Genomic DNA, 72,089 nt, shown 5'->3' on the forward strand with positions numbered 1-72,089 from the left:
GAACTATGTACCTAAAAAACAATTAGGTATAATACCTACGTATTATTGCGGTAGATATTCATATTTTTCACGCCAGTGTATGTTGGTGTAGGAAAAAATATAAAAACAATTAGGTATCATGCCTATGAATTATTGCGGTATACACTCGTATATTTCACGCTGAGATATGTAGTTGTAGAGAAATATCGACACAAAAATATTATGAGTATGTACTCAGTTAAAAAAATCTCAAAATACACAATGCTACAAATTTATTACTATATTTTATACAGAAATAGTTTGAAAACTCTTTATTACTTGATCTCATGAATGGACAATTGATGACGCACATTAAATAATCAGATATAGTAGTTTTCATATAAGATACGCCATGCAACCATGTATGGAAGGTATTTTATTAACACAATTAACACGCGTCACAACCATGCAAACAGGTATGGAAAGTTTTCGCTTTGTTAACGGATCAAATCCAATAACTCATATGTCCATCATCCGAACAAAATCACGATACAAACGAACGGCATCTAGGCAAGGTGCGTGGGCACCTAGGTGCCCCAAACAACACCTAGGTGCCCCATATTGGGTCGCGCTATTCGTCACCCTGGATGAGGAATAGTTATTCTTCACCTACCCTTTATTTTAACATCAATGCATCGTAATTTTACGTTCTGTAAATTTTGTCTTATTTTATACGTAAGAAGAGACCGTAAAAAATATAATCAATGTAAAAATATTATATGTCACGTAAAATTACGAATATACAGAAATAGTGCAAAAAATACAATAAATTCAATTTTTTTGGGGTCTTGTGACCTATATTTTTGTTTTTCTTTTGTCAAATTTTACGTAGTAATTTAATATAGATGTAACTATTTGTATTTCAAATGTAATTTATTTGTAAATTGATAGTAAGATTATTTCGGATGAAGAATAAACTATTCTGCACCCTGGATGATGAATAGAGTTTATATATATATATAATATTTTTCTACAAGTGGTGGTAGTTACCACCTAGACCATTGTCCTCCACGTGTCTCCCCTAAGACAAACCAAGTGGGTTATTGGATACCAAAAATCCGATAGCAGCAACTAAATAATTAGCTTTTTTTCCAATGTAGTGTAATAACTAATTATCCAACAACCATGCACGTCACTCATGCATGGAGTTGAACAGATAAGTGCTAGCCATCGTCCCACGCCAAGACTCTTTCCAAGCAGACGCATATCTCCAAAATATCACAGATTATACACTTGGATTAGAGTAGAGATGAATTCCTGTTCAAGAATATGTTGGGTATGGTTCCATTTTTAGTGGAATAATATTTATGGAGTATATCCTAGTAGGAAAATAAAAGTGTGGAGTATGGATCCATTTTTAATGGAATAGTATGTATATATGAGAGATGGAGTTTATCTCGGTAAGAAAATAAAAATATGGTGTATATATACTTTTTATGGCAGATGGTCATCGATGTTTAACATGATTATCGAGAGCCTTAACCTGAGAGAGATTGACCTTTCGGGCAGGAAATTTATATGGGCTAGCTCATTGCCGATTCCAACATACGAGAAGTTGGATCAAGTATTCACCAGCGTTGAGTGGGAACAAAAGTTTCCGATGGTGACGGTACACTACTGGAATTCAAAATTTTGTCGTAAGCTTGGCCTTTGCCGTCTGCTGACACATGGCAAAGGTACTCTTTGCCGTTAGCTGACACAGTGCTGACGGTAAAGAGGTGGCCGATGGCAAAACTTTATTTTGCCGTCGGCCACCTCTTTGCCGTCCGCTGGCGGACGGCAAAGAAGCCCTGCGCGGACGGCAAAGGGAGGGCGGACGGCAAAGGCCCCCCCCCCAAACGGCCGAAACCCCACCCCACCCATCCCTCCCCTTTGCCGTCTGCCTGGGGGCCTTTGGCGTCCGCCTGGGAGCGCGGCGGCCGACAAAGGGGACGGCGGCCCACCAACCCAACCCCCACCCGATGCCCCCCCGGGACCTTTGCCGTCTGCCTAGGGGGGCCTTTGTTGTCTGCCTGGGAGCGCGGCGGACGACAAAGGCCCACCAAATACACTCACGCACGCCCCTCTAACCGACGCTTCCCGCCCACCCCTGCTCGAATCCCCCACCGCGCGCGCCGCCGCCTGGCGACGTCCCGCGCCGCCTGCCCCGCGTCGCGCTTGCCCCGTGCCGCCTGCCCCGCACCGCCTCCTCCCAGCGCCGCCTGCCCCGCGCCGCCCGCGCCCTCGCCCTTTCCCTCTTCGCCGTCCTCCCTCCGCTCGCGCCCTCGCCCTCCTCGTCGTCCTCACTCCGCCAGCGTCGTCGCCCTCCGCCTCCCTCGCCGTCCACCCTCAGCCCGCGCCCACGCCCTTGCCCTCCTTGCCGTCCTCCCTTGACGCCTCACTCGCCCTCACCCTAGCCCTCACATCGCCGGCCAGACCCGCTCCCCGCCTCCTCAACTGCGATAGTGGTGACCGCCTCTTCCTTGGTTCAGGTCAGTCCTCTCTCTCTCTCTCTTTCTCAGATTTGCTACAATCTTTAATAGTAGGATCTCTATGATAGGGTTTTGACTTGTTAATGACTATCAAATAGTCCCTTCATGTAGGCACTAGTAGTCGTTTTAGCACAGGGAGTAGAACTATCGGCTTGCATATTTTGTCCTGTTGTGTATTGTAGGATTAAGCATAATATTCTCTTGCAACATTTTCATAGAACATGTGTAAAGGCTGCGTATGTGTCCGTTTTGACATTCTTATGGTTGCTATGCTTGTTTTTACTAATGTAGGCCGCTGATATAAAATGTTAAGTGGTGTAAGTATGAGCACATGACTCCCCATATTGTTGATGATTGTAGAGAATGCTTGCATTTTCTCTCTGGGAAAATGGGCTCTAGTTGTGTAGACATTTGAATTCGTTGTGTTTTCTAGGGCTCTAGTTGGGCTCTAGTTGATAATTGTAGAGACTGCTTCCCGAGCCCCGACCCCCTACCCCTGAACCCTGACGCCACTAACCCCAATCCCCGAACCCCGGCCCCTGACCCCCGACGCCCTACCCCTGACCCCCCGACGCCACCAGCCCTAACCCCCGACCCCCGACCCCCGACGCCCGACACCTCTTCGGCCTCTTGTTAACCGAAAATACCCCCGACCCCCGACACCAGTAACCCTCGACCCCCGATGACACTGACCCCCGACCACAGACGCCACTAACCCCCAACACCCGACGCCACCGACACCCGACACCGCCGACCCTTGACGGCACTGACTCCCGACGCTACTAAACCCCGACGGGGGTCATAGTTTTGTAAATATGAGTTAGGTCACATATTTTCCGATTATGTTAATTATAAAAACATCGTATTTGTGTTGATCGTGTGAATTTCAATGTGCAGTTGTTCGACAACCTCCACGTGCGTTGGACGAGCTCCGCACTTGCGTTTGTTGGTGAGCACAAATGACTTCTCCTCCTACCCCCTTAATTTTCTCTGTCCCGGTCTTTGTGCCGATGAAACTTGCTAGCTATAGGTTTCTTCAATCATGAGTATGCGTGACCAGTATGCGTCTCCCGTTCAAAAGATTGACATCTATAAATATGCATTTCTTTGCATATTTATAACCGCCATCCTTTTGAATTGTCCAACATTATCCATGGACAGCCCGAGTATGTGTAGATTGGGTTCGTTTTCCCGAATGATGTGCTCTGGATTCGATGCAGAATTTCGTCAGTGCCTCCCTGTTGTTCTCCGGGTACACACCCTCTCTGCTTATTGCCGAGACGTGTATCAGGAGAACAGCGGGGACATGTTGCTGAAATTCTGCGTCGCATCTGGAGCAGAGCATGGGAAAACGAACCCAATCTACACATACTCGGGTGGGATTAGGACCTATCTTTACCTATTAGCGTGTAGGTTGCATGGACGTAATAAAACTGACAAACTTGATTAGCGTATGAATATAGATGATGAATTATATATTTATTTCTTGTGCCCCCATAGGTAGCTAGGCAACATGAGTGATCGTGCTTGGATGTACACTGGTCACCCTAGTCAGAAAGACATGACCCATGAATGGTTAACAAAAACCACGGGGTTTGTGAGAGCCGCATTTGCAAATGGCCAGCAAAAAACATGGTGCCCCTGTCCCAACTTCGACAACTGGAAAAATCAGACAGAGTTTGAAATGGGTAAACACCTGCAGAAGTGGGGTTTTACGCCTAATTATACGGTGTGGACTTTTCATGGTGAGTCTGACCAACGTGCCAGAGCTGAGGTGATTCGTCGTCGCACCGACGAGCATGGTACCGGGATTGAAGACATGGTGCAAGACTTTGATGATGCTCGGGATTCGGATGATGAGATGGAGGAATTTGCAAAGGCCTTCTGTGAAATGTTGGAGTCTTCAAAACGTCCTCTACACGAGCAGACTGAGCTTTGTCAGCTGGATGTCATCGCGCAAGTAATGGCTGTGAAGGCTCAATTCAACCTAGGCAGAGAATGCTACGACGCGATGATGACGATATTTGGACGCTTTCTACCCAAAGGCCATGTACTACCTGCAAACCTGTACCAGTCAGAGAAAATCCTCCGTGTACTTAAGATGCCCTATAAGAAGATACATGCCTGTGAGAATGGATGTGCCTTATTTAGGCTTGAGTATGCGGCCTTGAACTATTGCCCCATTTGCAATTCTTCCAGGTATATTGTGGTAGACAACGGTATGGGTGAGAAGAATCAGACCAAAATCCCCATTAGTGTTCTTCGGTATCTTCCAATCGTACCAAGACTTCAACGTCTTTTCATGGTCGAAGAGACGGCCAGACAGATGACATGGCACAAATTGGGCAAAAGAACCGAACTAGATGCGGATGGGAACAAGATGCTGTTACACACTTCAGATGGTTTTGCGTGGAGGCACTTCGATGCATTACATAAGGATAAATCGGAAGCTCCAAGGCAACCTAGAGTTGCCATCAGCACGGATGGGTTCAATGTGTATGGTATGACGGCAGCACAATACAGTTGTTGGCCTGTATTTGTCATTCCACTAAATTTGCCACCCGGAGAGATTATGAAAAGAAAGAACATTTTCATGACGTTGATAATTCCAGGGACCAACTATCCTGGGAAGAATATGAATGTGTACATGCAGCCACTTAAGGATGAGTTGCAAGAAGCCTGGGATAATGGGATCAAGACCTATGACGCAGCTACTGATACGTCTCAAACGTATCTATAATTTTTGATGGTTTCATGTTGTTATCTTATCATTTTTGGATGTTTTATGTACCTTTTATATCTTTTTTGGGACTAACTTATTAATTCAGTGCCAAGTGCCAGTTCCTGTTTTTTCTGTGTTTTTGGCTCTTTTCAGATCTGATTTTGGAACGGAGTCCAAACGGAATAAAATCCCCGAAATGATTTTTTCCCGAACGGAAGAAGATCAGGGGGGCTGTGGGCCAAGCGAGGAGGGTTGCATGGAGCCCACAAGCCCCCACTCCGCCACCAGGGGAGGCGGCGGTGGCAGGGCTTATGGCCTCCCTGTCGCCCCCCTGACCTAGATCTTTGGCCTATATATTCCCTAAAATACAGCAACAAATCAGGGGAGCCTCGAAAATACTTTTCCGTCGCCGCAAGCTTCCGTTTCCGCAAGATCTCATCTGGATACCCTTCCCGGCGCCCTGCCGGAGGGGACTTTGGAGTTGGAGGGCTTCTTCATCATCATCATCGCCCCTCCAATGACTCGTGAGTAGTTCACTTCAAACCTACGGGTTCGTAGTTAGTAGCTAGATGGCTTCTTCTCTCTCTCTCTTGTATCTTCAATACAAAGTTCTCCATGATCTTCATGGAGATCTATCCGATGTAATATTCTTTGGCGGTGTGTTTGTCGAGATCCGATGAATTGTGGATTTGTGATCAGATTATCTATGATATATATTTGAGTCTTTGCTGATTTCTTATATGCATGATTTGATATCCTTGTAAGTCTCTCCGAGTCTTGGGTTTTGTTTGGCCAATTAGATCTATGATTCTTGCAATGGGAGAAGTGCTTGGTTTTGGGTTCTTACCATGTGGTGACCTTTCCCAGTGACACTAGGGGCAGCAAGGCACACATTGAGTGGTTGCCATCAAGGGTAACAAGGTGGGCTCTGTCGTTGTTATGAGATTGTCCATCTACATCATGTCATCTTGCTTAAGGCGTTACTCTATTCTTTTGGACTTAATACACTAGATGCATGCTGGATAGTGGTCGACGTGTGGAGTAATAGTAGTAGATGCAGAAAGTATCGGTCGACTTGTTTTGGACGTGATGCCTATAGATATAATCATTGACATAGATGACGTCACGACTTTGTGCGGTTCTATCAATTGCTCGACAGTAATTTGTTCACCCACCGTCTACTTGCTTTCATGAGAGAAGCCACTAGTAAACACTATGGCCCCCGGGTCTATTCACATCTATCGTTTACACCTCCGATTTTACTTTGCTTTGTTACTTTGTTGCTTTCAGTTCTCACTTGGCGAACAATCTATAAGGGATTGACAACCCCTTCATAGCGTTGGGAGCAGGTTCTTTGTGTTTGTGCAGGCTCTTGTGATACTCATTCAGTGGATCGATACCTTGGTTCTCAAACTGAGGGAAATACTTACCATCGCTGCGCTACATCACCCTTTCCGCTTCGAGGGAACACCAACGCAAGGCTCCAAGGCCACGGGGGAAATCCTTTGCATATTTGCCTAGGAAGTCCCTTAAGGCGTAGCCCTAGCAGAAGGATTCCTGGTGCCGTCGACACACCTATTTCTGGCGCCATTGGAAGGTCTTTTGTTGCAGTAGCAGAAGTATTTCTGGCGCCGTTGCCGGAGAGGAGAGATCAAGATCTATCCAAGTAGGTCTCACAAACTCATCTCCTACATTTACTTTTCGCCAGTTGCCTCTCGTTTTCCTCTCCCCCACTTCACATTTGCCGTTTTCATTTGACTTTCTCCTTTGCCGTTTTCTTTTGCCTTTGCCGTTTTCCTTTGCCGGTTTTCTTTCTTGCTTGTGTGCTTGTTTGTTTGTTGGAGTCATCATGGCTGAAAACACCAAACTTTGTGACTTCTCGAGCACTAATAATAATGATTTTATTAGTACTTCGATTGCTCCCGCCACTAGTGCGGAATCGTATGAAATCAACGCAGCTTTGCTGAATCTTGCTATGAAAGAGCAATTCTCTGGCCTTCCTAGTGAAGATGCTGCATCCCATCTCAATACCTTCATTGAGCTTTGTGATATGCAAAAGAAAATAGATGTGGATACTGACGTGATTAAGTTGAAATTTTTTCCTTTCTCGTTGCGAGATCGCGCAAAAACTTGGTTTTCTTCTTTGACTAAAAATAGTATCGATTCTTGGGATAAGTGCAAAGATGCTTACATATCCAAGTATTTTCCGCTGGCTAAGATCATCTCCATACGTAACGATATCATGAATTTCAAGCAACTTGATCATGAACACGTTGCACAATCTTGGGAGAGGATGAAGCTTATGATTAGAAATTGTCCCGCTCATGGCTTGAGTTTGTGGATGATTATACAAATCTTTTACACTGGCTTGAATGTCGCTTCTCACAATATCTTGGACTCCGCCTTAGGTGGAACGTTCATGGAAATCACGTTAGGAGACACTACAAAACTCCTAGACAATATCATGACCAACTACTCACAGTGGCACACTCAAAGGTCGCCTGCTAGCAAAAAGGTGCACGCTATAGAAGAGATTAACTCGCTTAGCGCTAAGATGGACGAGTTGATGAATTTGGTTGCTAGTAGAAACGCTACTGTAGATCCTAATGACATGCCACTATCTTCTTTGATTGAGTGTAGCAACGCTAGTTTGGACGTGAATTTTGTTGGTAGGAACAATTTTGGCAACAACAATGGTTTTAGAGGAAACTATGTTCCTAGGCCTTTTCCTAGTAACTCCTCTAACAACTATGGCAATTCCTTCAACACCACTTCTGGAAATCACAACAAATTACCCTCTTATTTAGAGAGTAATATCAAAGAGTTCATCAACTCTCAAAAGATTTTCAATGCGTCCATAGAGGAAAAACTACTCAAAATAGACGATTTGGCTAAGAGCGTTGATAGGATGTCTTGTGATATTGATGCTTTGAAAGTTAGATGTGCTCCTCCCAAGGTCAACTTGGATGAAACTTTGAAAGCTATGCGTGTCTCCATGAATGAGAGCAAAGAAAGAACCGCCCAAATTCGCGCTAGGCATGAATGGTTTAAAAGGGTGCGTTCTAGTGATGCAAATCACGAGGATCTTAAAGTGCTTGGTGTATCTCCTCTTGAATCTTTGTTTTCGCGTGTCAAACCTATTTATGGAGGGGCTGGATATGAATCCACTTTGGTTGAAAAATGCCCCAATGATTCGGAGTCCACCCATCTTGATGATAAAGGTGTGGAGAGTGGACTAGAAGAAATCAAAAATTTGGGTAGTAATGAAACTCCCACTTTGGATTTCAAGGAATTCAATTATGATAATTGCTCCTCGTTTGAATGCATTTCTTTGATGCAATCCATCGCAAACTCTCCACATGCCTATAGCCAAAGCAAAGCCTTTACCGCGCATATCGTAGATGCTATGATGAAATCTCTTGAAGAGAAGCTCGAACTAGAAGTCTCTATACCTAGAAAACTTCATGATGAGTGGGAACCTACTATCAAAATCAAGATCAAAAACTATGAGTGCAATGCTTTGTGTGATTTGGGTGCTAGTGTTTCCACGATTCCAAAGTCTTTATGTGATATTCTTGCTTTTCATGAGATTGAAGAGTGTTCTCTTAATTTGCATCTTGCGGATTCTACTGTCAAGAAACCCATGGGAAGGATCGATGATGTTCTTATTGTTGCAAATAAGAACTATGTACCCGTGGATTTCATTGTACTTGACATAGATTGCAATCCTTCATGTCCCATTATTCTTGGTAGACCTTTCCTAAGGAGGATTGGTGCTATCATCGATATGAAGGAAGGGAATATTAGATTTCAATTTCCTTTAAAGAAGGGCATGGAGCACTTTCCTAGAAAGAAAATAAGATTGCCTTATGAATCTATGATGAGGGCTACTTATGGTTTGAGCACCAAAGACGGCTATACGCGATTCCATCACCTTTTGCCTAGCTGAGGGCGTTAAACAAAAGCGCTTGTTGGGAGGCAACCCAACGAATCTATCCTTTTTCTTTCTGTTTTGTGTTTTCCACACTTTCATAATTCTGTTATGATTGTGTTTTTTTGTTTCTTTTTTGCGTTTGTGTCAAGCAAAACCGTTATGATTAGTCTTGGGGATGATCGTTTGGTCATGCTGGAAAAGAAAGAAACTTTCTACTCACGAAAAGAATTTTCATTATTTTTCTGTAAGAGATTTTGAGTTTATTCTTTTTGCTGCTGATTGCTACGCAAATTCTTCAAACTGTCGTAATTGTTCAGAAGTTTTGAAGTAACAGAAGTATACGAAATATACATATTGCTACAGACTGGTCTGCTGTTAACAGATTCTGTTTTTGTTGTGTTGGTTGCTTATTTTGATGAAACTATGGATAGTATCGGGGGGTATTAGCCATGGAAGATTGAAAATACAGTAACCCAACATCATCACAAGTAGAATTTAAGTTTGCTACAGTACCTAAGGAAGTGGTGGTTTGCTTTCTCATACTAATGTTATCACGAGTTTCTGTTTAAGTTTCGTGTTGTGAAGTTTTTAAGTTTTGGGTGAAGTTCTTATGGACAAAGAGATAAAGAGTGGCAAGAGCTCAAGCTTGGGGATGCCCAAGGCACCCCGAGAGATTCAAGGATGCCGTAAAATCCTAAGCTTGGGGATGCCTCGGGAAGGCATCCCCTCTCTCGTCTTCAATCCATCGGTAACGTTACTTGGGGCTATATTTTTATTCACCACATGTTATGTGTTTTTGCTTGGAGCGTCTTGTATCGTAGGAGTCTTTTATTTTTGTTGTTTTAGAATCATCCTTCCTGCACACCTAGAGAGAGAGAGACATGCACTCACCGTGATTTTGTCGAGCTTCACTTATATCTTTTGGTAGACAATTCAGCTCACATGTGCTTCACTTATATCTTTTGAGCTAGACACTTTTGCTCTGTGTGCTTCACTTATATATTTTAGAGCACAGCGGTGCGTGGCTTGGTAGTTTATATATGCTATGAAAGTAGTCTCAAAAGGGGTAGTTATCCAAAGGGATACGAAAACTTCCACCTTCATGTGCATTGAATAGTTAGAGAAGTTTGATTCCTCTCAATTAGTTTTGAGTTGTGGTTATGGTAATATTGAAGTTATGCTAGTAAGGTGTTGTGGATATAGAAATACTTGTGTTGAAGTTAGTGATTCCCGTAGCATGCACGTATGGTGAACCGCTATGTGATGAAATCTGAGCATGATTAGTCTATTGATTGTCATCCTTTGCGTGGCGGTCGGGATCGCGCGATGGTTAATACCTACCAACCCTTCCCCTAGGAGTATGCGTTGAATGTTTGTTTCGATTACTAATAAAACTTTTGCAACAAGTATATGAGTTCTTCATGACTAATGTTTAGTCCATGGTTTAGATGCACTTTCACCTGCCACCATCACTATCTTCTTAGTGCCGTGCAACTTTCGCCGGTGCACAAAACCCACCATTAGCCTCCCTCAAAACAGCCACCATACCTACCTACTATGGCTTTTTCAAAGTCATTCCGAGATATATTGCCATGCAACTACCACCATGACATGTGACACCACGTCCACATTGCCATTGCATGATCGTAAGATAGCTAGCATGATGTTTCCATTAATGTCTATGCCATGCTAGATCATTGTCACGGTACACTACCGAAGGCATTCCATATAGAGTTATTGTTGCTCTAAGTTTCGAGTTGAAAGTGTGATGATCATCATTAATTGAGCATTGTCCCATGTGAGGAAATAAAAGAGGCCAAAGAAGCCCACCAAAATAAAAAAGAGGCCAAAGAGCCCACCAAAAAAATGAGAGAAAAAGAGAGAAGGGACAATGCTACCACTTTTTCCACACTTGTGCATATTAAGCACCATCATCTTCATGATTGAGAGTCTCTCGTTTTGTCACCACCATATAGCTAGTGGGAAATCTTCATTATATAACTTGGCTTGTATATTCCAATGATAGGCTTCCTCAAAATTGCCTTAGGTCTTCGTGAGCAAGCAAGTTGGATGCACACCCACTAGTTTCCTTTAAGAGTTTTCACTTGCTCTTAGCTCTAGTGCATCATTTGTATGGCAATCCCTACTCATTCACATTGATATCTATTGATGAGCATCTCCACAGCTCATTGATATGCCTAGTTAATGTGACTATCTTCTCCTTTTTTGTCTTGCAACCTCCACCACACTCCACACCATCTATAGTGCTATAACCATGGCTCACGCTCATGTAATGCGTGAGAGTTGAAAAGGTTTGAGAAAGTAAAGGTGTGAAACAATTACTTGGCCAATACCGGGGTTGTGCATGATTTAAATTCGTTGTGCAATGATGATAGAGCATAGCCAGACTATATGCTTTTGTAGGGATAAATTTCTTTTGGCCTTGTTATTTTGAAAGTTCATGATTACCTTGCTAGTTTGCTTGAATTATTATTGTTTCCACTTCAATAGCAAACTATTGTTTCGAATCAAATGGATCTGAACATTCGCGTCACATAAGAGGAAATACAAAGGACATCTATGCTAGTTATCATGAAAGCATCAAAAATTCATTCTTTATCACTTCCCTACTCGAGGACGAGCAGGTGTTAAGCTTGGGGATGCTTGATACGTCTCAAACGTATCTATAATTTTTGATGGTTTCATGCTGTTATCTTGTCATCTTTGGATGTTTTATGTACCTTTTATATCTTTTTTGGGATTAACTTATTAATTCAGTGCCAAGTGTGAGTTCCTGTTTTTTCTGTGTTTTTAACTCTTTTCAGATCTGATTTTGGAACGGAGGAATAAAATCCCTGAAATGATTTTTTCCCGAACGGAAGAAGATCAGGGGCCTGTCAGCCAAGCCAGGAGGGCTGCAGGGAGCCCACAAGCCCCCACTCCGCCACCAGGGGGAGGCGGCGGTGGCAGGGCTTATGGCCTCCCTCGCACCCCCCTGACCTAGATCTTTGGCCTATATATTCCCTAAAATACAGCAAAAAATCAGGGGAGCCTCAAAAATACTTTTCCGCCGCCACAAGCTTCCGTTTCCGTGAGATCTCATCTGGAGACCCTTCCCGGCGCCCTGCCGGAGGGGACTTTGGAGTTGGAGGGCTTCTTCATCATCATCATCGCCCCTCCAATGACTCGTGAGTAGTTCACTTCAAACCTACGGGTCCGTAGTTAGTAGCTAGATGGCTTCTTCTCTCTCTTGGATCTTCAATACAAAGTTATCCATGATCTTCATGGAGATCTATCCGATGTAATCTTCTTTGGCGGTGTGTTTGTCGAGATCCGATGAATTGTGGATTTGTGATCAGACTATCTATGATATATATTTGAGTCTTTGCCGATTTCTTATATGCATGATTTGATATCCTTGTAAGTCTCTCCGAGTCTTGGGTTTTGTTTGGCCAACTTGATCTATGATTCTTGCAATGGGAGAAGTGCTTGGTTTTGGGTTTTGGGTTCTTGTGACCTATATTTTTGTTTTTCTTTTGTCAAATTTTACGTAGTGGTTCAATATAAACGTAAATATTTGTATTTCAAATGTAATTTATTTGTAAATTGATCGTAAGATTATCTCGGGTGAAGAATAAAGTATTCTGCACCCTGGGTGATGAATAGAGTTTCTATATATATATATATATATAGGGTTGCGCTATTTGTCACCCTAGGTGAAGAATAACTATTCTTCACCCCCTCTATTTCCACATCAATACACCGTAATTTTACGTTTCGTAAATTTTAATTTTATCTCATACGTAAAAATAGACCGTAAGAAAATACATAGTCACAGTAAAAAAAATGTCACATAAAATTACAAACATAAAAACACAGTTAAAGTTATACATAAAATGCGATTTTTCTGGTCTTATGACCTATATTTTTGTTTTCTTATGTGAAATTTTACGTAGTGAATCAATATAAATGTAACTATTTGCATTTCAAATGTAATTTATTTATGAAATGATCGTAAAATTACCTCGGGTGAGGAATAATTTATTCTGCACCCTGGATGATGAATAAAGTTTCTCTCTCTCTCTCTCTCTCTCTATATATATATATATATAGACACACACACTTTCTATGGGAGTTTTGAGTATATAATGTACTTCTTATTGGAGATGGAATACTTATTCTATAGTATGGAGTATGGTGTATGAAGTATACTTATTCTAGAATGGAGTATGTTGTATGGCACTACATCAATTTCTCACAATAGAATAATTTGACCCATATGGCGCATAAGGAAGTTCATGTGAAGTATACATATATTATTTTGGTTTAGAAAGCTTATACTTCTTTTGAACAGGACAACGTCTATACGCAAAGCATAAAGTTTACAGGGGGAGTATATAGTAGCTGAACTAAAGCCACGATACTTTTTTTTGGATCGGAGAAAGTAGTATGTACTTGCACGTATATACATGGAGTATGTGCAACGTCATTTACAATAAGAGGCACATGTTTATATAGCTAGCTGATGCCTTGATTGATTGAAGTTGCATCATGTTGTGCATGCATCACGTCTGCTTGAGATGGAGTTATCCCATGAGTTGTCTGCGCTAGTGCCTCATGGTTTCCACCTGCCGGCGAAGGCACCATCTGCAGGTGTTGGCGTGTCGCAGATGTCCTGCGACAACCACTATTTTCCTATCGTCCTCGTGCAGTCATGGACTGTTTCAATGTATTTGTTGTTTGAACGTGCAGTCGGTGTTGCTACCGGTGCAATTAGCCATGGCCGCATAGTGGCACAGTTCGGCGGCGGCATCGGCTGTTGGCTTCCCAAGCACGACATCGATGCAGCTGGGGCCATGGTGCAGGTGTGGAGCGAATATAGACTTGATGGACACCGTCGATGCCGCCGTGGGTCGGACATGGATAACAACATCCTTGAGAACGCTAAAAAAATCCACCAATCAAAAGGAATAAGTAGTGAAATCTGAAACTTCTAGAGATTAAAGGAAGGGATTTAGCATGATGATCTTACATTGAACGGGAGAAATCATGGAACATGAAAGAATCTTGTGCGATGCATGTATGGAAATAACTTGGTGCCGATAGTAGCTCCACATCCCATAATTTCGGTGCAGATTTTGGTTTTTACGGGAGAGAGAGATAACATCGTTCGAATACACATCCACATAGAAAAGGGTTCCAACAATATCGGGAACTTCACCGAAAAACTAATTATGCGTTATTTTGTCTAACCTGACCTGTTTAGGGATGCACCTCAAGGGCCAGCCACGGCGCGGAGGAAGACCATGGCAGGCATGGAGATTACCAGAGGCGAAGGGGGATTCACCTTGAGGCGCTCCAGCATCCGGATCAAGAACAAGGTGAGTGCCACGCCCATTGCAAAGATGGCGGAGAAGCTTCTGTACCGGCGCATGGGGATCATCAATGAGGGCGATCAGCTCACTGAAGAGGCCATTGGGAAGTTTGCAGCTCTGTTTCGCGGGAGGCTGCCTGCCATTGCCATTGACGCGCTTCGTGCCCTCTTTCGCCTTGACTGTGACCTGGCCACTGCTATGGAGGAAGCCCTAGTGGCGCATGGTGGTGCAGGAGCGATGGAGCTATGAGTGGAGGAGAACGCCCAGCTGAATGCTGGCGTTGTGGCTGCAGCCTGAAGCAGGCCACTAGCTAGTTTATTGGGTGTAATCAGTGCTTATGTTAGGTTTTAATTCCAGGGTTTGGTTCAGGGGGTGTGCCGACCCAGCTAGCTGTGACATGTATTGGGCTAAATCAGTTGTTAAATTGCTAGCCACTTTTAGTCTGCTTCTATCAGATGTATCCAGATCTATTTCCCTTCCATCAATTAAATTTTCTTCCAGTGCAACCACCTCTAGTTCAACCAAAATAGTTTACATGAGGGTATGTTTACTGATGCGTGTCTTCAACCGGCCTACATATAGACCATGGCAAACAGGACAGGGGCTTACTGGTTTCCAATGATGACACAAGACTGCAACATTTTGTGCTGGAATGTGCGCGGCCTAAATAGTCCGGACAGGAAGACTACCGTTCACGAGACTATTTCCGCGGTGCAATGTTAGATTGTATGCTTACAGGAATCAAAGTTGTTGGACATAGACCAATTCACGGCCTCCTTCCTGGGTGGATATAGGTTACAACAATTTGCCCAACGACCCGCACACGGCACCCGTGGAGGCATCCTCCTACTATGGGACGAAGACAAGGTCCAATGCTCCAGCATTCAGACGGGCGAATTTTTTTATCGGAAAAGGTTCTCATTCTATTGTCAAATGAGCGTTTTAAGATTACGACAGTATATGGTCCGACAACTTCGAGCAGAAAAGAGGACTTTTACACCGAGCTCCTTGTGCATGAACCACCACCTGGCGATCGGTGGCTTGTCTGTGGGGACTTTAACCAAATACAGAGAGCTCGTGACAAAAACAAACCAACCTTCAGCAGAAGACGAATCAAGTAATTTCGAGAGGCTCTCTCGAGCGGGGAGTTGAATGAAATTCATCTTCAAAATCGACGGTTCACATAGAGCAACGAGCGGCAAAATCTCACTCTAAGCAAAGTAGATTCCTTTTTTTGCAACTCAGAGTTGGACACCTCCTTTCAAGGTCATATACCCCACGCGCTCTCATCATCGCTCTCGGACCACTGCCCGCTGCTCCTCTTTCAAGCACATGGACCCAAACGCCCAAGAATTTTTCTGTTCGAAAACTTTTGTATTTCGATACCCAGTTTCAAGAAGGTAGTACAAGACGCTCGGGCAACGGAAACTGGTCATGTCGAGCTCTACCACATTCTGTTTCACAAATTGCACAAAACGGCCTACATTCTTAAATGTTGGAGCAGCCAACTATTCTCCAATGCAAAAATTCAACTCCACATGGCCCTGCATGTCATTCTTCATCTCGACATGGCTCAAGATTCGTGAGTTCTTTCCCAACAAGAATCAAATTTGAGGTCTAGATTAAAGAGGAGAGTCATTAACCTGGCCGTGCTGGAAAGGGCGAGAAAAAAGCAATGCGCAAGGGTGAAGGATTTGAAGGCAGGGGACGCTAATACCAAGTACCTTCATCTAAGGGTCAATGCGAGACGGAGGAAGAATTACATCCACAGGCTCAAAGTTGGTCCAGGTTGGGTAACCTCTCATGAGGAAAAAGCAAAGATTGCACAAGAACACTTCTCTGCTATTCTTCAAAAAGGGCCACCTTGGTCTCGATACCTTAATTGGGAGGCTCTTCAATTCAATCAGTGTGATCTATCCAGTCTTAACGACAACTTCACGGAGAATGAGGTTCTCACCGCCATCTCGCAAATGATGGGTGACAAGGCACCAGGTCCAGATGGTTTTACACGAGCTTTGTTTAAGTCTTGTTGGACAATCATTAAGGAGGATATGATGAATGCTGTGAACTCCTTCTCGAATCTTCAAACCACACATCTGCATTGGCTGAACTCAACTAACATTGTGCTACTGCCCAAGAAAGAAGGCGCGGAGGACATTTCGGATTTCCGCCCCATTAGTCTCATCCATGCTTTCACAAAGATTCTGTCCAAAATTATGGCAACCCGGCTAGCCCCCTTCATGAATGGATTAGTATCCCGTTCTCAAAGCGCTTTCATCAAATCAAGAACCATACATGATAATTTTATGTTTGTGTGGGGCTTTGTCCGTCGCCTACACCGGACCAAGACTCCTTCCTTGCTACTAAAGCTGGACATTAAGAAGGCTTATGACTCCATTCGTTGGGATTATCTATTGCATTTGCTTCAGCGGCGCGGTTTCCCTGCCAGATTCAGAAACTGGGTTACTGCTATTTGGGCCACCTCATCTTCGAGATTCCTTATCAATGGTATCCCAGGCGCGCCAATAAAACTCGAGAGAGGTCTACGACAGGGTGACTCGCTATCACCTCTACTATTCGTCATCGCAATCGACCCTTTACAGCAGTGATACGCCTCCGTCGTATCTACTTTTTCGAACTCTTTTGCCCTTGTTTTGGACTCTAATTTGCATGATTTGAATGGAACTAACCCGGACTAACGCTGTTTTCAGCAGAATTGCCATGGTGTTGTTTTTGCGCACAAATAAAAGTTCTCGGAATGACCTGGAAATTTACGGAGAATTTTTCTGGAATATATGAAAAATACTCGCGCAAGAATCAGCGGAGGAAATGGAGCTGTGAGCCCACAAGCCCACCAGGCGTGGCCCCCCTGGCCGCGCCTCGCAGGCTTGTGGGGCCCACAAAACTCCACCGCCTCCAAATCCAGCTCGCCAGGAAAAAACAAAGAGAAGAGTTCATCACGTTTTACGATACGGAGCCGCCGCCACCTCTTGCTCTTCATCTAGAGGGCAGATCTGGAGTCCGTTCTCGGCTCCAGAGAGGGGAGATCGTCGCAATCGTCATCACCAACCTTCCTTCATCGCCAATTCCATGATGCTCTTCACCGTTCGTGAGTAATCTCATCGTAGGCTTGCTGGACGGTGATGGGTTGGATGAGATCTATCATGTAATCGAGTTAGTTTTGACGGGGATTGATCCCTAGTATCCACTATGTTCTGAGATTGATGTTGCTACTACTTTGCCATGCTTAATGCTTGTCACTAGGGCCCGAGTGCCATGATTTCAGATCTGAACCTATTATGTTGTCGCCAATATATGTGTGTTTTAGATCCTATCTTGCAAGTTGTAGTCACCTACTATGTGTTATGACCCGTCAACCCCGGAGTGACAATAGCCGGAACCACTCCCGAAGATGACCATAGTATGAGGAGTTCATGTATTCACCAAGTGTTAATGCGTTGGTCCGGTTCTTTATTAAAAGGAGAACCTTAATATCCCGTAGTTTTCATTAGGACCCCGCTGCCACGGGAGGGATGGATAATAGATGCATGCAAGTTCTTTTCCCTAAGCACGTATGACTACATACGGAACTGGAGCTAGTTACTTATCTCTCCGTGTTATAACTATTGCATGATGAATCACATCCGGCATAATCATCCATCACCGATCCAATGCCTACGAGTCTTTTACTACTGGTCCTTGCTACGTTACTTTGATGCTACTGCTGTCACTGCTGCTACCGTTACTTTGCTGCTACTGTTGTTACTTTGCTGCTACTGGTTACTGTTGCTACTGCTGCTATCACCCTACTTTTCTACTGATACTTTGCTGCATATATAAAATCTTTCAGGTGTGGTTGAATTGACAACTTAGGTGCTACTACTTGAGAATATTCTTTGGCTTCCCCTTGAGTCGAATCAATAAATTTGGGTTGAATACTCTACCCTCGAAAACTGTTGTGATCCCCTATACTTGTGGGTTATCAAGCAGCTACTGGATAAGGCCACGGAACAAGGCCTTCTTCATCGTCTCCGTGGTCGGGCTTCCACAGTGCGTACCTCCCTTTACGCTGACGAGGCAGCTATCTTCATTGCTCCTATCAAAGAGGATATCCAGAACCTCGCGACAATTTTGACCAGCTTTGGGGAGGTTACATGGCTTATGGCCAACCACCGTAAGAGTATTGTTGCGCCCATTCATTGTGCTAACGTTGATCTGGATGACATCCTTCAAAGTTTCCCTACCACCAGAACTGGATTCCCGTTGCGTTATCTAGGCCTTCCTCTTTCCACACATAAGCTCAAGAAATCAGACTGTCAATTCTTGGTGGACAAGGTGGCTAGGAAACTCCCCCTTGGCAAGGTAGGAACATTAACATCGCTGGGCGATCCACTCTGTTTAAATCCGTGCTATCCTCCCTGGCCATATACTTCATCACCGCGCTCAACATTCCAGTTGGGACCTTTGTGGTATAACTAAGATTCAACGGGCCTTCTTGTGGGCAGGCACCAATATGGTGTCTGGAGGTCAATGCAAGGTCAACTAGAAGCTGGTTTGTAGACCATTGAACTTGGGTGGTTTGAGGATCCTCGACCTCGATAAGTTTTCCAAAGCTCTCAGACTATGATGGCCGTGGTTCCAGTGGGTGGACCCCAAAGGGCTTGGGTTGGTTTTGACATCCCTTGCGACGATAACGACATGGATTTGTTCTACTCTGCGATGACTATGACCATAGGTGACGGCAAGAAGGCGAGTTTCTGGTTCGCTCCTTGGTTACAAGGGCAAAAACCAAAGGATATGGCCCCGGACATCTTCTTCCTCTCCAAGCGCAAGAAGGCATGTGTGGCACACACACTAACAAACAATGATTGGATTCGCCGCATCGACATGCAGAGAGGACTCTCTGTTGTTCACATACAACAATTTGTTGATCTATGGAGCAAGGTTCAGGAGGTTCAATTAGAGACGGACACGAAGGATGTCATTAGTTGGAAATTTTACGGCAGATGGACGCTACTCTGCCGCCACAGCCTAATAAATGCAATTTGCTGGGTTGAATAAATGAGACATGTCAAGGATGGTCTGGAAGGTTTGGGCGCCGCCTAAAATTAAACTCTTCTCATGGCTCATCCTCCAAGACAGAGTGTGGACATCGGATAGACTAGCCCGTAGGGGCTGGCCAAATTGCGGCCTCTATCAGCTTTGCAAAAGAGTACCGGAAACTGCTACCCACCTCTTTTTTAAATGCCGCTACTCGATCAGGATTTGGAACTTGATCAATGATTGGCTGGGAATTCAATCACACACCAATACATGGGCATAGCTTCCGTCTGTTGAGAAGTGCTGGGATGTTGACGAACACACCAACGGCACACACAAAAAGTCTTTAAAATCTCTGAAGATGCTAATCTGTTGGGTAATTTGGAATGAGAGGAATGCTAGGGTATTTCAAAACAAGGCATCTTTGCCTACCCACGTTTTTGCTCCATTAAGGCAGAGGCACAATTATGGATAAAAGCTGGAGCTAAGTTTCTTCGGAACATTATCCCAGGAGGGTAATTATTTTGTATCTTCTATTTGGCCTGTGTGGCCATGTAACCATAATTTTGTACTACTCTCTTCTTAATTAATGCGATGAGGCAAATCTTTTGCCTCCGTTTCAAAAAAAAAGAATCGACCGGAGACCATCATGTCTGTGATGACCGATAAGTACACCACCATCTACCCCAGCCCCTACCACCCAACCCACCACCACCTACTGCAAGCCCCCATCGCCCCACCCACCACCACCTCCGGTCAGCCTCGTCGGCCACCTTGCCCCCCATGATCTGGCTGGCGACCCCACGGACGACCCTGACAACCGTAGCTCTTCAACCTCCCACCACCTGTCGGGATCTGGCAGGCGACCATGGGGACAACCTCCCGAGCACCTCCTCCTCCTGGCTAGGGCCGCCCGCCCCCTCTTCCTCCTGGCCGGTGCTGGCGTGCCCGCCCTTCAACACCCCAACCACCAACCTCCCCCGCCACATCTCCCATCCATGCCTCTGCCCAAAACCGCCACCTACCGCCGCCAAGGACACGCCACCGCCAGATCTGGCGAGGGACTTGACCTTTTATACGTCTCCAACGTATCTACTTTTCCAAACTCTTTTGCCCTTGTTTTGGACTCTTATTTGCAAGATTTGAATGGAACTAACCCGGACTGACACTGTTTTCAGCAGAATTGCCATGTTGTCGTTTTTGCGCAGAAATAAAAGTTCTCGGAATGACCTAGAAACTTACGAGGATTTTTCGTGGAATTTATAAACAAATACTGGCGCAAGAATTACCTGGAGACACGGAGCCAGGAGCCCACAAGCCCAGGAGGCGCGCCCCCCTAGGTCGCGCCTGGCATGCTTGTGTGGCCCTCGTGGCTCCGCAGCCTCCAACTCCAGCTCTATATATTCTCTCTCGCCCAGAAAAAATTAGAGGAGAAGAGTTCATCACGTTTCACGACATGGAGCCACTGCCACCACCTGTTCTTCCTCGGGAGGGCAGATCTGGAGTCCGTTCTAGGCTCTGGAGAGGGGAAATCGTCGCCGTCGTAATCGCCAACCATCCTTTATCGCCAATTCCATGATGCTCTTCACCGTTCGTGAGTAATCTCATCGTAGGCTTGCTGGACGGTGATGGGTTGGATGAGATCTATCATGTAATCGAGTTAGTTTTGATGGGGTTTGATCCCTAGTATCCACTATGTTCTAAGATTGATGTTGCTACTACTTTGCTATGCATAATGCTTGTCACTAGGGCCCGAGTGCCATGATTTCAGATCTGAACCTATTATGTTTTCATCAATATATGTGTGTTCTTGATCCTATCTTGCAAGTTGTAGTCACCTAGTATGTCTTATGACCCGGCAACCCCGGAGTGACAACAGCCGGAACCACTCCTGGAGATGACCATAGTATGAGGAGTTCATGTATTCACTATGTGCTAATGCTTTGTTCCGGTTCTCTATTAAAAGGAGACCTTAATATCCCTTAGTTTCCATTAGGACTCCGCTCCCACAGGAGGGATGGACAATAGATGTCATGCAAGTTCTTTTCCTTAAGCACGTATGACTAAATACAAAACACATGCCTACATTACATTGACGAACTGGAGCTAGCTACATATCACCCCACGTTATAACTGTTACATGATGAATGTCATCCGACATAATTATCCATCACCGATCCAATGCCTACGAGTCTTTTCCTACTGGTCCTTGCTAAGTTACTTTACCGCTATTGCTATCACACTTGCTACACAAGTCACTACTGCTACTGTAACCGCTGTTACCGTTACTATCACACTACTTTGCTACTGAAACTTTGCTGCAGATACTAAGTCTTTCAGGTATGGTTGACTTGACAACTCAACTGCTAATACTCGAGAATATTCTTTGGATCCCCTTGCGTCGAACCAACAAATTTGGGTTGAATACTCTACCCTCAAAAACTGTTGCGATCCCCTATAATTGTGGGTTATCAAGACCTTTATGTGGCGCCGTTGTCGGGGAAGCATAGCTCTATTCTCTGAGTCACTTGGGATTTACGACTGTTGATCACTATGAGGAATCCGAGAGATCCAAAAACTAAAGTATTGCCCTCAACTACAAGGACAGGTAAGGAACTGTCATCTAGCTCTGCAGTTGATTCACCTTCAGTTATGAGTAAATTTGCGACACCACCACCTATTGGTAATTCTGATATGTCGCATGTGCTTGATGATGCTGCTTGTGCTATCCATGATGCTTATGATGATGCTTTGCTTGATAATGATTCGCCACTGGGTGCATTTCTTGATGCACAAATTGCTAGAGTTACTGCTGAATGTGATGATACTTCTCAAACTAATGAAATTATTGAAGTGGAACCTGCTATTTCACCTGTTAGACCTAGCTCTCCTAAATATGAATTGCTTGATATACCTAAGGGTTATGTTATGGAGGGAGAGGTAGCTGAAGACTTTCTTGCTTGTAAGGATAGCTATGATCTTGAGAATTTATTGCGGAAGTTGAAAGAAAAATCTCTGAATGATAGAATGAAATACGATCCTAAGTTTGCTACTTCACCCATCTTTGTTACTGATAAGGATTATGAATTCTGTGTCGATCGTGAGTTAATCACTTTGGTTGAATCTGATCATTTTCATGGTTATGAGTCTGAAACGGTTGTAGCACATTTTACTAAGCTGAATGATATAGCCACCCTATTCACGAATGAGGAAAAAATTCGCCATTATTATATCCTTAAGTTGTTTCCTTTCTCACTAAAGGGTGATGCTAAGACTTGGCTTACTTCTCTTGCTCCTGGTTGTGTGCGTAGTCCCCAGGATATGATCTACTACTTCTCTGAGAAATATTTTCCTGCCCATAAGAAACAAGCTGCCCTGCAGGATATATATAACTTTGTGCAAGTTGAAGAAGAGAGTCTCCCACAAGCTTGGGGGAGGCTTGTCGAGTTACTTAATGCTTTTCCTGATCACCCTCTTGAGAATAATGAAATACTTGATATCTTTTATAATGGACTAACTGATGCTTCTAGGGACCACCTAGATAGTTGTGCTGGTTGTGTTTTCAGGGAACGAACTGTGGAACAAGCTGAAATTCTATTGAATAATATCTTGAGCAATGATAATATGTTCTGAGATTGATGTTGCTACTACTTTGCCATGCTTAATGCTTGTCACTAGGGCCCGAGTGCCATGATTTCAGATCTATACCTATTATGTTGTCGCCAATATATGTGTGTTTTAGATCCTATGTTGCAAGTTGTAGTCACCTACTATATGTTATGACCCGGCAACCCCGGAGTGACAATAGCCGGAACCACTCTCGAAGATGACCATAGTATGAGGAGTTCATGTATTCACCAAGTGTTAATGCGTTGGTCCGGTTCTTTGTTAAAAGGAGAACCTTAATATCCCGCAATTTCCATTAGGACCCCACTGCCACGGGAGTGATGGACTATAGATGTCATGCAAGTTCTTTTCCCTAAGCACGTATGACTACATACGGAATACATGCCTACATTAGATTGACGAACTGGAGCTAGTTACTTATCTCTCCGTGTTATAACTGTTGCATGATGAATCACATCCGGCATAATCATCCATCACCGATCCAATGCCTATGAGTCTTTTACTACTGGTCCTTGCTATGTTACTTTGGTACTACTGCTGTCACTGCTGCTACTGTTACTTTGCTGCTACTGCTGTTACTTTCCTGCTACTGGTTACTGTTGCTACTAGTGCTATCACCCTACTTTGCTACTGATACTTTGCTGCAGATACTAAATCTTTCAGGTATGGTTGAATTGACAACTCAGCTGCTAATACTTGAGAATATTCTTTGGCTTCCCCTTGAGTCGAATCAATAAATTTGGTTTGAATATTGTACCCTCGAAAACTGTTGCGATCCCCTATACTTGTGGGTTATCAAGACTATTTTCTAGCATCGTTGCTGGGGAAGCACAGCTATATTTTCCGAGTCACTTGGAATTTACGTCTATTGGTCACTATGAGGAATCCGATAGATCCAAGAACTAAACTCTTGCCCTCAACTACGAGGACAGGTAAGGAACTGCCATCTAGCTCTGCACTTGATTCACCTTCAGTTATGAGTAAGTTTGCGACACCACCTCCTGCTAGAAATCTTGATATGTCGCCTGTGCTTGATGATGCTACTTCTGCTGCCCATGATGCTTATGATGATGCTATGCTTGATACTGCTTTGCCTGATGATGTTATGCTTGATACTGCTTTGCCACTTGGTGCATTCCTTGATGCACAAATTGCTAGATTTGCTGCTAGATGTGATGATACTTCTGAAACTGCTGATACTATTGAAATAGAACCTGCTATTTTGCCTGCTAGAACTAGCTCTCCTAGATATGAATTGCCTGATATGCATGAGCATTATGTTATGGAGGGAGAGATAGCTGAGGTTTTTCTTGCGTGTAGGATAGCTATGATGTTGAGAAATTACTGCTCAAGTGGAAAGAAAAATCTGTGAACGCTAGGATGAAATACAACCCGAAGTTTGCTACTTCGCCTATCTTTGTGACCGATAAGGATTATGAATTCTCTTCGACCCTGAGTTAATCACTCTGGTCGAATTTGATCGTTTTCACGGTTATGAGTCTGAAACGGTTGTAGCCCATCTTACCAAACTGCACGATATAGCCACCCTATTCACTAGTGAGGAAAAGATCCGCCACTACTATATCCTCAAGCTGTTTCCTTTCTTGCTAAGCGATGATGCTAAGACCTGGTTCACTTCGCTTGCTCCTGGTTGTGTGCGTAGCCCCCAGGATATGGTCTACTACTTCTCTCAAAAATATTTCCCTGCCCATAAGAAGCAAGCTGCCTTGCAGGAAATATACAACTTTGCGCAAGTTGAACAAGAGAGTCTCCCACAAGCTTGGGGGAGGCTTATCCAGCTACTGAATGCTTTGCCTGATCACCCTCTCGAGAAGAATGAAATACTTGATATCTTCTATAATGGACTTACCGATGCTTCCAAAGACCACCTAGATAGTTGTGCTGGTTGTGTTTTTAGGGAACGAACCGTAGAACAAGCTGAAATTCTATTGAATAACATCTTGTGCAATGAGAATGCTCGGACTATTCCCGAACCACCTCCTAAGGCAACTCTGAAGAAAAGAGGTATTCTATTCCTCAGTCCCGAAGATACGCAACAAGCTAAGAAATCTATGCGAGAGAAAGGCATTAAATCTAAAGATGTCAAAAATCTACCACCTATCGAAGAGATCCATGGTCTTGATAACCCGATACAGGTAGTAGAAGTAAATTCTCTGCGTAGATTCGATGAGAGTGATATTCCTTTTGAGAAACCTGCTAGCCTATGCCTGGATGAATTTGATAACTTTGTTGCCAAACAACAAAGTTTCAATGATTATGTTAGCAGACAATTGGAACAGAATGCTCGTATGCTTAGTCATTTAAGTGCTTGTGTGGACAAAAAGTCAATGATCTTAAGCTTCTGAGTAAACATGCCTCTATGGTTACTACTCACGTAGAACAAGTACTTCAAGCTCAGAATGACTTGTTCAATGAGTTGAATGACAATTCTGTCAGAGTCGTCACTAGAGGCGGTAGAATGACCCTGGAACCTTTGTATCCTGAGGGTCATCCGAAGAGAATTGAACAAGATTCACAAGGAGTTAGCATTGATGCACCTAGTCATCCTAGAAAGAAGAAGAAAGATGATAGGGATTTGCACACTAGCAACCCTGTTGCTGCTACACCTGAGAGTCCAAACAATGTCTCTGTCTCTGATGCTGAAACACAATCTGGTGATGAACATGAGCCTAATGATAATATCAATAGTGATGTTCATGATGATGCTCAACCTAGCAATGATAAGGATGTGGAGATTGAACCTGCTGATCTTGATAACCCACAACCTAAGAGTAGAAGATATGATAAGAATGACTTCACTGCTATGAAGCATGCACTACAGGAATAAGCTTCTTTGTCGTCTGCCATCACAGACGGCAAAGACAATATCCCGGACGGCAAAGACAATATCACAGAAGGCAAAGATTCTCACGACCGGCAAAATTTCTGCGTCAGCCTACGACGGCATAGGACCTTCTTTGTCATCTGCCCCCCAAAGCGGACGGCAAAGCTCTTTGCCGTCAGCTTTCCTTAGGAGCAGTCGGCAAAGTGCTCGAGACGGCAGCCGACAGGCGTTGCCTCCGTTAGGGGTTAACGGAGGCTTTGCCGTCTGCCTCCCCGTCCATCTTTGCCGTCTGTCTCCCCGTCCATCTTTGCCGTCTGCCTTCTCTTCCCCTCCCCTCCCCCTCCATCTTTGCCCTCTGCCTCCCCGTCCATCTTTGTCGTCTGCCTTCTCTTCCCCTCCCCTCCCCCTCCACTCTTTGTCGTCTGCCTCCTCCTCCCCCCTCCCCTGTTCCCTCTTCTTTCCCGTCTGCCCACCCTGGAGGCTCACGGCAAAGAGACTACATAGACACCCCAGAATGCACAGCTGGGTGCCATGTGGCACCTTTGCTGTCTGCCAGCTGATGGCACATGTCTTTGCCATCAGCTGGCAGACAACAAAGAGACCATATAGTTCCTGTTTTTTTTGTTTTATATTATTTCACAGGACACACACACACACACACACACACACACACACACACACACATATATATATATATATATATATATATATATATTTCACAGCACATTTATATAATTCACAACACATATATGATATATAGTTCACCACACATATACTTGCCAACACATATATATAATTCACCACACATATATGATTCACCAATGTACATCCCCATATATCCATAGAACCAACATACCAAGTATTGCACTGTTTATCCATATATACATATACATATAGTTCGACATTGTTCATCAACTCAAATGAAAACTAGATGATATACATATAAAGTTCATCCATCGACATTGTTCAACTCCATGAATGCCAGCTTCCATGCATGTAGTATATCCAATCTGCAAAAATGTGAATAAGAAAGTTAGAAGAAGAACAAAATATGACGTTTTTCAGCTAATTATGTCATTTTTAGCAAAAAACAAGCCAAGTATATGTGTGGTGAACTATATATCATTTGTTGGAGCTAAATTACCTAATTATGTCTTTTTTGAGCTAAATGGGCTAATTATGTCATTTTAGAGGAAAACAAGCTAAGTATATAATATTCATGAGCTAACCAAGGTTCTTATGCCATTTTGAGGTTATTATGGCATTTTGGAGCAAAATGGGCTAATTATGTCATTGTTGCGGAAACTAAAGCAAGGATAATATGAAAGAGGAGAAGAAAGAGGAGGAGGAGGAGAAGAAGAAGAAATCAAGAAGAAGGAGGAGAAGGAGGAGAAGGAGGAGGAGGAGAAGTACTAGAAGGTCCTTGGCCTTCTCCTCCTCCTCCTCCTCCTCCTCCTCCTCCTTCTCCTTCTTCTCTTCTTCTTCTTCTTCTTCTTCTTCTTCTTCTTCTTCTTCTTTCTTTTCATTTTGCCAATTTCTTCTCCTCTTCTCCTCTTGTTGGAGCTAAATTACGTAATTATGTCTTTTTTGAGCTAAATGGGCTAATTATCCCATTTTAGAGCAAAACAAGCTAAGTATATAATATTAATGAGCTAACCAAGGTTCTGATGCCATTTTGAGCTTATTATGGCATTTTGGAGCTAAATGGGCTAATTATGTCATTGTTGGGTTAATTAAAGCAAGGATAATATGAAAAAGGAGAAGAAAGAGGAGGAGGAGGAGAAGAAGAAGAAATCAAGAAGGAGGAGGAGGAGGAGGAGAAGGAGGTGGAGGAGAAGGATAGAAGGTCCTTGGCCTTCTCCTCCTCCTCCTCCTCCTCCTCCTCCTCCTTGTTCTCTTCCTCTTCTTCTTCTTCTTCTTCTTCTTTCTTTTCATTTTGCCTATTTCTTCTCCTCTTCTCCTCTTGTTGGAGCTAAATTACCTAATTATTTCTTTTTTGAGCTAAATGGGCTAATTATCCCATTTTAGAGGAAAACTAGCTAAGTATATAATATTACTGAGCTAACCAAGGTTCTTATGCCATTTTGAGCTTATTATGGTATTTTCGAGCTAAATGGGCTAATTATGTCATTGTTGGGTTAATTAAAGCAAGTATAATATGAAAGAGGAGAAGGAAGAGGAGGAGGACGAGAAGAAGAAGAAATCAAGAAGAAGGACGAGAAGGATAGAAGGTCCTTGGCCTTCTCCTCCTCCTCCTCCTCCTCCTCCTCCTTCTCCTTCTTCTCTTCTCCTTCTTCTTCTTCTTTCTCTTCATTTTGCCTATTTCTTCTCCTCTTCTCCTCTTGTTGGAGCTAAATTACCTAATTATGTATTTTTTGAGCTAAATGGGCTAATTATCCCATTTTAGAGGAAAACTAGCTAAGTATATAATATTAATGAGCTAACCAAGGTTCTTATGCCATTTTGAGCTTATTATGGCATTTTGGAGCTAAATGGACTAATTATGTCATTGTTGGGTTAATTAAAGCAAGGATAATATGAAAGAGGAGAAGGAACAGGAGGAGGACGAGAAGAAGAAGAAATCAAGAAGGAGGAGGAGGAGGAGGAGGAGGAGGAGGAGAAGGCTATCCTTCTCCTCCTCCTCCTCCTCCTCCTCCTTCTCCTTCTTCTCTTCTTCTTCTTCTTCTTCTTCTTCATCTTCTTTCTTTTCATTTTGCCTATTTCTTCTCCTCTTCTCCTCTTGTTGGAGCTAAATTACCTAATTATGTATTTTTTGAGCTAAATGGGCTAATTATCCCATTTTAGAGGAAAAATAGCTAAGTATATAATATTAATGAGCTAACCAAGGTTCTGATGCCATTTTGAGCTTATTATGGAATTTTGGAGCTAAATGGGCTAATTATGTCATTGTTGGGTTAATTAAAGCAAGGATAATATGAAAAAGGAGAAGAAAGAGGAGGAGGAGGAGAAGAAGAAGAAATCAAGAAGGAGGAGGAGGAGGAGGAGAAGGAGGTGGAGGAGAAGGATAGAAGGTCCTTGGCCTTCTCCTCCTCCTCCTCCTTCTCCTTCTTCTCTTCCTCTTCTTCTTCTTCTTCTTCTTCTTCTTCTTTCTTTTCATTTTGCCTATTTCTTCTCCTCTTCTCCTCTTGTTGGAGCTAAATTACCTAATTATTTCTTTTTTGAGCTAAATGGGCTAATTATCCCATTTTAGAGGAAAACTAGCTAAGTATATAATATTACTGAGCTAACCAAGGTTCTTATGCCATTTTGAGCTTATTATGGTATTTTGGAGCTAAATGGGCTAATAATGTCATTGTTGGGTTAATTCAAGCAAGGATAAAATGAAAGAGGATAAGGAAGAGGAGGAGGACGAGAAGAAGAAGAAATCAAGAAGGAGGAGAAGGATAGAAGGTCCTTGGCCTTCTCCTCGTCCTCCTCCTCCTCCTCCTTCTCCTTCTTCTCTTCTCCTTCTTCTTCTTCTTTCTTTTCATTTTGCCTATTTATTCTCCTCTTCTCCTCTTGTTGGAGCTAAATTACCTAATTATGTCTTTTTTGAGCTAAATGGGCTAATTATCCCATTTTAGAGGAAAACTAGCTAAGTATATAATATTAATGAGCTAACCAAGGTTCTTATGCCATTTTGAGCTTATTATGGCATTTTGGAGCTAAATGGACTAATTTTGTCATTGTTGGGTTAATTAAAGCAAGGATAATATGAAAGAGGAGAAGGAACAGGAGGAGGACGAGAAGAAGAAGAAATCAAGAAGAAGGAGGAGGAGGAGGAGGAGGAGGAGGAGGAGGAGAAGGCTATCCTTCTCCTCCTCCTTCTCCTTCTTCTCTTCTTCTTCTTCTTCTTCTTCTTCTTCTTCTTCTTCTTCTTTCTTTTCATTTTGCCTATTTCTTCTCCTCTTCTCCTCTTGTTGGAGCTAAATTACCTAATTATGTCTTTTTTGAGCTAAATGGGCTAATTATCCCATTTTAGAGGAAAACTAGCTAAGTATGTAATATTAATGAGCTAACCAAGGTTCTTATGCCATTTTGAGCTTATTATGGTATTTTGGAGCTAAATGGGCTAATTATGTCATTGTTGGGTTAATTAAAGCAAGGATAATATGAAAGAGGAGAAGAAAGAGGAGGAGGAGGAGAAGAAGAAGAAATCAAGAAAAAGGAGGAGGAGGAGGAGAAGGAGGAGGAGGGGAAGGATAGAAGGTCCTTGGCCTTCCCCTCCTCCTCCTCCTCCTCCTCCTTCTCCTTCTTCTCTTCTTCTTCTTCTTCTTCTTCTTCTTTCTTTTCATTTTGCCTATTTCTTCTCCTCTTCTCCTCTAGTTGGAGCTAAATTACCTAATTATGTATTTTTTGAGCTAAATGGGCTAATTATCCCATTTTAGAGGAAAACTAGCTAAGTATATAATATTAATGAGCTAACCAAGGTTCTTATGCCATTTTGAGCTTATTATGGCATTTTGGAGCTAAATGGTCTAATTATGTCATTGTTCGGTTAATTAAAGCAAGGATAATATGAAAGAGGAGAAGGAAGAGGAGGAGGAGGAGAAGAAGAAGAAATCAAGAAGAAGGAGGAGGACGAGGAGAAGGAGGAGGAGGAGAAGGATAGAAGGTCCTTGGCCTTCTTCTCCTCCTCCTCCTCCTCCTTCTCCTTCTTCTCTTCTTCTTCTTCTTCTTCTTTTTCTTTCTTTTCATTTTGCCTATTTCTTCTCCTCTTCTCCTCTTGTTGGAGCTAAATTACCTAATTATGTCTTTTTTGAGCCGACCAAGGTTCTTATGCCATTTTGAGCTTATTATGGTATTTTGGAGCTAAATGGACTAATTATGTCATTGTTGGGGAAATTAAAGCAAGGATAATATGAAAGAGGAGAAGAAAGAGGAGGAGGAGGAGAAGAAGAAGAAATCAAGGTGGAGAAGGAGGAGAATGAGGAGGAGGAGAAGGACTAGAAGGTCCTTGGCCTTCTCCTCCTCCTTCTCCTCGTCCTCGTCCTCCTCCTCCTCCTCCTTCTCCTCCTTCTCCTTCTTCTCTTCTTCTTCTTCTTCTTTCTTTTCATTTTTCCTATTTCTTCTCCTCTTGTTGGAGCTAAATTACCTAATTATGTCTTATTGGATCTAAATGGGCTAATTATGTCATTTTAGAGGAAAACAAGCTAAGTTTGGAGCAGAAACCTACCGTAGTGGTAATCAAGGAGGAGATACACCACGGTTGCTCGCGTCGGCTTCGTTTGGAGACGGTTGCCCTGGAGAAGGGTCGTGCGATGCCGCTCGGGAGTTATTCTGCAGAAAAGATATTTTGCAGTGTCTCAGTTAGCATGATGACACTCAATTATTAATACTAGTTTATAATGAAACTCACCGTGCCAATCGAAGAGAAGACAGGCATCGGCGGAGGGACTTGACCGCTCTTCTCGCGCAGACCCTGAAGAGTGGGTCGTATTAGTTAGTATTGAAACATACATTACACACATGATTTGGCTAATGTGAAAAAAACATACCACAAAAAGCTCGTACATGGCCCATTGACCCGCCTCATTCCGGGCCCTCTCCTCCTCAAGCAATCGTGCCGTGGTCTAGTCCCTCTCATCAAGAGCAGCCTGAAGAGTAGCCTGGCTTGCCAATCTCTCTTTCTCGAGAGCAGCCTGGTTTGCTGCTCTCTCTTTCTGAAGAGCAGACTGAAACACCATTCCTCGTTACCAGAGTAATGATCTATGGTGACACACATAATGAAATGGATGAAAGTGTTCTTAGTCCATACAACTAACCTCGATGGCAAGTTCGACTGGCCGTGGACGAGGCGTTATCTCAGAACATCTGCTCGAGTGGCGCGCCTTGATCTCCGGAAGAGTGAGTGGACAACGTATTATCCCATCTCCAATGGCTATCGAGCCATGGGGCCTCCCGCCACGAGATATCATCACCAACTCTGGATCCAAAGGTTCCTGGCTAGGGTTAAAGTCATCCCCTTTCGTAGCCTTCCCCGCGTCCCTGTATGCCACGAGCTTTTGGTGGGATGATATGTTGGTGAAGTTATTGGGATCATCCAGGTCAGACTCAGAGAATGCCTTTGCCTTCTTGTACGAGGCAGTATGGGCCATGCCATAAAGTTCATACAAGTGTGGCATCTCAGTCTTATTGTGATGCGCCTAAAAGAGAGGAACAAAATATTAGCATCAAGAATGAATTGCATGAATCATGAAGCAAATCACATACCCAGTTTCGTCCAAACTGAAGTAAGTTGGCGCTGCCCTGATGGTGTGGCACACCAACCATTTGGCTACACCGATCCTTCGCATTATCGTGGACGGCTCGCCAGCTGCCTGTGCACCACTCATCAACCAACGCCTCCCAAGAATCCATCTTATCCGCACACCATCTCGGGGGCACCTGTAAGTTATTAGAAAGAATTTTCAGCGCTACGCCTATGAATGAAATCAATAAAACTACATAGAAGGACTTAAGAATAGGTAATTACCTTCATGTATTGCTCCTTCTCCAGAAACTTTCCGCGGCAATCCTTCTTCTCCTTCTTAATACCACGCGTGGCGTAGTAATCTCGAATAGCCTGCGGCCGAGCCTCGTGGCGCAAGTTCTGTAGTAACCGCCTACACTCGACCTCGAGAACCCTGGCCGCCTCCTCCTCATATCCATCCTCACACCTATAGAAGGCCTGCAATCAAACGTGAAAACACCGATTAGTACAATAATTAGCTATATTGTTAATTTTAATTCTGTAAAAGGATAATTTACCCAAAAGCTCTTGATCACCATCTCGGCCCTCGTGTGGCACAAGAAACCATCTATAATCTCCTCCGGCGGGGCCTGCGCAGCCTGGTAGTGCTCCCAGGTAAATCCTAGTGTAGGAACATGACCCTCACCAGGCAACGTGACAAACCCCGGGAAATTTGTCTGGCAAAGCACACCAAGGACGGAGTTCGGCCTGCGGACCCCAAGAGGGTGTACCCATCCCCTGCAGTATGATAAGGTCAGTGCATTAGATATTTGAACAAACTTGAAGGCAAAAGCTAAAAAGAGGGTAAATGTACTTACCTATCTCCTTCAGGTTTAATCACCGGCCTCTGCTCGCGGGTAGCCGGGGCGACCGGGAGACGTGTACTACCACGCTTGTACACGGTGGCCCCGTCCACCTACACATCGCCCTCACTATCCGTAAGCTCATCCCCACCATCCCCGCCCCCTTAGCCACCCGGACCCACGGTCCAATCCGGAAACTCGATACGATCCGGCCAAGGCTCCCATCCGGGCCTCTCCACGTCGGGTGAAGCCTCCGGAACCGTAGTCTCCTTCGGCTGCTCCTGGGCCCAATGCACCTCAACCCAAGGCTGCTCCTGGACCGGAGTCTCATGGGACGAATGCCCGTGAACACCAGGCTCCTGGACCGGAGTCCCCGTAGCCTCCTCCGCAAACGGGTCGACCATACTACTCCTATGCTCGGGTGAATGAGCTGGTGGTGGTGGCGAGGACGGCTCAACAGTCCTCCTGGATCTTCCGCGGCCACCACCTCTCCCTATACCCTTCCCCTTCCTCCCTACCCGACCAGTACCTCTCCCAGTGGGCAATGCCGCCGACGAAGAAGAACCCCCGGCTGGTGTCGAAAGACTCTCTGCCAAGGCTCTACGGAGAGACAGGGGTGGAAGGGAAGTTCCACCCCTCGTGCGGGGCGCCTGGGAAGAACCCGTCGAGCGCTTTGGACCCGCGCCCACCATCTTTCAACACCTGCCATGATAAAGATTAAAAGAAATTAGTACAACATAAAAAAATTGAATGACTGACATGAATAATAATATGTACATGAATAATAAAGATTAAAATATATATAATTTAAGTTGTGAATCTTACAAACTAATAATCATCATCAGTAAATGCATCATCATCATCACTATCACGCATGTCTTCATGAATGACGTGCTCATCGGGTTCAACGGCGTGAAGTTGTGAAAGGCCTTCCTTTAATCGCTGAAGCATTGACAGGTCATCCGCATCAGTAACCTCTACGAGTTTCAGGTCTTCTGGTTCCGGCTCAGGGCTGGAGTCGGATTCATTGTCGCTGTCTACTTCCATGTTCTTGGATGAAGCACGGCGGTTCTTGAAACGTTTCCTGGAAAGACATGTTTCTTGGAAGAATTCTCCATCATATGTGTTTGGGTTAATGTGAGGTTCATAATCTTGTTCATTTGGGAGAGGTGGTCTGACATGTGGCGGCACTTCATAAACAACATACCAACCTTCCAGATTCTTATCCGTTTGGCATGCCCACGGTAGATAGAAAACTTGGGTCGCCTGTTGAGCCATAATATAGACATCGGGAACATCTAAATGGGTGTTTGGATTGATTTCGACTAGTCCTATATGTTCATGAGTCCTTCTAGTCTTTTTCGGCTGGAACCAATAACATTTGAAGACTACGACGTTCGGTGGGTTTTCACCATAGAATTGAAGTTCATAAATTGCTTCAACTCTTCCATAATACTCGATAACACCTTCGCCGATAGCAGAGACACCACAATTTGTAGATTTCCGGTCGGGCATAGATAGCTCTTTGCCAAAGGTATGAAAGAGATACCCATTGATTTGTATTTCTCAAATGAACGGACCTTATAGTCAAAACCATTAGCGACTTGTCTCAGTTCGACGTCCATAGACTCTGAATTAGCCTACAAGTTTAGTACGAAACGGTTGTTGCATTAGCCACAAGTTAGACCAAGAATGAAATGGTCCATTATTGATAATTACCGTTTGTTTGAACCAAGAGATGAAACCGGGATAGCCGCCTCCTATCTTTGACAGAAGCTCATACTCTTCGACGGAATCATTTTCGATCACCGCTCCATCCGAGAATTTGACGACGTAACGGCTATTTGAAATATCCGGGAATAAGAGCAGTTCAAATGAATTAGAAGTTACGGGAAAATGTGCCGAGAACTCACTCGATGTACGGCCGCACTTCTGTTAGGTTGTTGAAGATATACAACGAAATGTTCCGCCATTCTTCGATATCCAACGTTATTGGTTTCGAAGCACCGGCTGGTGCGAGCTTCCCTTTGAATAGGCTGAGGTTGGACCCACCTTTTTTAGGGTCTCCATCATTGTGCCGAGGCTTCGGATTATGCAAATCATGATTTTTGGCTTCGTAGTGTGCCGTCACAAAGTTTGCCACCTCCTCAGTAATGAATTCCTCAGCCATCGATGCTTCAATTCTACGCTTATTTTTACATTTAGCTCGAAGGGTCTTCTGCATTCTCTCAGTTGCATAGCACCAACGATCTTGCACGGGCCCACCCAATCTTGCCTCGGTCGGTAGATGTAAAATCAAATGCTGCATTGGATTAAAGAAGCCCGGTGGAAAGATCTTCTCTAACTTGCACAACAACTCCGGTGCAAACTCCTCCATGTCTTCTACCACGCCAGGCGACAATTCTTTCGCACAAAGAACACGGAAGAAATAGCTCAGCTCCGCCAGTACTAGCCATTCATCCTCAGGAATAAAGCCACGTAACATCACCGGCATTACCCGCTCTAGCCATATGTGCCAATCATGACTCTTGAGACCAAAGATTTTTAATTTTTCAAGACTCGCTCCCCTCTTTAGATTCGCTGCATACGCATTGGGGAACATCAAGTGCATTTTGACCCACAAGATAATTTCCCTCATAGCTGGCCTTCCAAGATTGAACCAGGCCTTTGGCTTCGACCACTTCTGCTTTCCTTTGCCTTCTCGCATGTTTTGTAACGGTCTATGACATAGTGTCTCTTGATCGACTCTAGCCTTAATATTATCCTTTGTCTTCCCATCTATGTCGAACAATGTACCAAAAATAGCCTCTCCGATATTCTTTTCAGTGTGCATCATGTCGATATTGTGTGGAATAAGGAGGTCTTTGAAGTAAGGCAGATCCCAGAAGCATGGCTTGTGAGTCCAGGCGTGTTTTGAATTATACCCCTTGAAATACCCTGGATGCTCTGGATCAGGCTCGAGGGCGTTTAACTAATCCAGGATCTGTTGGCCTGTGAACGCAGGTGGTGCCAAGTTTTTGACAACTTTACCTTTGGTAAAGTTCTTCTTGTCTTTTCTGAACTGATGGTCAGGATCCAGGAAGTGTCTATGCAAGTCAAAGCAAGAATACTTCCGACCCTCCTGGAACCAATGGAACTGAAGAGCTGCCTTGCATTGGGGGCACGGGAACCTTCCATGCACACACCATCCAGAGAATAGCGCATACGCTGGCAAGTCATGCATAGAGTACATGTACCACACATGCATTTTGAACTTTTCTTTTCTAGCGGCATCGTATGTCTTGACCCCATTTTCCCAAGCTTCTTCCAATTCATCCTTAGGCGGTTGCACGTACACATTCATATTCTTCCCCGGATAATTGGGCCCTGGAATTATCAACGTCAGAAATATGTTCTTTCTTTGCATAATCTGCCCGGGGGGGGGAGATTGAGTGGAATGACAAATACAGGCCAACAACTGTATTAGGTTGCCGTCATGCTGAAGGGATTAAAACCATCCGTGGCGGCGTAGACTCGAGGATTCCTTGGATCTTACGCTTTATCCTGATGCAATCCATCGAAATGTTTCCACGCTTCCCCATCCGATGTGTGTACCATCATCTTATTCCCATCCGCATCTAGTTCGGTTCTTTTGCCCAATTTGTGCCATGTCATCTGTCAGGCTGTCTCTTCGACCATGAAAAGACGTTGAAGTCTTGGTACGATTGGCATATACCGAAGAACACTAACTGCGATTTTGGTCTGCCTCTTCTCACCCATACCGTTGTCTACCACAAGATACCTGCAAGACTCGCAATTGGGACAATAGTCCAAGTGTGCATACTCCTTCCTAAATAAGACACATCCTTTCTCACATGCATCTATCTTCTCATAGGGCATCTTAAGTACACGAAGTATTTTGTCCGACTGGTACAGGTTTGCAGGCATGTCATGGCCTTTGGATAGGAAACGTCCAAATAGTGTCATCATCGCGCCGTAGCATTCTCTTCCCAAGTTGAACTGAGCCTTCAGAGCCATTACTTGTGCAATTGCATCCAGCTGACAGAGCTCAGTGTGCTCATGGAGAGGACATTTTGAAGACTCCAACATTTCATAAAAGGCCTTTGCAGATTCCTCCATCTCATCTTCCGAATCCCGAGCATCATCAAAGTCTTGCACCATGTCTTCGATCCCGGTACCATGCTCGTCCGTGCGACGACGGACCACCTCACCTCTTGTGCGTTGTATAGACTCACCATGAAATGTCCACACCGTATAATTAGGCTTAAAACCCCTCCTCTGCAGGTGTTTAATCATTACAGCCTATGTCGTCTTTTTATAGTTGTCGCATCCAGGACAGGGGCAATAGTTTCTTTCCTGGCCATTTGCGAATGCGGCTTTCACAAATTCCTTTGTTTTTAAAAACCATTCTTTCGTCATCTCTTTCTGACTAGGGTGACCGGTATACATCCAGGCACGATCACTCATCTTGCATAGCTACTAAAGACAGAAGAAATATATTTATATATAATTTAGCATTTATATTCATCGGTTAATTAGGTTCGCCATTTTTATTACGTCCAGGCAACCTACACGCTAATAGGTAAAGATAGGTCCTAATCGCACCCGAGTATGTGTAGATTGGGTTCGTTTTCCCATGCTGTGCTCCGGATCCAACGCAAAATTTCGGCAGCACCTCCCCGATGTTCTCCTGATACACGTCACCGCAATAAACAGAGAGGATGTGCATCCGGAGAACAACAGGGAGGCACTGACGAAATTCCGCATCGGATCCAGAGCACAACATACGGGAAAACGAACCCAATCTACACATACTCGGGCTATCCATGGATAATGTTGGACAATTCGAAAGGATGGCGGTTATAAATATGCAAATACATGCATATTTATAGATGTCGCCCTTTCGAACGGGAGACGCATACTAGTCACGCATACTGATAAATTAATTGAATTACCTAAATCTAGAAAGTTTCATCCGGAAACTGAGCCACAGAAATGAAGGGGCGGGAAGGAGATGAATTTGTACTGACCCACGAATGCAGGGGCGGAGCTCGTACAACGCACGGGCAGGTCTTCGCACAGCAGACCTCACAGCGACGAGACAACTATCACATGTAAATCCACCCGATCAACACAAATATTCCAATTTTGTCATTTTAGAGGAAAACAAGCTAAGTATATAATATTAATGAGCTAACCAAGACCTTATGCCATTTTGAGGTTATTATGGCATTTTGGAGCTAAATGGGCTAATTATGTCATTGTTGCGGAAATTAAAGCAAGGATAATATGGAAGAGGAGAAGAAAAATGAGTAGGAGGAGAAGAAGAATAAATCAAGAAGAAGGAGTAGAAGGAGGACAAGGAGGAGGAGGAGGAGGAGGAGAAGGCCAAGGGCCTTCTCCTCCTCCTCCTCCTCCTCCTCCTTCTCCTTCTTCTCTTCTTCTTCTTCTTCTTCTTCTTCTTCTTCTTCTTTCTTTTCATTTTGCCTATTTCTTCTCCTCTTCTCCTCTTGTTGGAGCTAAATTACCTAATTATGTCTTTTTTGAGCTAAATGGGCTAATTATCCCATTTTAGAGGAAAACTAGCTAAGTATATAATATTAATGAGCTAACCAAGGTTCTTATGCCATTTTGAGCTTATTATGGTATTTTGGAGCTAAATGGGCTAATTATGTCATTGTTGGGTTAATTAAAGCAAGGATAACATGAAAGAGGAGAAGAAAGAGGAGGAGGAGGAGAAGAAGAAGAAATCAAGAAGAAGGAGGAGGAGGAGGAGAAGGAGGAGGAGGAGAAGGATAGAAGGTCCTTGGCCTTCTCCTCCTCCTCCTCCTCCTTCTCCTTCTCTTCTTCTTCTTCTTCTTCTTCTTCTTTCTTTTCATTTTGCCTATTTCTTCTCCTCTTCTCCTCTTGTTGGAGCTAAATTACCTAATTATGTCTTTTTTGAGCTAAATGGGCTAATTATCCCATTTTAGAGGAAAACTAACATAATCTACCACTAAATCTACTAATTAACTAACAAAATCTACCACTAAAACTACTAATTAATTCCAAAAAACTAAATACCAAACATGTGATCTTCTTTTTGTCTTCTCCTCCTCCTATTCTTCTTCTTCTTCTCCTCCTCCTCCTCCTCCTCTTCTTCTTCTTCCAATTCTTTCTAGTAAGCTAACTAACTAACTAACCTAACTAACCAAGCTAACTAAACCTATTGCTAAACCTAGATAGCACTAAACAGCAAAAAAATAACAAAAACAGAATCTACCACTATAACAAAAACGGAATCTACCACTAAGTAACTAAAAAATAATCTAGCTACCACTAAATACCAAACAATAAAAAATCAACTTCTTCTTCTTTTTTCTCTTCTTCTCCTTATTTTTTTCTTATTCTCTTCTTCTCTTCTTCTTCTGTTCTTCTTTACTTCTTCTCCTTCTTATTTTTTTGTTCTCTTCTTCTTCTTCTTCTTCTTCTTCTCCTTCTTATTTTTTTCTTCTCTTCTTCTTCTTCTTCTTCTTCTTCTTCTTCTTTTTCTTCTTCTCCTCCTCCTCCCCCTCCTACTCCTCTTCTTCTTCTCCTCTTCTTGTCCTCCTCCTCCTCCTCTTCTCCTCCTCCGCCTAACTAACCAAGCTAACTAACTAACCTAACTAAAACTACTAACCTAACTAAATATACCACTAAAACTACTAACAATAACAACTACTAAAACTACTAAAAAATAATAAAACTAGTAAAAAATAATGCGGGTGGGGGGTTGGGGGTGGGGGTGTGGGGGCTCACCGAGAGGGGCGGCTGTGGAGGGGCCGGGGTGTTGGGGGTGGCGGGGCGGCTGTGGAGGGGCCGGGGTGTTGGGGGTGGCGGGGCGGCGCCGGGGGGCGCCAGGGGCGACGGTGCGACGGTGGTGGGGCAGCGGCAGCGGCAGCGGGGGCGAGGTGGGGGAGAGAGAGAGAGGGGCGGCGACGGGGGCGACAGGGGCGGCGGCAGGGGCGATAGGGGCGGCGACGCGACGGGGCCGGCGGCGCGACGGTGGTCCTGGCGGCCGTTACAGAGAGAGGAGCGCGCGGGGTGGGGAGAGAGAACGAGGGGCGCACGGGGTGAGCCGTTACAGAAAGAGAGGGGCGGGGTGGGGGGAAGGAGCCGTTAACGGAGTTAGCGCTTTGCCGTCTGCCGGCGGACGGCAAAGAGTCTAGACTCTTTGCCGTCTGCCTCCGGACTCTTTGCCGTCCGCTAGCAGACGGCAAAGGTCCGACTCCTGTTTGACCTAGCCACCCCGCTGTCAGGTGGGCCTATCTATATCTTTGTCGTCTTCCCCTGGACTATTTGCCGTCCGCTAGCAGACGACAAAGAGGTGACAGATGGCAAAAAGACTGTATGCCATCAGCCAGTATTGTGCCGTCTGTTTTGCTGAAGCTGACGGCAAAGACACTCTTTTCCATCAGCTAGTAGACGGCAAAGACTAGGCAGATGGCAAAAAACTGTCTTCCAGTAGTGATGGTAAAGAATGGGAACCATGGGTTCAGAAACCCATGCCCTTTCCTCCCAAACCATCCAAGAAAAAAGATGATGAGGATTTTGAGCGCTTCGTTGAAATGATTAGACCTGTCTTTCTGCAAATGCGTTTGACAGATATGCTCAAAATGTCTCCGTATGCTAAGTACATGAAAGATATTGTACCTAATAAGAGGAGGATACCTGAGGTTGAGATTTCCACCATGCTCACTAATTATACCTTCAAGGGTGGAACTCCTAAGAAACTAGGTGATCCCGGTGTGCTCACTATACCTTGCTCCATTAATGGCAACTACGTTAGAACTGCTTTCTGCGACCTTGGAGCCGGTGTTAGTGTTATGCCTCTCTCTCTTTATCGTAGGCTTGAACTGGATAAGTTGACACCCACTGAAATCTCTCTGCAAATGGTCGACAAATCAACTGCTTTCCCTATCGGCATTTGTGAGAATGTGCCTGTTGTGGTTGCTAACGTCACTATCTTAATGGACTTTGTTATTCTGGATATTCCTGAGGACGATGCCATGGCGGTCATCCTTGGAAGACCCTTTTTAAACACTGTAGGGGCTGTTATAGATTGCAACAAAGGCAATATCACTTTCCATGTCAACGGTAATGAGCATACGGTGCACTTTCCGAAGAAACAATATCGAGTACATTGCATCAATGCTATCAAAACAACTTCATTGATTCTTATTGGGAGCTTTGAATGTCCTATTCCTCCTGTTAAGATGAAGTATTATTTGCTTGTTGGGGAGATATGCATCCCCATTGAGGTGACCTAGTGACTATTCGAAAATTCTCCGTTCTCTTTTCCGATTCGAAAAGGTTTGTCAATGAGACTTGATCAACCTCACTGACGGATTTCTTTCGATGACCATGAGATGGATGAATCGAGGAGTCACAAACCTCTGTTCCAAGCTTTCACCTTCGGTTGCTTAGAAGAAAAATGATAGATTTAGTTTAGTTTTCCCTGTTTTCCGTTTTAGCGTCCCGTGGAAAAGTACCCCGAAAATAAAAGTTCTCCGAACGTCCTGAAAATCAAGTATGATTTTTTCTAGAATTTTTGAAAAATACTGAGACGAAGAGCTAGTCTGGGGGCTGCATCAGTGGGCCACAAGCCCTGGAGGCCCGGGCACCCCCCTTCGGAGCGCGTACCTGGCTTGTGGGGCCCACGTGCACCCCCTCCACGCATTCTAGCTCTCATCTGCTTCTCCTACCTCGAGAAAAAATCGTTTCACAGCTCAAACCCGTGTTCTTGCTCTTCTTGCTGGGATTTTCGATCTCCTTGCTCAAAGCACCATTCTCCAAACTATTTTGGGGAAATTACTCCTTGGTAAGTGACTCCTCCATTGGTCCAATTAGATTTTGCTCTATTGCCTTATACTTCGCGTATTTTTGCTGCCTTGGTGACCCTGTTCTTGAGCTTTGCATGCTAATTTTAGCTGGTCCCAAGTAGTTTTGATGCGTAATATGGCCTCTAGGCACTTGTGGGAGTAGTTGCTACGAGTTTAGTTGAGCCTTGTTCACTTTTCCTTAAAATCACTAAAAATTTGAGAGATAGAGAAGGGAAAAGATGAGGAGGTTTTTAAGAGGCTCTTCAAGCCGTGACCCCAAGGATGATGGAAGTGAGAAGAAGCCCAAGTATCCGGTCCCTCGAGTTGCAGAAGTTCGAGCATGCGAATGGCCAAGTGAATACCTCCTCCTCACTAATATCTTTGTACAAAGCTTTAACTTCTATCCGAGGAAGAATCCTCCTATGGTTGAGTTGAAATTATATGATATCCCCGAGTGCATGTCACTCCAGGATTTTTGCAATGTTTGCAAATTGCCTTTTGTAGGGGATATTCATGAACCTCGTCCACGGGACTTGGAGGCTTTCATAGATACAATTGTTGTAGGAGAGGAGAGAGGAGTGTCTTGTGCTAGAGCTGCTAGCATACATTTTCCCGTGCTTCACTACTTCTCACTATTTGTGGGAAAATGTTTGATTGGCCGTGGGAAAGCTGGGTCCCTTAGCTCCCCAGATCTTGCGGTCTTGCGCGAAGCCCTTTATAACGATAAAACTTATAGCTTGGGCGCTATAGTAGCTCAATGGTTGAACATGAACCATTCTAAAGGCGTTGTCTATGGAGGTATATATGCTACCCGTCTTCCTAGACACTTTGAGATACCTATTAGACTGGACGAGGAAGAAGAGATTCTTCTTCCCGAAAGATATCTAGATTATGATAGCATGGTTCGCCATGACTTTCTTGATAGAGATATAAATAGAAGGATGATTTATAACCTGGTATTTAGTCAGGGTACTCATGAGACTATTACTTTGCCTGCTCCCTCTTTGTTCAATCTTCATGCAGGCAGGTACATTATTATGCCCTCGGACATCTACGCATATTGGGGTTTAGCCCAACCATAGGTGCCCGTGCCCGAGCCACCAGTCGAGTACTAGACGTCAATTTATCAGTGGGAGCCAGAGGAGCTCACACAGCAGTGGCATCCTCAGTCCACTCCGGAGTACCCCGGAGCTGGTTATTTCCCTCCTTGGGAATAGACCAACTTAGTCCAAAAGCCTAAGCTTGGGGCACTACGTGTTTCTCACCGACTTTACATTCTTGCTTATGCTTTCACTTTGTTCGTCGGTGTTCACACTTTGCCACTGTATCATCCATGCTAGTTTATTTTCTTTTTCTCGTTTTCTTTTTGTGTGTTTATCTAGTTTGAGAAAACCCAAAAATATTTTATTTTTCTTCTTTTGCTTGTTGGGAGCTTTCCCGTATAGATAGTATTCTTTTTCTTTGGGTCAAGGTAGAAGACAATGGTTACAATGTTTAGTGGCTCTCGCATGCATACATGTTTAGCTGTCAAAGAGCCATATTACTTTGTCTTCTCCATTGTGTTTGCTTGCAGATTCCAGCTTAGTCCAATGCACGAGCACTCTTATTATTTTTCACATCATTCGGTCGTGCAAGTGAAAGGCAATAGTGACGATATATGATGAAGTGACTGACCCTGGAAAAGTTGGTATGAACTCGATCTATTTTGTTTTTGTAAATATGACTAGCTCATCGTGCCTGATTCAGCTTTGTTGTGAAAGAAACATGTTTGCAATGACAACTTAGAGATCATAGTTTCTGATGCCATGATTAATTAGCTGGGAGCTTATAATGGTTTGTCTTGGTTGCCAACATGAATTTTGAGATGACTATGATGTAGTATGATAGGATGGTATCCTCCTTTGAATGATTCAAGTGGCTTGACTTGGTGCATGTTCACGCATGTAGATGAAACAAAATCAACATAGCCTCTATGATATTCATGTTCATGGTGATTTATGTCCTACTCATGCTTGCACTCAATGTTAGTTAATCTCAATGCATTTTGATGACTGTTGTCGCTCTCTAGTTGGTCGCTTCCCAGTCTTTTGCTAGCCTTCACTTGTACTAAGCGGGAATACTGCTTGTGCATCCAGTTCCATAAACCCAAAGTTATTCCATATGAGTCCACCATACCTACCTATATGCGGTATCTACCTGCCGTTCCAAGTAAATTTGCATGTGCCACTCTCTAAACCTTCAAGAAATAATCTGTTTTGCATGCCCGAACCGCTCATGTCGTGACAGGGGGCTATCAGTATCTTCCATGCTAGGCGTGTTATCCTCAATATGTGTTTATTGACTATCATTCACGAGAAAGGGGCCGGCAATTGGAATTCCCAGTTCCATGCTCAAATTGAAAAGATAATTGCAAACAAAACTCCCCCAGGATTGATGTTGGTATGGACGACACCCAAGGATTCGGCTAGTCGTGGAGTGTGATTGAATGGTGGTGGGGGAGTCAAAACTTTACTTTTCTATTTGGGAACCGCCTATAGCATGTGTAGCGTGGAAGATGGTGAAAACTCTTAGTCATTGCGTTGACAATGAAAGCATGCCACCCAAAATTATTTGTCTCTGTTTTAAAAGCTTGAGCTCTGACACCTCTGCAAACCAATGCTTCCCTCTGCGAAGGGCATGTCTATTTATGTTCCTGTTGAGTCATCCTCCTCTTATAAAAGCACCAATTAGAGAGCACCTCTATCATTTTTATGCTTCGCTTTTAACTGTGTTGAGTATGACTGTGACTGGATCTTCTTCGCCATGAATTACGATGTTTAGTATGAGGAGTTCATGTATTCACCAAGTGTTAATGCGTTGGTCCGGTTCTTTATTAAAAGGAGAACCTTAATATCCCGTAGTTTCCATTAGGTCCCCGCTGCCACGGGAGGGATGGACAATAGATGTCATGCAAGTTCTTTTCCCTAAGCACGTATGACTACATACGGAATACATGCCTACATTAGAGTGACGAACTGGAGCTAGTTACTTATCTCTCCGTGTTATAACTATTGCATGATGAATCACATCCGGCATAATCATCCATCACCGATCCAATGCCTACGAGTCTTTTACTACTGGTCCTTGCTATGTTACTTTGCTACTACTGATGTCACTGCTGCTACCGTTACTTTGCTGCTACTTCTGTTACTTTGCTACTACTGGTTAGTGTTGCTACTGCTTCTATCACCTTACTTTGCTACTAATACTTTGCTGCATATATAAAATCTTTCAGGTGTGGTTGAATTGACAACTTAGGTGCTAATACTTGAGAATATTCTTTGGCTTCCCCTTGAGTCGAATCAATAAATTTGGGTTGAATACTCTACCCTCGAAAACTGTTGTGATCCCCTATACTTCTGGGTTATCAAGCAGCTACTGGATAAGGCCACGGAACAAGGCGTTCTTCATCGTCTCCGTGGTCGGGCTTCCGCAGTGCGTACCTCCCTTTACGCTGACGAGGCAGCTATCTTCATTGCTCCTATCAAAGAGGATATCCAGAACCTCGCGACAATTTTGACCAGCTTTGGGGAGGTTACATGGCTTATGGACAACCCCCGTAAGAGTATTGTTGCGCCCATTCATTATGCTAACGTTGATCTGAATGACATCCTTCAAAGTTTCCCTACCACCAGAACTGGATTCCCGTTGCGTTATCTCGTCCTTCCTCTTTCCACACATAAGCTCAAGAAATCAGACTGTCAATTCTTGGTGGACAAGGTGGCTAGGAAACTCCCCCTTGGCAAGGTAGGAACATTAACATCGCTGGGCGATCCACTCTGGTTAAATCCGTGCTATCCTCCCTGGCCATATACTTCATCACCGCGCTCAACATTCCAGTTGGGACCTTTGTGGATATAACTAAGATTCAACGGGCCTTCTTGTGGGAAGGCACCAATATGGTGTCCGGAGGTCAATGCAAGGTCAACTAGAAGCTGGTTTGTAGACCATTGAACTTGGGTGGTTTGAGGATCCTCGACCTCGATAAGTTTTCCAAATCTCTCAGACTACGATGGATGTGGTTCCAGTGGGTGGACCCCAAAGGGCTTGGGTTGGTTTTGACATCCCTTGCGACGATAACGACATGGATTTGTTCTACTCTGCGACGACTGTGACCATAGGTGACGGCAAGAAGGCGAGTTTCTGGTTCGCTCCTTGGTTACAAGGGCAAAAACCAAAGGATATGGCCCCGGACATCTTCTTCCCCTCCAAGCGCAAGAAGGCATGTGTGGCACACGCACTAACAAACAATGATTGGATTTGCCGCATCGACATGCAGAGAGGACTCTCTGTTGTTCACATACAACAATTTGTTGATCTATGGAGCAAGGTTCAGGAGGTTCAATTAGAGACGGACACGAAGGATGTCATTCGATGGAAATTCACGGCAGATGCACGCTACTCTGCCACCACAGCCTACAGAATGCAATTTGCTGGGTTGATTAAATCATACATGCCAAGGATGGTCTGGAAGGTTTGGGCGCCGCCTAAAATTAAACTCTTCTCATGGCTCATCCTCTAAGACAGAGTGTGGACATCGGATAGACTAGCCCGTAGGGGCTGGCCAAATTGCGGCCTCTGTCAGCTTTGCAAAAGAGTACCGGAAACTGCTACCCACCTCTTTTTAAATGCCGCTACTCGATCAGGATTTGGAACTAGATCAATTATTGGCTGGGAATTCAATCACACACCAATACATGGGCAGACCTTCCGTCTGTTGAGAATTGTTGGGATGTTGACGAACACACCAACGTCACACACAAAAAGGCTTTAAAATCTCTGAAGATGCTAATCTGTTGGGTAATTTGGAATGAGAGGAATGCTAGGGTATTTCAAAACAAGGCATCTTTGCCTACCCACGTTGTTTCTTCCATTAAGGCAGAGGCACAATTATGGATAAAAGCTGGAGCTAAGTTTCTTGGGAACATTATCCTAGGAGGGTAATTATTTTGTATCTTCTATTTGGCCTCTGTGGCCATGTAACCATAAATTTGTACTACTCTCTTCTTAATTAATGCGATGAGGCTAATCTTGTGCCTCCGTTTCAAAAGAAAAGAATTGACCGGAGACCATCATGTCTGTGATAACCTATAAGTACACCACCATCTACCCCAGCCCCTACCACCCAACCCACCACCACCTACTGCAAGCCCCCATCGCCCCACCCACCACCACCTCCGGTCAGCCTCGTCGGCCACCTTGCCCCCCATGATCTGGCTGGCGACCCCACGGACGACCCTGACAACCGTAGCTCTTCAACCTCCCACCACCTGTCGGGATCTGGCAGGCGACCATGGGGACAACCTCCCGACCACCTCCTCCTCCTCGCCAGGGCCGCCCGCTCCCTCTTCCTCCTGGCCGGTGCTGGCGTGCCCACCCTTCAACACCCCAACCACCAACCTCCCCCGCCACATCTCCCATCCATGCCTCTGCCCAAACCCGCCACCTACCGCCGCCAAGGACGCGCCACCGCAAGATGTGGCGAGGGACTTGACCTCTGATACGTCTCCAACGTATCTACTTTTCCAAACTCTTTTGCCCTTGTTTTGGACTCTTATTTGCATGATTTGAATGGAACTAACCCGGACTGACATAGTTTTCAGCAGAATTGCCATGGTGTCGTTTTTGCGCAGAAATAAAAGTTCTCGGAATGACCTAGAAACTTACGAGGATTTTTTGTGGAATATATAAAAAAATACTGGCGCAAGAATTACGTGGAGACACGGAGCCAGGAGCCCACAAGCCCAGGAGGCGCGCCCCCCTAGGTCGCGCCTGGCATGCTTGTGTGGCCCTCGTGGCTCCGCAGCCTCCAACTCCAGCTCTATATATTCTCTCTCGCCTAGAAAAAATTAGAGGAGAAGAGTTCATCATGTTTCACGACACGGAGCCGCCGCCACCACCTGTTCTTCCTCGGGAGGGCAGATCTGGAGTCCATTCTGGGCTCCGGAGAGGGGAAATCGTCGCCGTCGTCATCGCCAACCATCTTTCATCGCCAATTCCATGATGCTCTTCACCGTTCGTGAGTAATCTCATTGTAGGCTTGCTGGACGGTGATGGGTTGGATGAGATCTATCATGTAATCGAGTTAGTTTTGATGGGGTTTGATCCCTGGTATCCACTATGTTCTAAGATTGATGTTGCTACTACTTTGCTATGCTTAATGCTTGTCACTAGGGCCCGAGTGCCATGATTTCAGATCTGAACCTATTATGTTTTCATCAATATATGTGTGTTCTTGATCCTATCTTGCAAGTTGTAGTCACCTAGTATGTGTTATGACCCGGCAACCCCGGAGTGACAATAGCCGGAACCACTCCTGGAGATTACCATAGTATGAGGAGTTCATGTATTCACTATGTGCTAATGCTTTGTTCTGGTTCTCTATTAAAAGGAGACCTTAATATCCCTTAGTTTCCATTAGGACTCCGCTGCCACGGGAGGGATGGACAATAGATGTGATGCAAGTTCTTTTCCTTAAGCACGTATGACTAAATACAGAACACATGCCTACATTATATTGACGAACTGGAGCTAGTTACATATCACCCCATGTTATAACTGTTACATGATGAATGTCATCCGACATAATTATCCATCACCGATCCAATGCCTACGAGTCTTTTCCTACTGGTCCTTGCTAAGTTACTTTACCGCTATTGCTATCACACTTGCTACACAAGTCACTACTGCTACTGTTACCGCTGTTACCGTTACTATCACACTACTTTGCTACTGGAACTTTGCTGTAGATACTAAGTCTTCCAAGTATGGTTGAATTGGCAACTCAACTGCTAATACTCGAGAATATTCTTTGGCTCCCCTTGTGTCGAACCAACAAATTCGGGTTGAATACTCTACCCTCAAAAACTGTTGTGATCCCCTATAATTGTGGGTTATCAAGACCTTTATGTGGCACCGTTGTCGGGGAAGCATAGCTCTATTCTCTGAGTCACTTGGGATTTACGTCTGTTGATCACTATAAGGAATCCTAGAGATCCAAAAACTAAAGTATTGCCCTCAACTACGAGGACAGGTAAGGAACTGTCATCTAGCTCTGCACTTGATTCACCTTCAGTTATGAGTAAATTTGCGACACCACCACCTATTGGTAATTCTGATATGTCGCATGTGCTTGATGATGTTGCTTCTGCTATCCATGATGCTTATGATGATGCTTTGCTTGATAATGATTTTCCACTGGGTGCATTTCTTGATGCACAAATTGCTAGAGTTACTGCTGAATGTGATGATACTTCTGAAACTAATGAAATTATTGAAGTGGAACCTGCTATTTCACTTGTTAGACCTAGCTCTCATAGATATGAATTGCTTGATATACCTAAGGGTTATGTTATGGAGGGAGAGGTAGCTGAAGACTTTCTTGCTTGTAAGGATAGCTACGATCTTGAGAATTTATTGCGCAAGTTGAAAGAAAAATCTGTGAATGATAGAATGAAATACGATCCTAAGTTTGCTACTTCACCCATCTTTGTTACTTTTAAGGATTATGAATTCTCTGTCGATCCTGAGTTAATCACTTTGGTTGAATCTGATCATTTTCATGGTTATGAGTCTGAAATGGTTGTAGCACATCTTACTAAGTTGAATGATATAGCCTCCCTATTCACGAATGAGGAAAAATTTCGCCATTATTATATCCTTAAGTTGTTTCCTTTCTCACTAAAGGGTGATGATAAGACTTGGCTTACTTCTCTTTCTCCTGGTTGTGTGCGTAGTCCCCAGGATATGATCTACTACTTCTCTGAGAAATATTTTCCTGCCCATAAGAAACAAGCTGCCCTACAGGATATATATAACTTTGTGCAAGTTGAAGAAGAGAGTCTCCCACAAGCTTGGGGGAGGCTTGTAGAGTTACTTAATGCTTTGCCTGATCACCCTCTTGAGAAAAATGAAATACTTGATATCTTTTATAATGGACTAACCGATGCTTCTAGGGACCACCTAGATAGTTGTGTTGGTTGTGTTTTCAGGGAACAAACTGTGGAACAAGCTGAAATTCTATTGAATAATATCTTGAGCAATGATAATGCTCGGACTATTCCCGAACCACCTCCGAAGCCAACTCTGAAGAAAAGAGGTATTCTATTCCTCAGCCCTGAAGATATGCAAGAAGCCAAGAAATCTATGCAAGAGAAAGGTATTAAATCTAAAGATGTCAAGGATCTACCACCTATTGAAGAAATACATGGTCTTGATAACCCGACACAGGTAGTAGAGGTAAATTCTCTTCGTAGATTCAATGAGAGTGATATTCCTTATGATAAACCTGCTAGCTTATGCTTAGATGAATCTGATAACTTTGTTGCCAAACAACAAAGTTTCAATGATTATGTTAGCACACAATTGAGACAAAATGCTCGTATGATTAATCATATAAGTGCTTGTGTCGATAGAAATTTTATTGATCTTAAGCTTTTGAGTAAACATGCCTCCATGATCACTACTCAGGTAGAACAAGTACTTAAGGCTCAAAAATACTTGCTCAATGAGTTGAATGACAATTCTGTTAGAGTTGTCACTAGAGGTGGTAGAATGACTCAGGAACCTTTGTATCCTGAGGGCCATCCTAAGATAATTGAACAAGATTCTCACGGAGTTAACACTGATGCACCGAGTCATCCTGGTAATAGGAAGAAAAGAAAGATGATAGGAACTTGCATGCTAGCAAACCTGTTGTTGTTACACCCGAGAATCCAAATGATGTCTCTATTTGTGATGCCGAAACACAATCTGGTGACGAACATGGGCCTAGTGATAATATTGATAGTGGTGTTCATGATGATGCTCAACCTAGGAATGATAAGGATATGGAGATTGAACCTGATGTTGATCTTCATAACCCACAACCTAAGAACAAGAGATATGATAAGAACGACTTTATTGCTAGTAGGCATGGTAAAGAAAGAGAACCATGGGCTCAGAAACCCATGCCCTTTCCTCCCAAACCATCCAAGAAAAAGGATGATGAGGATTTTGAGCGCTTTGTTGAAATGATTAGACCTGTCTTTTTGCAAATGTGTTTGACAAATATGCTTAAAATGTCTCCTTATGCTAAGTACATGAAAGATATTGTGACTAATAAAAGGAAGATACATGAGGTTGAGATTTCCACCATGGTTGCTAATTACACCTTCAAGGGTGGGACTCCTAAGAAACTAGGTGATCCCGGAGTGCCCACTATACCTTGCTCCATTAAAGGAAATTATGTTAGAACTGCTTTATGCGATCTTGGAGCCGGTGTTAGTGTTATGCCTCTCTCTTCATATCGTAGACTTGAATTGGATAAGTTGACACCTACTGAAATGTCTTTGCAAATGGCCGACAAATCAACTACTTTTCCTATGGGCATTTGCGAGGATGTGCCTCTTGTGGTTGCTAACGTTACTATCTTAACGGACTTTGTTATTCTGGATATTCCCGAGGATGATGCCATGGCGGTCATCCTTGGAAGACCCTTTTTAAACACTTCAGGTGCTGTTATTGATTGCGACAAAGGCAATGTCACTTTCCATGTTAATGGTAATGAGCACACAGTGCACTTTCCGAAGAAACAATATCGAGTTCATTGCATCAATGCTATTGAGAAATCTATATCAATTATTATTGGAGGCTTTGAATGCCCTATACCTACTGTCAATATGAAGTATGATTTAATTGTTGGGGATATGCACATCCCCGTTGAGGTAACCTAGTGATTATTTGAAAATTCTCCGGTTTTATGTGATTTGGAAAAAGTTTGTCAAGGAGACTTGATCAACCTCATTGACGGATTTATTTTGATGACCATGAGATGGATGAATTTAGAAGTCACAACCTTCTCCTCCCAACTTTTACTTTCTGTTGTTTAGAAGAAAAATGATAAATTTAGCTTTATTTTCCTGTTTTCTGCTTTTTCCGTCCCCTAGAAAAGTGACCCGAAAATAAAATTTCTTCAAATGCCCTGAAATTCAAGTATGATTTTTTCTGGAATATTTGAAAATTTCTAAGATAGAAAGCTAGTAAGGGGGATGCACCAGTGAGCCACAAGCCAAGGAGGCGCGGGCACCCCCCTGGCCGCGCCTCGCAGGCTTGTGGGTCCCACGTGGCCCCCTCCACTTATTCCAGCTCACATCTCCTTCTTCTACCTCCAGAAAAAATCATTCCACAGCTCAAACCCGTGTTCTTGCTCTTCTTGTTGCATTTTTCGATCTCCTTGTGCAAAGCCCCATTCACCAAACTGTTTTGGGGAATTGTTCCTTGGTATGTGACTCCTCCATTGGTCCAATTAGTTTTTGTTCTAGTGCTTTATTCGTTGCGTATTTTTGTTGTCTTGGTGACCATGTTCTTGAGCTTTGCATGTTAATTTTAGTTGGTCCCAAGTAGTTTTGATGCATGATATGGCCTCTAGGCACTTGTAGGAGTAGTTGCTATGAGTTTTGTTGAGCCTTGTTCACTTGTCTTTTGGGTCACTAAAAATTTCAGAAAAATAAGATGTTCTGGAAAAACTATCATGGTGGTTCCTCAAGCAAAAGGGATCCCCGTCTCGCGATTCGGGAGCCCGATCCTTATCAGCCGAGGAACGCACATGTACAACCATGTGAATGGCCTTCCGATGAATTCATGGTTGATGCAGGTTTCATGGACGAGTTTGGTACATTTGTTCACAATGCCGGGCTCGAAGAATTCATCTCCAATAAATGTGAACAGTAAACTTCACTCACTGCCTCTTTTGTTCGTAGATTCAAATTTTCAGTTGGCCGTGACACATCCATACTGTTTGATCTTTATGACAAATCGTACACCATGGATTTAGAGGATTTCAATAGAATTTGCAAGATACCTGATTGGGGTAGTCCCAATGATCCTCCTAAGTCTTCGGTTAGAGATTTTATTTATAGTATAACTGTTGGAGAAACTAGAGATATTACGCAAGCTAGCTTGGGGAGCATTCATTTTCCTGCCTTACATTATTTTGCCCTCTTCATAGGTAGATGCATTAACGGCAAGATTGAGCATTGTTACCTCTGCGCACCTGACCTTAGTATTTTTAAGAGCGCAGTAACGGGTGATAGAAGTTTCAACATGGGAGCTATAATTGCGAGGAGGCTAAATAATAATGCTAATGAAGGGGATTTGTTTGGTGGGATCTATGCCACTCGCATAGCAATTTTTCTTGGAATACCCATCCGCGCAGGAGATCCCCCGCTCCATACAGCTTTCCTTGATCGCGCCGCTATGATACGTTATCAGTTCCTTGAGAGGAATAATGAATCCCTCCTATACCGGTTAATATTTAACCAACAGCGTGTTTTCCATATTACCCTTCCTGCTCCTGCCTTCTTTGAATTTCAGGTAAAATGGAGATATTACATAACCAGAGGATAGGCACGGGAGTATGAGAGGGAGGCGAAGGATGCTCGCCTCCGTGAGGCACCTATTCAGGCGGTAGCTGCCGCGTTCCCGTACAACCCCCCATTATGATTTTGGATATCGCCCGGACCAGCCTTGGGAGTAAACCAACTTAGGCCAAAAGCTTAAGCTTGGGGGAGTACGTGTTTCTCACAGACTTTATATTCATGCTCACACATTCACTTTGGTAGTCGGTGTTCACACCTTGCCATTGTATCATCCATGCTAGTTTATTTCTTTTTCTCGCTTTCTTCTCGTGTGTTTGTTTAAATTGAGAAAAAAAAATAGTTATAAGTTTACTTTCCAGCTTGCTTAGTGGTATTTAAAAAGAAAACCCAAAAATATTTCCAGTTCTTCTTTTACTTGTTGGGAGCTTTCCCGTGTAAATAGTTTTCTTTTTCTTTGGGTCAAGGTAGAAGACCATGGTTAAAATATTTAGCGGCTCTCATGTGCACTAATTGTTTATCCTTCAAAAAGTCATATTACTTTGTCTTCTCCTCTGAGTTTGCTTGCAGATTCCAGCTTAGTCCAATGCACAAACACTCTCATTATTATTCACCTCATTCGGCCGTGCAAGTGAAAGGAAATAATGACGATATATAATGAAGTGACTGAGCCTGGAAAAGCTGGTATGAACTCGACCTATTTTGTTTTTGTAAATATGGCTAGCTCATCGTTCCTAATTCAGCATTGTTATGAGAGAAACAAGTTTGCAATGAAAACTTAGAGATCATAGTTTCTCATGCCATGCTTAATTAGCTAGGAGCTTATAATGGTTTGTCTTGGATGCCAACATGAATTTCAAGATGATTATGATGCAGTATGATAGGATGGTATCCTCCTTTGAATGATTCAAGTGGCTTGACTTGGCACATGTTCACGCATGTAGTTGAAACAAAATCAACATAGCCTCTATGATATTCATGTTTAGGGTGATTTATATCCTACTCATGCTTGCACTCAACGTTGGTTAATTTCAATGCTTATTGATGACTGTTGTCGCTCTCTAGTTGGTCGCTTCCCAGTCTTTTGCTAGCCTTCACTTGTACTAAGCGGGAATACTGCTTGTGCATCCACTTCCATAAACCCAAAGTTCTTCCATATGAGTCCACCATACCTACCAATATGCGGTATCTGCCTGCCATTCCAAGTAAATTTGCATGTACCACTCTCTAAATATTCAAATAATAATTTGTTTGTATGCTCGAAGCGCTCATGTGGGGACAAGGGGCAATCAGTATCTTCCATGCTAGGCATGTTATCCTCAATACGTGTTTATTCACTATCACTCACGAGAAAGGGGCTGGTAATCGGAATGCCCAGTTCCATGCTCAAATCAAAAATATAATTGCAAACAAAACTCCCTCTGGATTGTTGTTGGTATGGATGGCACTCGACGATTCGGCTAGTCATGGAGTGTGATTAATCGGTGGTGGGGGAGTCAAAACTTTACCTTTCTGTTTGGGAACCGCCTATAATATGTGTAGCGTGGAAGATGGTGAAAACTCTTGGTCATCGCGTTGACAATGAAAGCATGCCACCCAAAATTATGTATCTCTATTTTAAAAAGCTTGAGCTCTCGCACCTCTATAAAGCAATGCTTCCCTCTGCGAAGGGCCTATCTATTTACGTTTCTGTTGAGTCATCCTCTTCTTATTAAAAAGCACCATTTAGAGAGCACCTCCGTCATTTTTATGCTTTGCTATTAATTGATATTGAGTATGACTGTGACTGGATCTTCTTTGCCATGAATTACAATGTTCAGTCAGCCCTTGGTCTTTGAAGGTGCTCTGCATTTAAGTTTTGCGGTCTCAGAAAGGGCTAGCGAAATACCATATGTTCATATTGTTTCATGTTTGTTTTGATTGAAGTGTTGACATTTGAAACTTATTATTATTGCTCGCTAGTTGTTTATGCCATTGATATGAGTACATCATGAGAACTAAATGTTATTGCTTATGTGGTTAGCTTATGATCTGGCTGAAAATCCGAATATGAGTTACACATAATTACAACAACAAGATCAAACAGAGTTCGTAAAAGTTTTTTCTTTTGTCTCTTTCACTTTGTCAACTGAATTGCTTGAGGACAAGCAAGGCTTTAACCTTGGGGAGTTGATACGTCTCCAACGTATCTACTTTTCCAAACTCTTTTGCCCTTGTTTTGGATTCTTATTTGCATGATTTGAATGGAACTAACCCGGACTGACGCTGTTTTCAGCAGAATTGCCATGGTGTCGTTTTTGCGTAGAAATAAAAGTTCTCGGAATGACCTAGAAACTTATGAGGATTTTTTGTGGAATATATAAAAAATACTGATGCAAGAATTACCTGGAGACACGGAGCCAGGAGCCCACAAGCCTAGGAGGCGCCACCCTAGGTCGCGCCTGGCAGGCTTGTGAAGCCCTCGTGGATCCGCAGCCTCCAACTCCAGCTCTATATATTCTCTCTCGCCCAGAAAAAATTAGAGGAGAAGAGTTCATCGCATTTCACGACACAGAGTCGCCGCCACCACTTGTTCTTCCTCGAGAGGGCAGATCTGGAGTCCGTTCTAGGCTCCGGAGAGCGGAAATCGTCGCCGTCGTCATCGCCTACCATCCTTCATCGCCAATTCCATGGTGCTCTTCACCATTCGTGAGTAATCTCATCGTAGGCTTGCTGGACGATGATGGGTTGGATGAGATCTATCATGTAATCGAGTTAGTTTTGATGGGGTTTGATCCCTAGTATCCACTATGTTCTAAGATTGATGTTGCTACTACTTTGCTATGATTAATGCTTGTCACTAGGGCCCGAGTGCCATGATTTCAGATCTGAACCTATTATGTTTTCATCAATATATGTGTGTTCTTGATCCTATCTTGCAAGTTGTAGTCACCTACTATGTGTTATGACCCGGCAACCCCGGAGTGACAATAGCCGGAACCACTCCCGGAGATGACCATAGTATGAGGAGTTCATGTATTCACTATGTGCTAATGCTTTGTTCCGGTTCTCTATTAAAAGGAGACCTTAATATCCGTTAGTTTCCATTAGGACCCTGCTGCCATGGGAGGGATGGACAATAGAGGTCATGCAAGTTCTTTTCCTTAAGCATGTATGACTAAATACGGAATACATGCCTACATTACATTGACGAACTTGATCTAGTTACATATCACCCCATGTTATAACTGTTACATGATGAATGTCATCCGACATAATTATGCATCACCGATCCAATGCCTATGAGTCTTTTCCTACTGGTCCTTGCTAAGTTACTTTACCGCTACTGTTGTCACACTTGCTACACAAGTCACTACTGCTACTGTTACCGTTGTTACCGTTACTATCACAATACTTTGCTACTGAAACTTTGCTGCAGATACTAAGTCTTTTAGGTGTGGTTGAATTGACAACTCAACTGCTAATACTCGAGAATATTCTTTGGCTCCCCTTGTGTCGAACCAACAAATTTGGGTTGAATACTCTACCCTCGAAAACTGTTGGGATCCCCTATACTTGTGGGATATCAATCTTCCGCGCCTCAGATCCGGCTGACCAGAGCGCACACCATTTTGTTGCTCCCCTTGGGCCATGCGGCTCGATTTCGAGTCGAGTTTGGCGCTTCATGACACGGATGGCGCTCCAACGATCGTCCGCGTGCTCCGCCCCCTGCGCCGCCGCTTCCTCCTCCGGCCACGGGCGCCCCTCCCCACCCCTCCTCCTCCAACGCCCCGCCTGGTGGTCGCTCCGATGCCGGGCGGCCAGATAAACCCGTTGTTCGTCCCATGTCGTCTCTGGCATCCTCCCTGGGGGCCTGGGCTCGGGAGCTTCCCGGTCGGTCCCGCCCGGCCTCCTATGACCTGGAGCCGGTCAACGACGGGTGGACGTTTGTGCAAAACCGGAGGCGCTCGTGTCGCCCCGTGCCGGATGCTCCGCGGCCGGCTGGTCCCCCTCCGCCGCATAGGATTCCCCGGTGGTTGTGGGCCGGAGTTTTAAATGTTTGGATCCTGGGCACTTTAAGGAGAGGTGTGCCGGCGAGATTCATTGCCATCGCGGCTAGTTCACGGGGCATCTCGCGAGAGAGTATTCTTCCACCTGCTCCCCGCCCCCAAGACTACCCCACGCCTCACAGATCCGCTGCACCCTCCTCCGGCCAGATCTGTAGCAGCCAAGCTAGCGGATCGCCCTCCTCCTGCTCCTTCCTCGGTGGTTGTCCCACCCCCTCCTCCGAGTTCCATGGTGCACTACCCCCGCTGGCTAGATGTCTATTCCCGGACGAGACCTAGACCCATGGCAATCTGAATCTTCGCCCGGAGCGGGGTTGCAGCATCATCTCACGCACCAGGGGTATGGACGCCCTTGAGGCCGATTTCCATGGCCGCGATGTGCTGGCCACCGTGCGGGGGAGGCGGTCTGTGGTGTCAGCGGAGGTCGTGGTTCGAGCTCTGTCCGCGCAGTGTGGGGTGGACATGAGCCAGGTCCGTGTGGAGGTGACTCATCCGGCGGACTTCTTCATCACCTTCGTGTCCACAAAGATCTGCGACTGTCTTTTTGCCCGCTCGGATCGGTTCTGCTGCGTTGGTGAGCCGGTGGGGTTCCAGCGCTAGCATAGGAGCATGCTGGCCTCGAGCGTCCGGCTGGAGTTCTTCTGCAAGCTGGGCATCGAGGGTCTGCCAACCGATGTGTCAGAGTGTGACACGGTCGGGCAGCTTCTAAACAACCTTGAGGCGCAAATGGTGGAGATCCTCCCACCAGATGACCGTTGGCAGCTCGATGTGAATGTTTGGCTGCGTAATCCCTTTGGCGTCCCCCAAGCTGTATGATCTGGAGGTGCCAGAGCCGGTGGGGATGCCAAGCTCCCTCCACGAAGACCTTCCTTTCATGCCGGATGCCTCGGCGCCTCCGACCGACCGGCGCACCCTCATCCATCACCTCACCATCCACGTGCTGGATGTGGTCGACAGGATGGTGCCTTTCATGGAGCTCCACCCGGACTTCGATCCCGAGAACGATGAAGACCTGAGCTGCTATCATGGGTGAGTCGACGGCACTGGACGCGGCACCTGCCCGCGCTCTGGTGCTCACGCTTCCGGTGGAGCGGGCGGCCTCGGGGTCGCGATGACCAGGGAGGTGGGCAGAGGCTGAACGACCTCTTCCTCCCCGCTGATGGGATGGCGGCTCCGTTCCTCCACGGGCCGGGCTCGGCGGTTAGGTCGGGCGCCACGAACATGGCCTCCGATGCGGTGGTCTCTCGTGTGCTGACTTTGGCGCGCCCTCGTGGGCCGACTTTGGCCTCGGTGGCCAGGTCGGAGCCTCCGCCACGATGATCACTCCTGCACTAGCGTGGTCGGTGCCAGAGACGACCGTGGGCTCTGTGGCCGGTGGCTCCACCCCAGCTGGGGGCTTGGCCCTGCTGTTAGGGTATCCCACTTCTAGGCGGTTGTTCGTGAGCCTGGGTCGCTCGTCGGGTGAACCCCTGGTTCTCAAAATGCCATCGCTTCCCCTTGGGTCGTTGGTGGGTGTCGTGCCTCCCCATGTTCCTTCCGGACGGGAGCAGACCCCCGGGACGTCGTCGTTGGGCGGTACCTGATACGTCTCAAACGTATCTATAATTTTTGATGGTTTCATGTTGTTATCTTGTCAACTTTGGATGTTTTATATACCTTTTATATCTTTTTTGGGACTAACTTATTAATTCAGTGCCAAGTGCCAGTTCCTGTTTTTTCTATGTTTTTGACTCTTTTCAGATGTGATTCTGGAACGGAGTCCAAGCGGAATAAAATCCCCGAAATAAATTTTTCCAGAATAGAAGAAGATCGGGGGACTTGAGGGCCAAGGCAGGAGGCCCACAGGGAGCCCACAAGCCCTGACGGCGCGGCTAGGGGGGGCCGTGGTGACCAGGCTTGTGGCCTCCCTGGCGCTCCCCTGCCCTAGCTCTTTCGCCTATATATTCCCTAAAATCCTAGAAAAAATCAGGGCGTCCACGAAACCACTTTTCCGCCGCCGCAAGCTTCCGTTTCCGCAAGATCTCATCTGGAGACCCTTCCCGGTGCCCTGTCGGAGGGGACTTTGGAGCTGGAGGGCTTCTACATCAACATCATCGCCTCTCCAATGACTCGTGAGTAGTCCACTTCAGACCTACGGGTCCGTAGTTAGTAGCTAGATGGCTTCTTCTCTCTCTTGGATCTTCAATACAAAGTTCTCCATGATCTTCATGGAGATCTATCCGATGTAATCCTCTTTGGCGGTGTGTTTGTTGAGATCCGATGAATTGTGGATTTGTGATCAGATTATCTATGAATTATATTTGAGTCTTTGCTGATTTCTTATATGCATGATTTGATATCCTTGTAAGTCTCTTCGACTCTTGGGTTTTGTTTGGCTAACAAGATCTATGATTCTTGCAATGGGAGAAGAGCTTGGTTTTGGGTTCATACCGTGCGGTGACCTTTCCCAGTGACAGAAGGGGCAGCAAGGCACGCATCGTGTTGTTGCCATCAAGGGTAACAAGATGGGCTTTCATCATAGATTTGAGATTGTCCATCTACATCATGTCATCTTGCTTAAGGCATTACTCTATTCTTATGAACTCAATACACTAGATACTTGTTGGATAGCGGTCGACGTGTGGAATAATAGTAGTAGATGCAGAAAGTATTGGTCTACTTGTTTTGGACATGATGCCTATAGATATGATCATTGCCATAGCTAATGTCATGACTTTGCGCGGTTCTATCAATTGCTCGACAGTAATTCGTTCACCCACCGTCTACTTGCTTTCATGAGAGAAGCCACTAGTGAACACTGCGGCCGCGGGGTCTATTCACAACTATCGTCTCAGCTTTCACTTTTACTTTTCTTTGTTTACTTTTTGCTTTCAGTTCTCACTTTGCAAACAATCAATAAGGGATTGACAACCCCTTCTTAGAGTTGGGTGCAAGCTCTTTGTGTTTGTGTAGGTACTTGTGACTTGTCGCGATCCTCCTACTGGATTGATCCCTTGGTTCTCAAACTGAGGGAAATACTTACCGCTGCAGTGCTACATCACCCTTTCCTGTTCAAGGGAACACCAACGCAAGGCTCCAAGGCCTCGGGGGAATCCTTTGCATATTTGCCAAGGAAGTCTCTATAGGCGTAGCCAGCAGCGGAAGGATTTCTGGCGCCGTTGTCGGGGAAGGTCTGTTGTCGCCGTAGCAGAAGGATTTCTGGCGCCGTTGCCGGGGAGGATCAAGTCAAGAACTCATCCAAGTAAGTGTCACAAACTTATCTCTTGCATTTACTTTGTTTGCCAGTTGCCTCTCGTTTTCCTCTCCCCCACTTCACCAATTTTCCTTTTTTCGTTTGCCTTTTTCGTTTGCCCTTTTCTTTCGCTTGCTTTCTGTTCGCTTGGGTGCTATGTGCCTTCAATATGCTTGCATCTTCGCTTGCTGAAAATCTAGTGCTATGGATCCTCATCCACTTGCTAATCTCTTTAAGAGATCCAATTATGTTGATCCAATTGCTAGTGAGTTGAGTGCACTTGACTATCTTTATGGAGTTTTGCTTGAGATGCGTGAATCTGAAAATCATGATGAAGAAATTTATGAAGTGATTCACGAGGACTCCTTGAATGAAAATCATGATTGCAATGGTTTCACTATAAATTCTATTAGTGACAATCATGCTAAAAATATGCAAAACCCTAAGCTTGGGGATGCTAGTTTTGCTTTGTCCACTACTTGTTGCAATGATCATGATTGGGGTAATGATTTTTCTTATGATCTTGAAAATTTGTTTAAGCCTCATGATGAATATGATGTTTGCTATATTATTGAATGTGGGTTTGGAGATGTCATGACTTTAGTTGATGATAATCCCACTATTTTTGAAGCGCATCAACTTTGCATGCATGTGGATCATGAAAAGAATATCCTATGTGACAGCTATATCGTTGAATTCGAATATGATCCCACATGTAATTCTTTTGAGAGAGGAAAATATGGTGGTAGAAACTTTCATATCACTAATTCACCTCTTGTTGTGTTTAGATTGCTATTGTCTCTTTCTTCTTCCTTGCATTTGGTAACTATTGGTTGTCTTGACAATCTGTTTTCCTATAAAATGCCTATGCATAGGAAGTATGTTAGACTTAGATGTGATTTTCACATGCTTCATGATGCCCTCGTTGTGCTTCAATTCTTGTCTTTTGTGAGAGCATCATTGAATTATCAATGCCTAGCTAAGGGCTTTAAACAATAGCGCTTGTTGGGAGGCAACCCAATGAATATATCCTTTTTCTTTCTGTTTTGTGTTTTCCACACTTTCATATTTCTGTTATGATTGTGTTTTTTGTGTTTCTTTTGCGTTTGTGCCATGTAAAACCGTTATGATTAGTCTTGGGGATGATCGTTTGGTCATGCTAGAAAAGACAGAAACTTTCTGCTCACGAAAATAATTTTCATGTTTTTTCTGTGAGAGATTTTGAGTTGATTCTTTTTTTTGCTGATTGCTACCCAAATTCTTCAGACAGTCGTAATTGTTCAGAATTTTGAAGTACCAGAAGTATATGAAGTATACATATTGCTACAGACTGGTCTGCTGCTAACAAATTCTGTTTTTGTTGAGTTGGTTGCTTATTTTGATGAAATTATGGATAGTATCGGGGGTTGGGGGGTATTAGCCATGGAAGATTGAAAATACAGTAACCCAACATAAACATAAGTAGAATTTAAGTTTGCTACAGTACCTAAGGAAGTGGTGGTTTGCTTTCTTATACTAATGATATCACGAGTTTCTGTTTAAGTTTCGTGTTGTGAAGTTTTCAAGTTTTGGGTGAAGTTCTTATGGACAAAAAGATAAAGAGTGGCAAGAGCTCAAGCTTGGCGATGCCCAAGGCACCCCAAGTTGATTCAAGGATCCTGAAAAAGCCTAAGCTTGGGGATGCCCCGGGAAGGCATCCCCTCTTTCGTCTTCAATCCATCAGTAACGTTACTTGGGGCTATATTTTTATTCACCACATGTTATGTGTTTTGCTTGGAGCGTCTTGTATCGTAGGAGTCTTTTATTTTTGTTGTGTCACAATCTTCCTTGTTGCACACCTAGAGAGAGATACATGCACTCACCATGATTTTGTCGAGCTTCACCTATATCCTTTGGTTAGACAATTCAGCTCACATGTGCTTCACTTATATCTTTTGAGCTACTTGATTTATCTCTGTGTGTTTCACTTCTATCTTTTAGAGCACGGAAGTGCGTGGCGTGGTAGTTGATCTATGCTATGAAAGTAGTCTCAAAAGGGGTAGTTATCCAAAGGGATATGAAAACTTCCACCTTCATGTGCATTGAGTAGTTAGAGAAGTTTGATTCATCTCAATTAGTTTTGAGTTGTGGTTGTGGTAATATTGAAGTTATATTAGTAAGGTGTTCTGGATCTAGAAATACTTGTCTTGAAGTTAGTGATTCCCGTAGCATGCACGTATGGTGAACCGCTATGTGATGAAGTCTGAGCATGATTAGTCTATTGATTGTCATCCTTTGTGTGGCGGTCGGGATCGTGCGATGGTTTATACCTACCAACCCTTCCCCTAGGAGTATGCGTTGAATGCTTTGTTTCGATTACTACTAAAACTTTTGCAACAAGTATATGAGTTCTTCATGACTAATGTTGAGTCCATGGTTTAGATGCACTTTCGCCTTCCACCATCACTATCTTCTTTAGTGTCGTGCAACTTTCGCCGGTGCATAAAACCCACCATTAGCCTCCCTCAAAACAGCCACCATACCTACCTACTATGGCATTTTCAAAGACATTCCGAGATATATTGCCATGCAACTACCACCATGACATGTGCCACCACTTCTACATTGCCATTGAATGATCATAAGATAGCTAGCATGATGTTTCATTTGATGTCTATGCCATGCTAGATCATTGTCACGGTACACTACCGAAGGCATTCTTTATAGAGTCATCATTGCTCTAAGTTTTGAGTTGTAAGTGTGATGTTCATCATTGATGGAGCATTGTCCCATGTGAGTAAATAAAAGAGGCCAAAGATTCCCACAAAAACAAAAAACAAAAAATTAAAAAAAAAACAAAAACAGGCCAAAGAGCCCACCAAAAAAATGAGAGAAAAAGAGAGAAGGGACAATGCTACTATCTTTCCACACTTGTGCTTATTAAGCACCATGATCTTCATGATTGAGAGTCTCTCGTTTTGTCACCACCATATAGCTAGTGGGAATTTTTCATTATATAACTTGGCTTTATATTCCAATGATAGGCTTCCTCAAAATTGCCTTAGGTATTCGTTAGCAAGCAAGTTGGATGCATACCCACTAGTTTTGTTTAAGAGCTTTCACATACTCTTAGCTCTAGTGCATCATTTGTATGGCAATCCCTACTCATTCACATTGATATCTATTGATGAGCATCTCCATAGCTCGTTGATATGCCTAGTCAATGTGACCATCTTCTCCTTGTTTGCCTCGCAACCTCCACCACACTCCATTCCACTTATAGTGCTAAAACCATGGCTCACGCTCATGTATTGCGTGAGAGTTGAAAAGGTTTGAGAAAGTAAAGGTGTGAAAACAATTACTTGGCCAATACCGAGGTTGTGCATGATTTGAATTCATTGTGCAAGGATGATAGAGCATAGCCAGACTATATGATTTTGTAGGGATAACTTTCTTTTGGCCTTGTTATTTTGAAAGTTCATGATTACCTTGCTAGTTTGCTTGAAGTATTATTGTCTCCACGTCAATAGCAAACTATTGTTTTGAATCTAATGGATCTGAACATTCACGTCACATAAGAGGAGTTACAAAGGACATATATGCTAGGTAGCATGAAAGCATCAAAAATTCATTCTTTATCACTTCCCTACTCGAGGACGAGCAGGAGTTAAGCTTGGGGATGCTTGATACGTCTCAAACGTATCTATAATTTTTTATGGTTTCATGTTGTTATCTTGTCAACTTTGGATGTTTTGTATACCTTTTATATCTTTTTTGGGACTAACTCATTAATTCAGTGCCAAGTGCCAGTTCCTGTTTTTTCTGTGTTTTTGACTCTTTTCATATCTGATTTTGGAATGGAGTCCAAACGGAATAAAATCCCCGAAATATTTTTTTCCAGAACAGAAGAAGATCGGGGGACTTGAGGTCCAAGGCAGGAGGTCCACAGGGAGCCCACAAGCCCTTACGTCGCAGCCAGGGGGGTCGCGGCGACCCGGATTGTGGCCTCCCTGGCGCTCCCCTGCCCTAGCTCTTTGGCCTATATATTCCCTAAAATCCCAGAAAAAATCAGGGCGTCCACGAAACCACTTTTCCGCCGCCGCAAGCTTCCGTTTCCGCGAGATCTCATCTGGAGACCCTTCCCGGTGCCGTGCTGGAGGGGACTTTGGAGCTGGAGGGCTTCTACATCAACATCATTGCCTCTCCAATGACTTGTGAGTAGTCCACTTCAGACCTACGGGTCCGTAGTTAGTAGCTAGATGGCTTCTTCTCTCTCTTGGATCTTCAATACAAAGTTATCCATGATCTTCATGGAGATCTATCCGATGTAATCCTCTTTGGCAGTGTGTTTGTCGAGATCCGATGAATTGTGGATTTGTGATCAGATTATCTATGAATTATATTTGATTCTTTGCTGATTTCTTATATGCATGATTTGATATCCTTGTAAGTCTCTCCGAGTCTTGGGTTTTGTTTGGCCAACTAGATCTATGATTCTTGCAATGGGAGAAGTGCTTGGTTTTGGGTTCATACCGTGTGGTGACCTTTCCTAGTGACAGAAGGGGCGGCAAGGCACGCATCATGTTGTTGCCATCAAGGGTAACAAGATGGACTCTCATCATAGATTTGAGATTGTCCATCTACATCATGTCATCTTGCTTAAGGCGTTATTCTGTTCTTATGAACTCAATACACTAGATGCATGCTGGATAGCGGTCGACGTGTGGAGTAATAGTAGTAGATGCAGAAAGTATCGGTCTACTTGTTTTGGACGTGATGCCTATAGATATGATCATTGCCATAGATAACGTCATGACTTTGCGCGGTTCTATCAATTGCTCCACAGTAATTCGTTCACCCACCGTCTACTTGCTATAATGAGAGAAGCCACTAGTGAACACTACAGCCCCCGGGTCTATTCACAACTATCGTCTCAGCTTTCACTTCTACTTTGCTTTGTTTACTTTTTGCTTTCAGTTCTCACTTTGCAAACAATCTATAAGGTATTGACAACCCCTTATTAGCGTTGGGTGCAAGCTCTTTGTGTTTGTGTAGGTACTTGTGACTTGACGCGATCCTCTAATGGATTGATAACTTGGTTCTCAAACTGAGGGAAATACTTACCGCCGCAGTGCTACATCACCCTTTCCTCTTCAAGGAAACACCAACGCAAGGCTCCAAGGCCTCGGGGGAATCCTTTGCATATTTGCCAAGGAAGTCCCTATAGGCGTAGCCAGCAACAGAAGGATTTCTGGCGCCGTTGCCGAGGAAGGTCTGTTGTCGCCGTAGCAGTACCCCGCGGCACCCCTCGGCATCCAGACGGGATCGTCCGCGACCGTGAGCCCGACGCGATCTCCCCCGCACACTTCGATTGCCTCACCGCTCCTTCCGCATCAGCTGCTCCCTCTTGCCGGTCCGCAACTCCCCCTCTTAGCTACAGACTCGCTACTCGGGGGCTTGGGGTTGCGAGCTCCTACCTCCATCCTGGGTCAAAGGCCAATCAAGTCGGTGTCGATGAGGAAGGAGTGTGAACTTCCGCGTGGGTTTGTTCCTAGGCGCAATGAGCGCCTGTGCAAGATCGGCTCTCAGACGCATCTGGGGCCGGTGGAGCGGGCACGCACTATGCTGTTGCGCAAGACGGGGGCATTTTGCCGGAAGAGCGACTCTGGGAACAGGCGCTGGATGAGTATCTCATGCTATTCGACAAACCTCTCTCCCCCATCATGTCAAGGCCGTCACCGCACTGTTTGTGCAAGGGGAGGATCCGTTCGCTGAGCTGGACCAAGTTGGCCAGGGCGCTCTCGTGCTGCTGGATCAGGTGGAGCCTTGCAGTGCGTGACTTTTGGCATCTGCTTCCTGAGGGTGCTTTGTTTGTTCTCCATGTCGTTACGACTGCTAGTATGGAATGTCCAGGGTCTTAATAACCCGGCTAGGCGGAGTTCGGTCAAGATGTTTGTGCAACCCTATGATGTCTCGGTCGTGTGCGTGCAAGAATCTAAATTAGCTTCAGTGGATCTGCTTCTGACCAGCTAGTGTCTTGGTCATGCCTTTGATGGATTTGATTTTTGCCGGCTGATGATACGTGAGGTGGAATTCTTTTGGCATGGTGCTCGGACAGATTGTGTTGCTCGTTGGTAAACAAAGCAAAATTCTCCATCACCGTTAGGGTGACCTCTGTGAGCCATGGCAAGTCTTGGAGTGTTACATCTATATATGGACCACATGGCCGGGATGAGAAGCTGCGCTTTTTGGAGGAGCTCATCGCTTTGGGCAGTGTGGAGCTTTCGCCTTGGATCATTTCTGGAGACTTCAATATCGTGAGGAATGCAGAGGAAAGAAGCAGTGGTCGAGCCAACCGTGGGGTTGTGAACAAGTTCAGGCATACTATCAATGTGTTGGGCCTGTTGGACATGTCGTTGAGGGAATGGAAGTATACCTAGTGTAATGAGCAGCGGAACCCGATTTTGGCTAGGCTAGACAGGGTGTTTTACAATGATTCTTGGGAGGACACATTTCCGATCAGGGACATCTCGGCTCTGAGTTCCAACTTTTCAGAATCATTGCCCTCTCCTATTGTCATGCTCTGAGGTGAGACCTAGGGGCTTCCGCTTTGACTTTGAGAACTTCGGGTGCAAATTGCCTGGTTTCATTGATGTGGTCGGCAATGCGTGGGACAAGGAAGTTTTGTGTTCTGATCCGGTTTTCGTCTTCAACACCAAGTTGGGGCGTACTGCTATGGCACTGAGGAGCTAGGGCCAAAGGAGGCAGAGCGAACTCGCTCTGCAATTTCATATTGCTAATGAGGTTATCTTGCACCTGGATGAGGCTAGAGAGGGTCGCCCTCTCTCAGAGTAGGTGCGGGGCCTTCGGGCGCTTCTCAAAGGAAGGTGCCTTGCCTTCTCTTCCTTGGAGAGGGTCAGGCTAAGGCAGCGCTCAAGAGTCACGGACCTGGAGGATGGGGATGCGAACATGAAATACTTCCATATGAAGGCGAACGCTCGGTGCTACAAGGGTTTGATTCCAATGCTGCAGGATGGCATTCGTTGTGTTGCAGATCCGGAGGCCAAAGTGGAGCTGGCCCGTGATTTCTACCACAAACTGATGGGTGAAGTGTCTGCCCGCTCGCGGGCAATTAACTTGGGTGCTCTTGATTTGTCGGCTCTCTCCCCGTAAGGAGCCACTTGCTTGGAGGCGCCTTTTACTGAGGATGAAGTGCGTTGGGTGATTATGGATATGCTATCTTACCGTGTGCCTGGCCCAGACAGTTTCACCGGGTTGTTCTTCAAAGTCTGCTCGGATGCAGTGAAAGTTGACCTCCTTCGGGTGTTTCACACACTGCATGCCGGGAGGTTTGGTTCCTTTGATTGCCTCAATTCGTCTATGATCACTCTGCTCCGGAAGAAGGCGGATGTCGTTGATTTTCCGGAATCTAGGCCCATTAATCTCATCCATTCGGCTGCCAAGATCTTCACCAAAACCCTCTCAGGCAGGCTAGCCCCCTTCTGTCTAGTCTCATCTCTAAGGCCCACTGTGCCTTTGTGTTTGCTAGAAATATCCACGAGAATTTCAAGCTGGCGAAGAACACGGCAAAATGGTTGCATGAAAGAAAAATCTCTATGGTATTGATGAAAATTGATATTTCCTAGGTCTTCGACACCGTGTCGTGGGATGTTTTGCTTGAGGTTCTCATGAGAAGGGGCTTTGGATGTCGGTGGTGCTCGTGGATATGTGGGCTCCTGGCTTCGGCCTCCTCGAAGGTGATGATCAATGGTCAGCAGTCTTAGACCTTCGCCCTCACATGTGGTGTGCACGAGAGGGACCCGCTGTCGTCGGCTCTCTTCATCTTAGGAATGGATGTCTTACACGCGATGGCATCTCGGGCTACTGGCAACCGGCTGCTCTCGGATATCGGTTTCAGCCCCAGAGTTTTGAGGACGTCTATGTTCATAGATGATGCAGTGATGTTCTTCAAGCCATTGCCCATGGCTCTTCAAGTTATTTCCTCCATGTTGGGCCTGTTTGGGGATGGCTGTGTTCTACGTGTGAACCTCAACAAGTGCTCTATAACTTGCATACGTTGTGATGACAGCTTAGCGGACAATGTGGCAGCATTTTTCTCGTGCAAGGTCCAACCATTTCCGCTGCAGTACCTGGGGATTCCTCTATCCATATATTGGCTCCAGCGTCACCACCATGCGCCCCTCATTAGCAAGTTCTCCGGGAAGATGAAAGGATGGAAGAAAAAGTTGTTGGCGGTCGCCGGGCGGTTAACCTTGACCAAATCGGTCCTTCTCGCCTTGTCGGTGCATTTCATGGCGGTACCGCAGCTCCCCAAGTGGGCTATCAAGATGATTGATCGCAGGTGTCAGAGCTTCTTTTGGAAGGGCGAGGACAGCATCAACAAAGGTCACTGCCTCCTTCCTTGGTCTCGGGTGTGCATGCAGGTGCAATATGGTGGGCTTGGGGTGCTGAATTTGAGCTGGTTTGGTGATGCGCTAAGATGCAAATGGATTTTCGCTCGTTGGTTTCTGCGGATCGCCCATGGCAATGCTTTCCAGACCCACTAGATGCTTCTTCTTCCAAGTTATTCATGGGTGGTTTGGCTATTTAGCTCGGTGATGGTACGAAGGCTATGTTCTAGACAGATAACTGGCTCCCAAGAGGATGTTCGATTGCTCTGCTCGCTCCAGCCCTCTTCTCCTTTGTGTGTTGATGGAACAAGACGGTTGCTCGGGCCTTGCATGGACGTGCCTAAGTCTGGGAAATTTCTGGCGGTCTCTCTGTATAGGTGATTGCCCAAACCGAGGATTTGGGACATGGTGGAATCAATAATGCTCAGGGAAGAAGAACAAGACACCATGTGTTGGAAGATGTCCAAGGACAGACTGTTTTCCGTGAGCTCCACTTACCAAATGTTCTTCATGGCCAAGGTACATTTTCCCTGCCACCGTGCAATCTGGAAGAGCAAGGCGACGCCATGGTGTAAGTTCTTCATGTGGCTGGCGGTCCATCGCAAGTGCTTCACGGCGGACAACGTTCGGCGTCGGGGCTGGCCATCTGATCCCTTATGCTCACTTTGCCACGTAGAGCCGAAGGACCGTGATCATCTCTTCATCCTTTTCCAGTTCCCGGGTGAGGTCTGGGGTAGGCTCAGAACATGGACAGCTGTGGACTTCCCTATCCCAGGCTCGACCTTCAGCTCTATAGAGGAGTGGTGGGTGCGGGCTAGGGAGAAGGTGCACAAGAATGCTAGGAGGAACTTTGACATGGTGGTTATTATAGTGCACTAGGAGCTTTGGAAGGAGCGCAACGCCAGGATTTTTGACAAAAAAAATTCCTCGGCTGCCCAGGTCTTCCAGTCAATCCAGGAGGATATTCTCTCCTAGAAATCGGCTAGTTTGATAACTGATCTTGTTTAACACCTGGTTGTTCCACTTCTGAGGTTTGCTCCTATAGTGCTCGGTCTAGATCGCATAGATTGTAAAACCTTGTAAGAGCTCTGCTCCTTTCTAATAAAATACGGCTACGACCCTTCAAGAGAGAAATAGAATCGACCCGTTACATAGGTGGGGGTAACTAGCCCTAGTGGTAGTATGCATTTTCTTGAGCTAGTCATGCTTTATTTGTTCATAGATATATACACACACATATATATTTGTTCGTGCTTTATTTTTCTTCGTGAGCTGGTCACTTGGTCCAAGTAATTGTTTCGCTTTATTATAGTTAAAATGATTAGTCCATGCACTTAGTTTTATCCTATTGGTCTTAACATTGGTTGAATGGTACATGCAGAAATCCAAGGACTTTGGATCTTACTCGGTCAATGCATCTACAAGTGATACTACACCAGAGCAACGGACAGAGGCTATGGAGCCGTCTTGTGTTGACATTGTAACCATAGTAAGATATTGTACTCTGATTCCATATTTACATGTATGTTTACACATTATTTTGTTGCATTTTCACATTTGATACAGTTTGTGAAAGTTGATGAAAAAAAATTCTTTCAATTAGTAATGTGTGTGGAAGCTACTTTTGTGTTCTTCCTTGAGTTCCATTGTGATATCCGGAAGTGTGGATAATTGTTACCCTCGATGCAGATATTGTTAGACATTCTAATTTTTCAAGATATAAGTTGGGTAATATACTGGTTGTTTATAACACTAATATCGTATCTGTTGTGGCTTGTGAGTGTTGGTGAAGCGATTCTTTCCCCACATGTTGCCATGATCAGTATTCCTCACTTGGGGAGTAATGAATATTGCATCACCTCTTTGAATCTCATGTTGTAAAAATTACTACAGAAATGTCACCTAGTGACCTCGTTAGGAATGTTTACTGAGTTTTAGAAGAGAGCGGAATACGGAGTGGGATATATGGGGGTTGCAACTTGCAAGGACCATAGGAGATGACAAGAGGGGAAGATGTGATACCATCTTACGTTTCGCATGATGGGTCAACAAGAAATGAGAACATCGGTGCAAGCCATTAGGTTTAGGCATTTTCCATACGTGGAAGATTCACATTCTTCCTCTTTGATCGAAAAACGATCAGTCAAGCAATGAGCGGGTTGAAGAGACATTAACTAGCCATGGAGGACCAAACCCATGCATGTGGTAAAATACGGGAATGACATGTGGCTAAAGGTGAAAAGCTAACCAAAGATCGGATATATATTCTCCTCATAGTGATGCTATGTAGGAACTCACGAGTAATATAATAGGTTGGAAACATGGAAAAGAGTGGATGTTAGGAGTTGAGTGGTGTCATAAGACTAAAGAGGAGGGGAGAGGAAGGTGTTGGTGTCAAAACCAGCAGATCTCGGGTAGGGGATCCCGAACTGTGGACCTTGGATCGATGGGTTGCAGGAAGAGAGGGGAGATAGTAGTTTACCCAGCTTTGGGCCCTCCTATGGAGATAATACCCTACATCCTGCTTGATTATATTGATGAATATGATTACAGAGTTGATATACCTCAAGATCGTATACGCTAAAACCAAGATGATTCGACGTCCTCTATATGGATAGGGGCCCCTGGTTTATATAGACACCAGGGTCCCTAGGGTTTACAAGATACCGACCATAATGGGGAATAGATGAGCTGACCTAGTCCTCCTAAGCTTTGGGTACACGCCAATCTTCGGGATATTCCTTCTAGAGTAGAGATCGTCATCAAGCCCAGTCTTCTCCAGCGCGGCCCAATGGGCTCATCCAATATTGATTAACCGGCCACCTGAGGACCCCAGAATCCCGGACTCCCTCAGTAGCCCCCAAACTAGCCTTCAATGATGGTGTGTTTAGTCTTGACCTGCTCCTCACATATATAGTGATCGGCTTGCAAGGTGAGTTCCACCCCTGCTCGTTTGATTCCGATCTGTTCCCCCTCCCAGCAACCTGCACATTTTAAAACAAGCACCCTTCTCCATTGAGGCATTTAAACGTCCATGTGTGAATGGCTCCTCATTTGCCAGGCTTTCCTGATGAAGGGCCATCTCGAACCACAGTCTAGGACGTGTCCCGAGGGTCACATC

The sequence above is a fragment of the Hordeum vulgare genome, chromosome 4H (assembly GCF_904849725.1).
Source record: "Hordeum vulgare subsp. vulgare chromosome 4H, MorexV3_pseudomolecules_assembly, whole genome shotgun sequence".
NCBI lineage: Eukaryota > Viridiplantae > Streptophyta > Magnoliopsida > Poales > Poaceae > Hordeum > Hordeum vulgare.